We start from the raw sequence: 72,089 nt of genomic DNA, 5'->3' as shown, positions 1-72,089 counted from the left end.
CTCTCTGCACTGCACAGCACAAATTAGCACGTCGCTTTCTGAGGATATAAATCTCACTTAACGTTTCTTCCCCCTCAGGGAATTTTACAGGCCAGAGAGCAGGACAAAGATAGCCACCCGGATGTGCAAAAGGAGCTTCGTATGTGGGTGGTGAGTCTGAAAAGCCTCTGGTCCCCAACACGTGCTACAGTATTGCACACTGATATAAAGCCTTCATGCCAGTACATATAGGCTGGCATAAGACCATGGAGCTTGATGTGTACCAGCTGGGAATGTGACAGTCTGTTTTGTGCAGAGCCCTCAAACCACCTACTTGTCACTTTGACTCCTGTTTCTTGGGGTTGTTTGGGGTTTTTTTGCAAAGTAAAAGGAAAAATTCTGCCTAGTTTCTCTTTTCTGCAAATGTCCTTTGGTTTAAGTGCTCCTCTCTGGGCAGCAGACATAGGTCAAGTGTGTGCCAGAGTCTGGTGGAGTCAATACTAACATTCTAAGCCACCCCATAACAATGACCTGGTCCTGACATCTTAATTTGGTGCTCACCCAAATTCTCAGGAAAATCAGTTTTCTGGCTAGGCAAGTTACATCAATAAACAGGGAAGAAATTCCCAGTGCCGTAACAGGGACAGTGGTGGCCACAGACCCATTCTTTCTCCTAACTTCGTTATTATGGGATGGAATGTTAAGGATCTGTCAGCATTTCTATTACAAACCTCAGTCTTTAGAAGTTTATAAATACAGCCATTTAAACTAACACTGCATTAAAAAGTAGGTGAGTTGTCAGCATTGGTGTTTCTGTTTTCCTTGAGATGGTTTAAAGACGTTTTAGCAGATTATTAGCCTTAGAGAGGTCAAAAATAATCAGAGGTGGTTTTTCGGCTACATTTTTGGCTACCTCTGGATAAATAATGGTTTAATTTGAAAAACATTGAGTACATAATGTGAACTGTCTTTAAGCAACAACAACAAAGAAAGGAAAAGCCTCAGTTAATGGCCATACTGTTTATGTTTTAGAAACAGCTCCTGCACATGTACAGCGAATGCTCAGCTTTGAAAGCTTTCCCTGTGATGTGGGTAGTGGGATACAACAATACATGGACAAGGCAGTTCTTTGCATGTCCTGAGCTCACTCCTCACAGCCTCACATCACCCCAGGGGGACAGCCCACCCCTAAATGGAGACCCCAAACAAGACAGGGCTCTCAAGGAGAAGGCATGAGACCACCTAAATGCCTCCTCCCTGCCCCATCTCAGCCCAACCTGCAACCAGCCATAGATGAACAGAACAAACTCTGACCCTCCTTCATAACTCAGGATCAATGAGATGGTGCCCTGCCTCCCAGTGGGTATTGACAGCATTAGCACCCCTCCACACATGAGGAAGCCCAAGCCATGGGTGGGCTAACCTCCAGCAGCATGAAGAGAAAACAAAAACGAAACAGATTTAGACCTTCATTTAGGTAAGAATTTGGACCACCTCACATTAGATGAGCCAGAAGCATATTTAAGTTCATGACCAGAACAATTATGTTTTGTGGCCTGGCCTCTGCTGTGAACCTCAACCAGCTAAGGAGAATTCCTGGTTTGTGAAACTGAGAGGAGAAAGACCGGAGAGAGAGAGAGAAACTGCATCAAAATCTGCCTGTGTGCCATTAAATGCTGTTACCAGCAAAAAGTTGAAATGGTATTTTTTTCTCTTCTTCTACAAAGAAAATTGCAGGCCTGATATTTTGTTACAGCAATTATTGCGCCTGAGATTGGCTTGCAATTATTTTAGTAAGTCTGTCTGACCTTCCAAAGTGAAATGACACAAACAGAACAGCACAGCATCCATAGACCCAGGTAACAGCCAGCTTAACAACTTCTAATTATTTTCCATCCACTCTTGATGTTCTTTATATGATTGTTGCTTCAAAGTATTTCTGCAAAGAGAAGATGGCCTCAGCACTCTATTTATCTCCATGTCTTGGTGAAAGTTTTGGATCTCTTTCCCTGGGCAGAGAGTAGCGATTGCCTGTGCTGCCTGAAACATATTCTTAACTAACAAAGCAATGGTTTGGTACTAAGCTTATTATAACTAATCAAGCATGACATTTAAGATTTTTTTGATACTTAATGTCTTTGCCAGAATATCTATTTTGAAGACTGTTCATTCATAGAAACTTAATGAAAATCATGTCTAATTTCTTTAGGGTAGTTATGTCAATGTAACTTTTGGAGTGAGATTCTCTTCTTCTGGAACAAATAACCCATTTCAGAGCTAGATAAAAATAAATGGATTAATTTACAGACAATGTAAAGACCCTACTTCACCTACCCTTCCCTTTGCAGAAGCCATCACTGTACAACGATGTGAAGAAGAGCAAGCACTCCACTTCCTGAAGAGTTGTCCTGAGATTCTACCAGTTCAACCCACCCACCCTACAAGCTGACCAAACGCACCCTGGAAAGGGTCAGATGATATTTCCTCCTGTGTTAGCTCTATACACATGCCAGGTTCTGCCCCAGATTCCCACTTCTGTTCTCTTTTTCTCTCCCATATCTTCTCTTCCATAATTTATTTCGTCTCTCTCTCTCCAGCCTGTTATAGGGTTTAGAAACACAAAATCTAATCTAGCCTGCCAAGATTACATTACTACTTCTATTTATATATGTAACTGTATTTCTGTGAGCCTGCAACCAAAAAGGCAACAAAAAGCAAAGCCTTAAATAGCCTGCCTGGCACTGATAAAAGCAGGGTGCTGCCCCTCTCCAGCACTGAGGCCTCACCGTGACTCAGCTCCAGAAGCTGTTTTCTAGCTTTGCTCTTCTCTCCTGTCTTCTTTCCATATGTACTTTTTCTTTGTGACCGGGTTTTGCTTTCTCCTTCCAGAAAGCAGAGTCAGACTCCAGCAACAACAGTAGCAGAAATAACCCAAATGTATCTTCATCAAAAGTTCTTTTCCCAGAAAAGGCAGTTGCATCAACTCTAACACTGCTCAGCCATGGTATGAAATAGGTTTCTTCCTGACAGTAGATCAGTATTAAGGAAAGTGATTCAAATGCGAGAGCCTTAGTATTTTGAATTTCAGATGTTTTCCTGTCTTTTATTCCTCTTTCTGGAGTCAGAGATCTTTGTGTTCAAAGCCCCAAACATTATTTATAGCGCTTTATGGAGACAGACCCATCAGCACTCAGGCTCTCCAGACCTCTTCATCCGATTTTAGTTAGCACTATACCACAAGCCCATGACATTTAGCAAACGAGGAACCAAGACAAGGAGGCACAAGACTGCTGCATCAAACTCAGTCTGTATCTTCACAAACCCCACACTAGTGTTCCAGCTACATGTGAGGCCTTCCTCCCTCAGAGGAATAAATAAATTTTTATATAAATAAATACTTATTAGCAAAAGGCTAGTTGTGCTATCTCCGTACGGTTATCCACACCATCTTCTTTCCACTCGCTGCTGCAGCTGATTTGGGTTTTTACACTCTATTCCATTGCAAGACCGTAATTTCATCTTGTCGTTTCATTTCGTGCTGATACACAGTGTCATTTGGTCACCGTCAGCCCAGGAGGACTGCGTTAACCCTGCAGCATTATGAGGCATTGATTGCACGAGACAAGAAAAATCATAGATTATAAACTCTGCAACAGGGGATGAGTAAGGGCTCTCACACCTTCACCTCACTAATTTCTGCTCAGACCTTAGAGAGAAGCACTTAACTTCTCCCTGTGCCCCTACACTCAGTCACACCAGGCACTAGATCAACCCCAGACCACAATCCACGACCAACCTTCTGTAAGCGGATACATTTTTTATTTAATACCACGGTAAATTAAAAAATGGCAGACCACATCAAGCTTTTATTCACATTCAATAAAAGGGTTTCCTCAGCCATAAAAAAAAAAAATGGGCAAGAAGAGGGGGAAGAGGCCACCGCACAACAAATTCCTTCCTTACAGTCTAGAGAATTTGTGGGGGCGGGTTAGGGGGGAAATTTCCCAGTTAATGAAATGTTGTGTATGAAATATACATCAGGACTGGCTTCAAACGTGAACCAGACATGGTTTGGTGTGCTGGGAGCATTGCACTGGCACAGTGCAGGATCACATCCAGTTCTGCAAAGGCTCGCATACAAGCTTATCTCTAAGGTTTAAGCTCCTCCTGCCTCCAGCTAAAGAACACAGGACATGTGTAAGTATTCACATGTTGAAGGACTTATGTTTTACAAAGAGCGCTTTGTTCTGCAAAGGTTGCCTACACTGGAAGAAATACTCAAACAATAGAAAACATAAGAACTGTTTATCCTCTTGGTTAAAAAAAAATATGTGAGTGTCCAAACACACTCTTCTCATACCATACTTAGATTTTGCCCCACATTTTTTCTGATGCAGATGTTAATAACACACTTCTGTACCCCAAATTCACACACATCAGTGAGAGATAATCCATTGACCTGAAGGCAATAGTGTGCCCGTCCTGGAAACCAGCTCTGCTGGTCTTCCAAATTGAAACCAAAACTAATTTAAAAATAACTGCAGCAACAATGTTGTCTCTGTAACGACTCTAGTGTTAAACACCTCTATCACTGGCAAATAAATTATTTGTATATTCCACGTATTTTTTATATTGCTCAGTTTCTTCCAGCCCCAGGACAGTACTAGGCACCCTGCTGACAGCGAGATACACAGAGCCCTCATCTTAAAGTCCTTGAAACACGGGTCTGAAACCCCAGAGAGATGGCAACAGACCTATGGGTAAACTTCTAGGAAAAATGAAACAGCTCACATCAAGATGGAAAGCAGCGTGTTTCTACACCCTAGCTGCCTAATCATTCATCTGTATCACACTGTATTTATCTGTCACTCATAACAGTTTGTTTTATAATGCTTTTTTGTTTAGCTACGGTAGCCTTCCAGGCATACTCAAGAAAGAGAGTTGGGGTTTGTAGCGAGCACATCTGCTGTGTGCACACATAGTCAAGCACACTGCTTCACCTCCTGGCTGAAGCCCATGCAGGACAGTGCAGTGACCACTGCATGTGGTCATCCTTTTATCATCCCTATTTCTCTTTTCCATGGCACAGCAGATCTCTGTCAAGGTCTCACTGCATTAGCATGGTTGTGGTAGTTTTAATACAGGTTACCAGAACAGAAAGAATACATTTACCGCTGCGCTGCACAAACACCACGTCATGAGCTGAGCACGCTGAGGACTCCCACAACTTCCACACCACATACCTCCCATGCAGCCATCCTGATAAATACTTCAGGGGGAAAAAAAAAAAAAAAAAGAGGGGGTGGGAACAGGATATTTTAATTGACTTGACACTAAATTCCACTCCCTGCATTGAATCAACTGAGCATTAAATTCATGTGTCTATTATGGATGTGCAGATGTGTCAGGGTACACACGTTAAGTGTTTCCAGTTGCTCACCAAGTTATTTTCTTGTTGAATAAAAATAATGTGAAAGCTATTAAAGGAAAGACCAACAGAATTTGACAACAAGTTGCAACAGCTATCTAAGGTTTTTGAACAATCCCAACGATTTTCAGCACTTCTTCCTAATATTCACTAGAGATGAAGGACTTCCTGGAGTAGAACTATAGGCTTTTGGGGAGATTGGTTTGCTGGTTTTTTGCTTTGTTGTTTTTTGTTTTATTTTGTTGAGGGGTTTTTTGTTTTGGTTTGGTTTCTTGGGGGTTTTTTTGAGTGCTACTATGCTAGCTTGGGAAGGGGTTTTACAGAATAAGATCAAGGGAAAATTAAAAAAAGACAATATTTGCTACATTGTTTTTCAAAACAAATTTTTGATAATTTTGGAACAAAATATTTTTTCAAATAAGATTTTTTTTTTTTACATTTTAAAATAACATCAAATTAAAATTATGTTCTGGGGTTTTTTTAAGAAACAGCAGAACAGTGAAAGGAAAGAACTCAAAATGCTTTAAACAAAATATTTTGGTTGACTGAATGATGATTTTTTTTTTTTTCAGATTTTTGGTACATGTCAAATTAAGAAATTTTAATGACAAAATGCATAGGATCTTGGAAAACTGTCAGCAATGTTCACAGGACAGAAGAACCATGACCACTTATGTTCAAAAAATAGAGGGCTACAATTCCTTCTGGCCTCACCCTAGCAAAGCATAGAAACAAGACAGAATTTACCTTTCTGAAAGAAAAACATCATTTTTTCTTATAGGTAGAGCATCCTCCAGGCTGGATTGAATCACCAGGACACAGCAGAGGATGTGACCTCACAATTTTTAAACAATTCCCATCAAAATGCCAGCGGGATCAAGAGAGGCTTCATGTCAGCAGAGACCTTCTCTGTTGTGGGGATTTGTACAGACTAGGCTTTGTACTGGAATGAAGCAGCTAGTCCCTTTCAGGCCACCAAAGTCTCTGCAGTCACCGCATTCATTTGCACGATGACCAAGATTTCTAAGCTCTTCCCCTCTTCCTTCCTTTTGTCTTTTTTCTTTTTCTTTTTTTTTCCTTTTCTTTCCTTAAAATTATTATTAAAACTGCTGAGGAGGAAAACGTTGCTCTGCTGCCCATCCATCACTGGGGAGGGCAATGGAGAGTGGCAGCAAGAGCAGCGGGGACTTTCAAACACAGCACCCATTCCGATCTACTGTTATCTAACTCACCCGTGGAAAATAGAGTCTGATATTTCCCTTGAATCCAAAATTATCTACCACAGCAATTTTCATTACTCCAAGAAAAAGAAAGCAAGGGCGGGGGGGGGGGCAGGGGGGGGGGAAGAAAGGGGGGAAAAAAAAAGACATTACTTCTCTGAATTACACGCCACTTTCATAATTCTCCCTGAAGTACCACACAGGGACTGTGTTGAAGGGAGGAAAATGAAAACAGCTGTGGAGGTTTTGGGTTACACTGCAGCTCCATGCTGCCTTTGGCCCTTGCCCACCAGTGCAGTTTGTTCTAATCCTGGTCGTGAATGTCCGTATTTGTTACCACTCGCTAAGGCGAGTCTTCTGCCTCTTGGAATAATAAAAACTGTTGTGTGCTTATCTGCTAAGCTTCTTTGACAGTTGCAAAAAGTCATCAAGTCAGCAACAGGCCTGGCGCCCAGGGCTGTCATTCAAAGGGGCTGACCATGGCTGCTGGCTGGGACAGCAGCGCTGGTGGACAGGGCTTCTAGCTGGGCGGGGACAGTGAGGCCTGGGGAATTCAGTTTCCTTCCTATAGGTCTGATATTGCCCTCATGCCCCACAGCTCCCCTTTCTTCTTTTTTTTTTTTTTTTTTTTTTTTTTTTGGGTGGTTGGTTGGGTTTCTTTCCTTTTAGTATCTGCTACATGCGCCTCAAAACAAAAGCAGTATCTCCATCAATAAACCAGCTCCTAAATATAGGTCGCATCATTTTGGGAAGGAATTTTGGCTCCTGAGGCAGATTTTGATGAACACAAGGTGGCCTGCTTCCAGCAGGGTTGTGATTTAGAGCCACACAGCCCTCGTCTTCCCCACTTTTAACCCCACTGCATCAGCCAGGTCTCCCCTTCCATTCTCTGCTCCCTTTTCAGGTCCACTTCGCTGCCATACTATTTCCTGCTGCTGGGCTCCTGTTTTCTCCCTAATCCCTGACTTCCTCCACACTCTCCAAATAGTTCTCCTCCACCCCAACTTTATTAACTTAAGCTGTTTATTCTTCTACCACTAGAAAGTAACTCTGTACATTCCCTTTTCCTCCTCCCTGTGTACCTCCTACCCCCACCCCCAACCTCACTGCATGCGGAGAAACCGTTTGCCCCTCTGGAGATGTGCATATATATTTTTTTTTTCTCCCCCTCATTGCATTTGGGAAAGAAAAGTTGGGATGGGGTGGGAGAGGAAAGTTGGGATGGGAGAGGAAAGTTGGGATGGGAGAGGAAAGTTGGGATGGGAGAGGAAAGTTGGGATGGGAGAGGAAAGTTGGGATGGGAGAGGAAAGTTGGGATGGGGTGGGAGAGTTCCTGGCAGCTCCCCACTAGAGGATTGTATCTGTTTTTAATTTAGGTAGTTAAAATCGCAGCCCCGCTGGAATCTGGCCGAGGAGCGTGTGTGCGTCTCTGCGTGTGTGGTGGTGGAGGCGCGCACTGCGTCGGTCTGTCTGGAGACAGGGTGTCGCGTTTATTGTGTGCGTGCACGCGTGTTGGGTTTGCTCGTGTGGAAACGGTGCAGCGCTCGCGGCCTGTGCCGGAGTTACACCCGCGCGGGGCTGGCTGAGCCTGATGGTTCCATCCGCGTGGTAAGGTTTGAGAGAGAAAGAGGGAGGGAGGTTGACTGCAATAGCAACCAGCTCCACCACAGTAACCTGAAAACCAGTTCACAGCCCAGCACCTCACGGGGAGACCCGAGGGCTGGAGCACCTCTCTTTTGAAGACAGCCTGGAAGAATTGGGGCTCTTCAGCCTGGAGAAGAGAAGGCTCCAGGGAGACCTTATAAATGGCATCTCAACATCTGAAAGGGAAGGCTGGGGGAGGACTGTTTAGAAGGGCATGTAGCAATAGAACAAGGAGCAACCACTTTAAACTGGAGCAGGGTAGACCTAGGTTAGACATGAGAAGGAAGTTCTTCACAATAAGAGTGGTGGTTTACTGGAATGGATTGACCAGGGACATCCAAAATCAGACTTGATTTGGGCCTGGGCAGCCTGATCCAGTTGGAGATCCAGACTGCAGGGGGGTTGGACAAAATGACCTTTGAGGGTCCCTTCCAACCTAATGCAATCTCTGAATCTACAAGATGCAGACCAAAGAGCAGGAGCTCAGCCATGAACATGGATTTAGAACTATGAGCACCTGTGCTTAAGCTGTCCCGCTTGGAGCAATAGCATCATGGTGCAGACCAGGGTTACACCTCTGAAAGGCTTACTAGATAGGCAGTCCAGTCATGGCCAAGGAGAGACAGTGAAAAAACTGGTTTCTACTGGCACATCTCTCCATGGCAGAAACATCGGAGAACAACCCTGAGCCTGAGGATCCCTACACTTCCACATGCAGCACACACAAATATCTATATATGAACAGTCATGTATGGGACTATGCATGTACCCATACCCATACCTATCTGCACAGCTTTTCGTGGACATGTGCATGGGACTGTGGAAAGCAACATGTTAAGATTCCAAGGTAGCATGGTGGGGAGGCTCAAGTAATGCTTCTGCCTCTAATGCAATTCACTTCCTCTCCAAAACTCAGCAGAAGTGACTTCACAGAGGAGCGTATACAAATTCCCCTGAAGAATAATTGGAAAATGAAACAAATTGCACTAAGTGGTGGCCAGTGATTACACCAAGGACAGAGGCTATCAGACCAGCTGGGGAAGACTTCATCTCCACTCTAACCTTCTCCAGCTGGGAAAAGCCCTGTTTAAAGGGTAATGCAGTCAGAGCATATTTTTTAGGAGTTGACAAACTGTTTCTCCACCAAATGGGAGCCAAAATCCCCATGTGCCCAGAGCTTCTCATGGCAGAGGGCATATGCCAGTGGCAGGGCTCACCCGTAAGCTGGCTCCCAGCATTTTACCATCCATCCAGTTAAAAAATTCTCCCAAGGGGTACAAAGTTGGCTTTCCTCAGCCTAAGCTTGCTGCTCCAGATGTTACCCACAGCAGGTGGGGAACAGGGGTTATTCACTTGGTTGTCAGTCCTTTGGGATATTTGAGTAATATTTTCATGTCTCCCCTAGTCTCTACAATACAGAGAGCACTTAATCTGTCCACTTCTCTTCATCTGCCTCTGGAAGCCTCTGCTCATTCTTGGTTTTCCCTGTACTTCCAAATTGTTGAGAGAACAAATTCCCTGTAGCATTAACCAGTATTTTTGGCCTCTGCTCAATAATTGACCCAAGAGGAGATGTTCTTTTGAGACCAAAAAAAAAAAAAAAAAAAAAAAAAAAATACAAAACCAGAAAAACAAAACACCCCAAAAAACCCTCACATTCCCTCCCCCATTTTCCTCTTCCTCCAGAGGAAAACAAAATAAAAATAATCATACAAGTGATGAAAAATGGGCCATGTGTAAAGAACTGCAGACCCCAGGGGCAGCTCAGGATTGAACTCCCTATTTATACATGGGTTTACATTATTATTTACTACAGTAATCAATGTAAAAACACTGCCTACCCTAGCAACCCCTGTGTCATATGGTGTGTATACATCACCTCTGGGAAGCAGGTCAGCTCTATAAAGAAAATCAGCCATATTTAACATGAAACTCTGTAGTTTTTACAGTGTTTTAAAAAATGTTTTACAACATGTAGAAATGCTTCCATAAAAGCAGACTTATTAATCCCAGTTTTAAGTTGTCTTTTAAAGAGTAGCTTTCTTACACAAATATTTTCCTTGTCTCCTTCACTGCTTCCTGCCCCCTCTTTTAAATAATGTTATAATAGAAAAGGAACCAGGTCCTCAGACAGAGAAGGTAACTCAGCAACATTCATCTCCACAGACTCTCAATTTTCTCCCAGAAGACAGTGGGGAAAGAGAATGGCTGCCCATCCCAGAGGTTGTAACTCCTGGGTGCTATCAGCAACGGTGAACATTATCTACAGGATTTAGCATCTTCTCTTACGCTTATCCCAAGACTGAGAGTCTTTGCACCAATGCAAGGTTCTCACCCAAGTACTTCTGGACATACATCCCCACTTGGCTCTCACCTGGAGCCCCAGAAAGGCTGCCCACCTTCTTCCATCCCTGGACCCACACTCTAGTGAGCTTCCCACTGCAGTTTTAGAGGTACCATGTGTCTAACTGAGAAGCATCAGGGCTGCACAAAAGGTACATCATCGTCATGCCACAGATTCAACCTGGGGCTGCTGATGTCAGTGTTTCCAACCCAGCCACCCATGAAACTATAATTCAAGCCTTTCACTCAGGAAGAGGAGCAGCAGAGAAGCCCTATGACCATCATCCAGGGAGAGCACCATTTCCTTAGCAGAGAATGTGGGCACTGCAGGTGTGGCTGCAGCAGTATCAGACCCCAGGGCCATCCAGCAGCTCTTGGTATGTATCCTGGGAAAGGGCTGTGATAAAGAGATGAATGCTACAGTAAGCAGCACGGTGGAGCCCCCAGTCCTGCCACAGCTTTCCCACCTGAGTAAGCCCCATGAGGGAAGTTCATTTTTGCAAGATAATTGCTTAAATCTGCCTTGCAACAGCTCTGAGGAACACTACAAGTCAGAAGATCACTACAGACCAGAAAATCACTACAGATCAGAAAATCACTACACAAAGGACAAATTGCTGCTTTAGTAATGACCAGTGACAAGAACCCTGATGTGCTGACATTTAAAGTTTCCATCAGACCAGTAAACAAAAATTACCTCTCAGATCAGATGAGCTGCCCTGTCCACCCACAATTCTAATCCTCACAGCAATTCCCTCTGAGTAACAGCCCACTTTACAAATAGCAAGAGTGAGACGTGGAACACTTGGTAACTTGTCTGAGGTCACAGGTTTCTTCTAAATCCTGGCAGCCAGTGTTCAAAAGAATCACATCTTCATGATGACAAGTGGCTGCTGCAACATTGCAGTGATGAGGGACAGCAGTGCCAATCCCTGCCATCTGGCTAAACATATTCACTCCCACCACGGCCCTCACCTCTGTTATAAGCCTGACCGCTCTGATGGGAGGACACTGTTTATCTTTCCCCCCCCTGTGACCCCACTCTGCAGCTTCCCTCACTGTCCTTCATTGGACCCAGATTTCTGCCCTGCCTGCTGTTTTTCCAGCAGTAGCATTTTGGCTCCTGGCAGACTGGAGAGACATTTCTGTCGGCAGCTCAGGAATTCCCTTTGTGTCTTTTCTTGAGTTTAGGCTCACCTTGATGCTAGTCTCTGACCTCTCTTTAATGCAGAGGAATGTGTGAAAATTTTATTCCCCTTTTCATTAAGAACTCATTTAAATTCACCAAAAGGTGACCCAGCTCCCTCCACTGTGGCTGTTTTGTTCTTTGCAAAGCTGTTTTATTTCTGACTTTGGGTTCAACAGAGAAGTCATATCTTGCTTCCACTGATCCAATAATTTAATTCTTTGGCATCAACAATCGGTTAAAACAACACAGAGACACATTTGAAGTACAGTTCTCATGCTCATAAATGATCTGATCAGCTACAAGGAAAGGCTGCATGTCCCTGTGCATAGTCTCCCCCTCTTAGGTTTCTTAATTAGCAACAGGGGTAAGAGTGGGAGTTTGATTTCTTGCTTCTAAAAACAATTGTTTTTCACAACACATGAATCGAAAGCCAAACCCATCATTTCTACTCTGGCTTGGTTTGTTGTTATTTTTTTTTTTTTTATTGACAAGTGAAAAATCAACAGTCTTGGACTTGAAGTGGTTTGGGGGCTGATCTGGAAAAGGTGCCAATGCAAATAGTGTCATCCTTTGTGCAAAACTTCATCCATTTCATTCAAAAAGCACTTTGGAAAAATCAAAGGCAATCATTAACTCACTTTATTCCTGATCTGATTCTTATTATTGTCCCTTGAACTTCTGCATGCCTAGAGCTGACCATGTTGCAGCAGTGTGGGTAGCTGTGGCATGGCCATCTGCAGACACACCTCAAAGATCCACAAGTGCATCAGGAGAGGCAATTAAGACCCTTGCCCAGAGGACCCCATCATCTTCAGCAATGGGGGGTGGTGGGGTGGGGCAGAGAAGGCAATAACATGTCATGCATCCCAGCTGAACAGAAGGAGAGGCAGGGGCAAGGAGAAAAAATGGTACAGAAGTTGTAGAACCTGCCTCTCCCTTATTTAGGTCAAGGCTTTACATATCCCAAACTCAGCCAAGACGTTCACCAATCTACTCAACATCACCCCTCTCAGTGCACTGACCAGAAAATCAGCATTCATTTCTCCCAGCACAGAGGGATTGCTGGTAGAGACACCCATACTGATCATCTTCTAAACAGCTTAAGTGGAAGAGACCTGCTCCATCACCTCTGTCCCCAGAGTGCCAGGAGAAGCTGGCTAACCAGCATAAGCCACAAGCAGCTGCAGTTTTCCTTATTTGTGTCACTTGTGTATTTGGTTTGCAGAGAAGGGGAGGAAAAGGCCCTAATACAATTTATTTTTAAAATGAACCTATTTAAGGCTATGGATGCCGACTTTTCAGTAGCCTTCTGGGGGCTGTTACAAAGGGGCCCTGGCTGAAATCTATCTGAAGGGAGTTAACCACAGTCCTTTGCTCACACATATGCTATAATGTAGGCTCTTTATTGCTTTTCTTTACTCCCCACACACACACATTTAAGATACACAGAGTAGAGCTTTTCCAAATATCTTACAAGTGTGTTTGTGTGCACATTCAATTTACGACAGAAAGGGGAACTTATTTCTGTCCTCAATTAAGGAAACTCATGAGCAAGTGGGACTTAACTCCACACAAGAGCCAGGAGGGAGCTGCTGGAGGAGAGTGTAACACAGTCTTGTGAGACTTCGAGATGATAAACACCTCAGTGTTATCAGGAGGATGATTCTGCATCCCAGGATTTCAGGAGAAAGGAAGCCAATGCACCAGTGAAGGATGCCATACTCAAGACTCATGCATCTCCCACCAGAGAGAAGCTGGTCTGACCCTCCATGCTTGAGGGTTGGACTAAATGGCCTTTAAAGATTCATTCAAACTCAAACCATTCTATGATTCTACATCTAAAATTCAGTCTTTCAAAGAGTCCAGGGCTTGGATTCGTTCTTTGGGCAGCCAGCTGAGGCACACAAGCTTAGAGTGGGCACCTAAGACTCCCTCTGTAGTCAAAGGACAGAAATTAGCTGCCTCAGGGTCAGGCTTAAGGCTTTGGACCATGCACAACAAATCTGATAGATGGAGGTGTTTCTGCCTTTCTGCTGCCTGCCCATCCACCTGGGCTCAGGCTGGTTGTATGCAAGTCCAGCTGAATGTCTCCCCCAGGTACTGCTACATCTGCAGGGCTTTGAGCTGTGAGTAGGATGAGCCAGATCTTAGTCAAAGCAACAGGGAAGGAATATCTGGACCACCTACTATGGCACCGAGGACGAATGTAGATCTTGGCAATGACATCTGTGTTCAAGAGTCATAAGCATCTCAGGCCCACCATCTATTACCTGGCTCCTTAACCACAAGGAAGAGGCACCTAATTGTCACACCTACCCCTCCTCTTTGATCATCAAGAGCAGGCAGGATCCAGGATCACTGGATGGGAGATCAGCCGATCATCTCCTTCCTGTCACACCAGGTGCTCTGAGATGATCTGAGATCCCCTACAGTAACCTCTCAACTTAGTGTCAAGATTTGCACTGATTTTCAACAACAGCCTTTGTAGATGCCCGGAGATGTCATGCATTGGGTGGTGTCATGAAGGGACAGAAAACTCAGCTGGTGTAGATCAGCCCTGATCAGCTGAAGCAGCCAGATGAAGACTTAGTTCAACATTGACATCCCAGCGTTTAAGATTCCACAAACTGCAAAGCCAACCCCATTCCTAACCTTGTGGGGTTTGTGGAGCTCTGCTTTGCTGTGCTAATGTGCTTTTAATGTCGTTTCTTCCCTGGTATGTGTGTTATATGAGCACACATGCACACGCACACCCTGGATACACAGAAAGTCTATAAAACAGGGCACTCGTATAATTTTAAAATAGACAAATCAGTTTAAAGCATTAAAGCAAATCTGGTAAAAGAAAATCTCTCCTGGGTCGACATTTTGTTTGCCAAGTTTTAGCTTGGAATGAATTTTTATGACTGAGTTATAAACCCTCGAAAACAGTGGTTTATAATGGAAATCTTGACAAATCCTTAACACAGGCCCCATTGTAACATATTCTGTACACATCCCATTGATCTGTAGTAATAACAAGTTTTACATAAAATATTTTAACCATGGGAGCAACGTGGTTATCTTCAAGCTTCCAAAAAATATTTTTCAAATAAATAACTGGCTTTTTCAATTGGGCAAAATCAAGGAATCAAACATCTAAAATGACATCAAAATATTCATCTGAATTAAGGGGGAGGGGCAGAAATCAGAATAAACCAGAACCCATTATGTGCTTTTGGCTGAAAAGCAGCCACTGACTAAGCAGCAATTCTGCTTGATACAACTCTCAACACAAGATAGGGCATTAGCCACAAGAAACAGAAATTACTTTCTTAGAGGATTAGCTGTAGGCCTGAAACAATAAGCAACTTAAAAAGCAAGCTACTCCCTGAGCAGGCAAGCTGATAAAACCAGGATTCAAAGGATTTGCATGCTAGGTCCCAAAAGCCCCCTTCTCTCCCACGAGATAACCACTGTCTTTGCCACAGCAGCTCTCCACCACTGCCCTGTCCTAGGCTTAGCCCAGGCTACACGGCATGTCTAACCCAAGTACCTTGCACTTTCAGCTGTGCTGAAGCCGTGGACATGATGTTATAGGGATAAGGAGCAGCTGGAGCAGCACGAGCAGCACATTTTATCCTGTCCTCAGTACTGCAGTGGTGATGAGTGCTTCATGGATGGGACCAGGTGATGGGCTGGAACAGGTTCCTGTCGCTAATGCCTTCCACGCTCAAACCTGCTCTTGACCACCACACTTGATCCTAGGCTCATCAGCCATAAAGTGCCTCCCCAGACTCGAAAGCATGGGAGTCTTTAGATGGGCAGCCTCCCTGGGGTTGAAGAAAGGCAGACAGTAATTTTCAAGGGGATTGTATCTGCAAAACTACTTTAGTCCTCCCACTAGCAAATGCTGATACTGCAGATAAATGAATCCAAGCAGCAATAAAATTTCTGTCCTCTTTTTTTTTCCTTTTTTTCCTGATGGTTGTAGAAGCTCTGACTCTGAAATATTTTTAAACCATGAATTTTCTTAAAATCTGAAAGCCTGCAATCTTCATTATTTTGTCTCAGATTTTTCTCATCATGCAAGGTGCTTCAAATTCACAAAAGAGAAATTCAGGCACATAATTATGAGGAACTAGAGGCATTCCAGGCTTTTTCAATGTATTTAGATATTGAACTAGATGTATGATCAAGGTGCTAAGAGGTTTTTGTGAACTGGACTCCAAAGGAAGGAACCATATAATGTGGATTTATCTGCTTTAAAGTAGCTTATCTTGTTTACATACGTTTTCCCAGCTCTCTTTTGAATCAATTGGAGAAGGCACCTTCATGAGATGGTTCATCATCCTAAAATAATCAAAATTAATTACTGCCTGGACATACTTATCTCTCTTTTCCTGAGTACAGAGGGAACCTAAATGAGCAGCCCAAATAAGTTCCCTCAAGAGAGTTGAATGGTTTGCTATGGCAAAGCAAGAATTTGGACTTGCACCTCCATCACCTTTAGCAAGCCCTGCAACTACCTCATTTACATCCAGGCAAAGGACAAAAATGGGCATTTTGAGCATGCATAAGTGGGCACACAGAATAAAGCTGCTTCTACACAAACAGATGCACACACACAGAGTGAAGCACAGTCTGCACAAGCCTGATTTACTCTCACAGATAAAAACAACTTCCTCTTCACGCAATCATCCCAAACCACAGGTCTGAATTCTTGCACTTGCATCCAAGTGAGCGAGCCGTTTCCATCTCAGATACATTCCTCTTACTTCCATTGAAACCAATTACTATACTGCTGCTTTAGCCTGAACATAAATTTTTCCGACTTAACATGTTGCTTTAGGACTCAGTTCCACTCGACAGTAGACTTCCATATGTGCTGTAATGTTTGTGTTTCTAAAGCAGTGCCTCGGCAACCACATCAGGCTTGCCGAAAGACGAAAGCGAAAAGCCTGCTTTTTAATTTTCTTTTTCTGGCGACCTCAGTTGGAAACTCAAAGTAAAAGAAAGTTGCCCATCTTCCTCAGGAGAAACGTAGCCCATAGGGCCAACGTGTTGTTTGACACACACCAAAAATGGTTTGGTGGCAGCATTTATTTTAGAAGGGGAAAAAAACAAAACAAAACAAACAATCAAAAATCCCATTTCACTGGGATTGAATTGTGGGGGTGGAGGAAAAAAATTTTCATTTTGTTGACATGTAAGAGGCATAGTAAAATATCTTGTACTAGTGGAAAATGCCAGCAGGTGTTTTCTAGAGATGGTTTTGTTTTGTTTTGTTTTTAACCTTTTTAAATGCCACAGTATTTCCACACACACAGTCATGGCAGGATCCTTTTGAATGTTGACGAATTAGCTGCATAAACTTGCATGAGTTCCTTTCCCCAGCTACTCATGAGCAAGCAACAGTTTATTCAGATGCTTTGACCAGAGAGGATAACAGCTTTGCTTTTCTTTTTCATTTTATTTTGTTTCAAAAGGGTGAGATCTGATTCTCACTGAAGCCTATGGAGAGATGCAGAGGGTTTAGGATCAACATGAAAATCTGGTCTGACACATGCGTTGGAATTTCACTCAGCTGCTCCTAGAGTTTATGCTCAACTAAAGACAAGACCCGTTATCTTGCTGGGCCTTGAGAATCAAGTATTTATACCTTAGCTCTAGAAAGCATTTAAACACATGCTTAAGTCTCTCCCCAGTCAATAAAAGCACTTAAACACATCCTTTATTCCTGCTAAAGTCTGCTGGATGTTGATGCAGTAAGCAGCTTGCTGAGCAGAACAGACTGCTAAAGGAGAGCCTCACTGAACTGCGCTACTGTGCTTTAAAAGCTTGGAACTGGGAATGCATTTCTTCCTTTTTCTAGCAATCAGACAATGGACTTTCCATCCCATGTGATGTTCAAGAATGTCAAGATTTGGTCTTGCCTGGAGCTAGAGTGCAAACTGAAATATATATATGTATATATATTTTTAATGAAGCATAAATGTTCTTAAATAGTTCACGTTACTCTTTTAACAGTGTGCCTCAGCCAGGCCAAAGTTAGCCTTTGCAATGCTTCTGTTCAGCTTCTGTTGGGAGATATTTATAGGCAATGCAGCCCATGCCAGGGCCAAAGTGACTGCTTCCCCTCACCCCTCCCCTGCTGCAGACACAGAGAACTGCCCATGGCAAAGGGTACCCAAACTCCTGCAACATCTGCTTCCACAACACTAAACTGCTTCAGAGAAAAATATTCCCCATGCGCCCCTCTATGTCAAACTGTGGTCATCTCCCTATCAAGTAGGCCACCCTAAAGCAAAGCCTGAGTTCTTCACCCTGCTGCTGCCCCCATATAGGCTACCCCAGCCCTGGAGCTGCCTCCCACCACACAGAGTCAGCTCTTCTGTACCTTGGTGAGGCTGTATGACAAGCTGGCTGCCTCTGCCTTTCCTCTTTCCCATTTAGAAGTTTACTCTAACCTCAATGAAGTGGTTGGGTCACTTAAGAGGCAGTTACAGCTCATTAGAGGCTGCACTGGGTTAGTGGGAGCAAGGAAGATTCCGAGAGCTGCTACTGCCAGGTTTTATGGCATTTTCCTTCCCGTCAAGGGTACCTGGATTCAAGGGGAAAGACTCTAAAAAGAAGCAGCCAGTTTGGTTTTTTTTTGTTTGTTTGTTTTTTCCCTGGTCCACAAAAATTGTGACATCTCCCCTTTGAAGCCCAGCAGTGATAGTCCAAACCCCTAATATGCTGCTCCCCTGTCACAATGCCAGTGAGTGAGCAGGCTCTGTGCAGCACCTCCCACTCCCCAGCGCCCATGTCTAGGGCAAGCAGGGCTTGTTCTGCCCTCGCTACAGGGCAAAGTCCCACAGAAATGGAAGTTACTGTAATTACAGCTTGCCTGAACATATGGTTTCAAGGATCTTTCGGCATGTAAAATGCATGAATATGCATCGTAAGTAGATGTCACTTCTTAAGTTACATAATCCTGCACAAACATATATTTAAGAAGGACCCGACATCCTCTGTTTTTTAAGGGGCTTTAGCCATGATTAATTCTCTGAGCTTATTAATCACAACATGTGTTAGTGTTTGATAAATTGCCCAAAAGTTGCATTAGCTAATAAGTATAAGAACAAAACGAAATAGTTTCATCTGTTTTTATAATAAGACAAAGAGCATCATGGGAGCATACACGGTGGTCATGAATAAAAGAGAAACATTCATTTATGATAATTGGTTTCAGCTCCCCGTTTGGCTGGTTCTTGTGACCTAAATGTATCCAGTTGTTTCCTTTCTTTCCCGTTGGTTTTTGGGTCACTCCTAATGGTTTAATTCAACAAAAAATGTCTACCATTTCCTGTAACCTCTGTCTTTTTTCATTCCTCCTTCCAAAATGTTTTTTTCTGTGCAGCATCTAGAGAAATCTCCCCCTCTCTCTCTCTGTTTCCTTCCAAGTGAACAAAGTCAATATTGTTGACAGAGAAAAGGTTTAACTCCAGGCAAAAGGGGGGGTTTGGGGGAAAGTAATAGTCATTTGTTTGTCTCCACTTTTGAGTTCACAAGGGGTTTTTGTTTGATCCTGGCGGTCAAGACTTTGACACGGAACATGCCCCCTCTGACCATGAACAATTTATGGAGGGAGAAAGAGACAAAAATCCTCATTCATGTTTAAGAAAGCAAAGGAAATGGCTGTAGATTAATATTTGTGCATTTGTAGCAAAATTTCTGATAGGTCTGTAACACATTCAACCACCCTGGTTGAGAAACACAAGAGGCGAAACTCAGCCCTGGAGAGTTGAGTTTTGTTACTCTTGGACACCTTTCAAAACATCAGCCCTCATTCTGCTTTCTTTAGGGCAGCTTTTTCTTCCAGCAGAGAGTGAAAAACACCGTATGGCATTTGCAAGGAGGTGTGTGCTGCTGGGGTTACCTTGAAGTGCAAGCAGGGAGCACTTGTCAGAACCCTTTCATTTGCATTCGTGTCTGGTGCCCCCTGAACATTGCAAAGTGGTTTTGCATCCCCTGTTTGTTGTGCACAAAATGACAAGCAATGAATTTTCTAGCACAAGGTTCTGTGTTCAAGCTGGTAGAAGATGCAGTACAGCACAGTACAGAAGGCTGTTAGCACTCAGTAGAGATATCCTGACATGTGCCATCAGGAGTCCCTGTTCCCAGTTATATTCACCACATTAAAACCATTGGGGCTGAAATTCTCCTTTTGCCAGGTGTCTGCCTCCAGCAGAATTTTCTAGGAAATTACAAGGAGGGTGGGAGAGGGGAAGGCCTGGCAGTTTTCCAAGATCAGAGAAAAGTGCTTAGTCGATATAAAAACAAATTCTAACAATTACTTTTTTGGAGACTCTCTCATGCCTCCATCCTCTGGAGAGAGGACTGGAATTTTGGTGTCACCCTGAGAACAGGGATGTGACTTTTGCATCAAAATTTGGCAAAGTGAAAAGCCTTTGAAACCATCCCACTGAAGATTTATTAGCCTTTTGGAGCAAAACCTCTACAGATTCTGTCTGCCTTGATTTCACTCCATTTTGGGGCTTTTGAGGCTTGCTTCTGGAGATTGCTCACTCTTGAGATCACTCCCTTCCTGACTGCTGGACATGGATGCAGCTCTGGGCACAAGAAGAGAGAGCCAGAAAACCACCCCTGCCATCTCAGCCCCATGGCTCCTCACTGCCCAAATCACATGAAGAGAAAGCAACAGAATTGCAAATCAGGAGAAAACAAGGAAGGACTAGGAAGAAGTGAGGCATAAACACCTAGGAGAGAGTTTGTGCCTAGCGGGACATTGTCTATGACATCAGGAGAATACACAGAAAAATGAGGCAGGGCAGCCTGGCAATGATATACAATAAAAGCATAGATAAAACACATGCACACATTTCAAGGCCTCTCAGTTTCAGTCTTAAATTTCTTATTCACAACAGTTTGCATCTATTCTCATTTCTGGAGCACCCAAAACACACTCCACCAGACAAGGACATCAAATTGCAGAGCATCTCACTCCTACATCAAGCACCCACTGAACCAGCTGACAGGCTAAAAAGACACAGCAGGAAGGAGTAATGAGAGAGCAGAGGCAGGGCAACTAGCAAATGCCATAACTTTGAGTATGCTGATGGTACATACAAGGTGTAAGGAACTGCAGTAGTAAATCAAAGTCTGCTCTCAATTCTTCCATGGCTGTCATCCAGAGACTCCCTGACTGGAAAATCAGTTCCCCACAAAATCATGATTGTGACATAAATACTCATGTTATCTTAACTATATGATATCTAGGGAATTTTTAGTCTTCAAGAACCACCATTCCTTACAAACTTGAGCAGCAGATATTCTGTTTTTCAGTTATTGAAATCTTTCCTTCCCCATTGAATAGCATGCCTCAGAGGCTGAGGCTTTCAGAAGATAAATCCATCCTGGAGGGACTCTAGATAAAATCATAGGCAGCAACAATGCTTCATAAACTGACAATATTCATTGCTAAGCATGTGGTAGAGTCTGGGAGAATAAATGGGTTCAAGACAAAATAGGGCACATTTGGATAGGACAGCCCTATCTACAGGTAATAAACTCAGAGAGTCCAAGAACAGATCATGAGCAATTGCTGGAGAACTACTGCTGGCAGCTGGGTGCCTGGACCTCTCCACTGAAGCAGTTTTCCTCCTCTTTAGTGGGGCTGCCTACAGCTGAGCTCCCAAGTCACAACCTGAATCTGGGGTGACAGACAATAGCACTTGGGAACTGCAACTCATCATATGCCATCACCAAGACTCATGCAAGGGCTCTCCTGCTTTCAGGGGAAGAAGAGCCACTGCTTCCCTGAAATGGTCCCACCATGGCTACGTTGGTTCAGGGGGATGTATCTGACACAGTAATGGGCTAGATTCCCCATATCCTCTGCAGCATCACCTGACACAGATACAGCCTCAGAGATTTCAAATGCAAAGCCAGTGCAGAAAAGCTCCTAACCGCAGACAAAATAGCATATCACAGGGCCAGAAAACTCCTTTCACTTCAGAAAATTAAAGCCTTCTGTCTAGACAAGAGATCAGGAATTATCTTAAATTCCAAGCAGTGATAATTGACCAAGAGGAAGAAAAAAGCAAAGAAAGCTTTATTAACAGAGACGATGATTCTTTTGGGGTATGCTATACCAATAAAAGGAAACTATACAATTTCACTGTCATGATGATGTTAAAGGCTCATTGCAGCAAGCTTTCTTCCTAGTTCTGCACTTATCTGTCATGGAAAGTCCATGGTTTATCATATACAATTCTACTGTCAAAACTTTCAAAGGAGACAGACTTACTACTGCATGAGACACCTGCTTTGTGTCTATTTGCATTATTCATGACTGAAAGCATAATTTAAGGGTACTGCAGATCTTCTTAAAATATGGCAGGGGTTATAATGTTATTTCAGCCTCTCAACAGCTTCAGAAATTTGTTTTTCTCTGCTCTTATCAAACCAGAGAAGACAGTGAAGCCAGCCTCTACAGGATAACCACACACACACAAAAATTACACTATGGTCTTTCCAGCAGAATGGACCAGGTATCTCTGGGGGGAAAACTAGCACATTACTGAATACTCAGATATTCTGTGGGCAAGTTTTAACCTCCAAAAACCCCTCTATATTTGTGATGGTTTGAAATTGTCTTTTTAATTTTTCCTTGCAAAGTTCAGAACAGAGAAAGTGAAAGAATGTAAATAAGTCACTATTGGGTGTAAGAAAGCAAAATAACGATTGTTCTAAACACTTCCATTGGATAGATAGAAATGTTTAAGAACTATTACCCAAAACAAAGTAGGCATTCTGCACAGTCTGCGTTCGGCAGTGGGGGCAGTTGCTGGGCTGTCTGGCTGCTGTTTCTTCTTCTCTTCTGGCTGAAGATAACACACTGACCTTGGCAGCTAAGTTAACAACTTTCTGCTTAACTAACTCTGCTTTCTGTCCAAGAGGGGTCTGGGGGGAAGCTCCTGGGAGAGGGAGGCCCCTTTGGGAAGGGTCCCCTTTGGGGGGAAGCAAAGGGAGATTGGTTGTGCTTTTCTGTTGATTGTATATATTTGTAAATGTTGTGAATTTTGTATATTCATACATATTCATTGCATTTCATCATAGATTGTAGGCTCTGCTTGTAAATACAGCTTTCATTCACTTCCAGACTGGGCTAGCCTGGTTATTGTTGGTGGGGGGGAATTTCAGCTCACACTGACACAACATTGCTATTAGAAATTTCCAGTAATCTCCAAAGCAATACACCATAATCACCTCAAATACTTAGTTTCACTTCTAAAGATTTTTGAGCACAAGACCAAGCCCCTTACATTCTCCCCATCACTTGTAGCAATATTAAAACACCAGTGTGAGTCTCTAATCTTCTCTCCTTTGTGTTGCACCTCTCCTCACCATCCTCCACAATCATAGCTCAAAGATGCTGGCACAGAGTTTGTCACAAATTCAGGTGACAAACAACAAGCAGGCAGCTCAACGAGTTTCTCATCCAAATTTTCCAGGAAGTGATATTTGAAAACCTGAAAATTATTCTTTTTTAAAAACTCACAGTACCAGGAGCAGGGCACAGAGAGTAAAAACATTCACATATTTCTGTAGCAAGTTTCACAAGACACAGTTACAGTGCTCAACGAAGTCAACATTCAGTAACAAAACCTGTTGGTAGGACAAATGCACCTTTAGTTTCTTCTGGAGGCAGGTGGTTAATTAATATTGGCATGCCTGTGTGGAAGAATGTGGAAACATCACAAAGTGCTCTTTGGTTCCAGATCTGCCAGACAAAAGCATCTGAAGCTACTCCAGAAATACAAAGACATACCTTTAGCAACGCATGCTGGTTCAGTCTACCCTAATCATCTCAGTAACACTTTGAGATGATCTGCAATTCTACACAAAAGCAGGCACGACAGCCAGTTTTGCTTTACACAGCATCTCTGCTCCTTGTTTTAAATGAGCACTTCTCATTCTTGAGGGGGACTTTTACACATGTCCCAGATGCTCAGAGGCCCTACAGAGCTGTCAGCGTGTGGGTCTAGTTGTGAGAAGTGACTGACCTTAAATCTCATGAAATTATTTCAGTTGCATTCATTAAGCAGCTCCCCAGATATCCCAAATTAGCCATACAGCTTTATGAGCAAGTGGATTTCCATCTTCCAAGACGCTTTCCACTCACACTGAATTGACCATGAAATAAAAACTCTCTCTCCTTCCCAAGGTAAAAAGAACTCAACTCCTGTGAATAAGATGTGGGCTGGATCTCTATCTGCACAGTAACTCACATCTTCAGCTTACTTTACAAATACTAACAGAGAGCTTGACAACAGCTGTGCCATTTTTGATGTCATTCCACCAAGCCACATACTTTTGCAGTGTTTCCATTTTATTATACCCTGCATATGTTTTCTCCTGTTTTCCTAGCTGTTATGCCAAATAGAAGATATCTGAGCTAATAAAACCAAACAAAAGTCCCCAAACTAAAACCCCCAAATGACTCTTACATTAAAATATGAGCACTTTCTACCGTGTTCCTTTTATTTTCCCCGTTTAATGACCCCTCTTCTTCCCTGGGCTACCCAGTTCACTGAAGAGTGTGTGAACACGTGCAGCATGTCAGCATATTTCCAGTGTGTTGGGATTTATGCATGGTTTTGCATGAGACAAGGAATTGCTCGCCTTGCAAGCTATGTGGATGACATGCTTCTCATTATGACAGAGTGAGAGATGATCTGTCATGTCCCCAGCCAAAGCCCACTCCAGCCACACATTTCTTTTCTCCTACAAGGGGCTGAGGCTTCTTTCACAGATCCCAAATCAAATTTTTGGGGGTGATTCACCTGATGTCTCTGAGCCCAGCATCGGGCTGTGATTATCACAACCCTGCAAAGAGGCAGTGCGAAGAAGCTCTGCCAAGAGGAAGAGTGACAGGATACAGGAAAATATTTAACAGAAAATCAAATAACTCCCAGAAATGGAGTATGCAACCACAGTCAGGTCTGCTCCAGCACAACAAGAAAGAGGTGTCACTGCAAAGCACCCTTACAAAGGTGCCACTTTGGTGAGATGAGGTCCTGCAGTGCTGTCCTGGCACAGCAGCCTTTCAGAACACTGGTGGGGAGGAGGGAGAGAGAAAAATCACTTGTAGAAAGAAACACCAAAAATCATACAAAACTCAGAGAAAACCTCACCCTCTGTTGAAGGTTCCTGGTGGCTTTGCACCACCTCACAGAGCTAGAACATGAGCAGTGCATGGCTTGCCAGTGATGGCAAAAGCCACAAGACAGGGACTGAGCAGTTTTTCAGGGCCAGTTTCCAGATCAGGCTCCCATGACCCTGGTAAAGTGCTTGGAGGCAATGCCAGCAAGCACCAGCACTTCTCTGTGCTTCATTCTTTCTCCCTTGGCAGCAGAGGTGCTGACATGGCTCCAACTGCAGGTAGCCCTGTGTGGGATCAGGGTAGCCCCACTTAACACCCAGCACCCGCATTTCAGTCACAGGGTGGCTATGCAGGAGGGACCATCTGGCAGTATCCTGAGCCAGCTGCAGGTGCAACCCTGGCTCAACCCAGAAACAAGGTCAGAGTAGAGATCAAAGTGCTTTCCCAGTGTCTTCACAAGTTTTGTTTAAAGGTCTTCAGTTTTTCACACTTCAGAGCAGCCAGGCAGGCAGCAATGCCAAAAGATGGCTGTATAAATTTTTGCCTACTGTATGGAGAAACTGGGACTAGCCCAGCATGGGCTACCAAACTGCCCCAGAGTCCTAGAGGTGAAAGGTGAGAGACAGAGTTGAAGTCCTACAAATGGTGTTTTTACCATCCTAACAACCTCAAGTCAGACTTAAAACCATAGTCTAAAGCCTAATGATAAAGCAAAAGCCTCTGCCAAAAATATAGGCAGGACATTCCTGCCAGAATACATGTTAAAGAAAGACACACAATTATTTTTTAGTGTTGCTGGCACAGTGCTCTCAGGAAACCTTTCCCTTTAAACACTAAAATTAAACAAACACATGAAAGGCAGAGAGAAATGTAATTACTTTATAGCTTGACTTTGGTCTATTGCCTTGGGTATCCAGTTCTTTTTCTTACTGATGTGGAAACTCAAATTCCCCCCTAACGGTGTCATTAATTCCTTGGCCTGGGGAGCCTAACTTTCCTGCTGCATTTTGCATTAGGAAATCCCAGCTGCCTGCACCTTGCTCTGAAAAGGGCTCTGCAGGTGACAGCAGAACTCCCACCCTGCTCTCAACACAGCAAGGGGGCAGGGAGGGTTCCCCTCTCCCCCAAGGAAGGGAGGGATTAAAACAATTGCATTGACAAAAAAACCAATCAAAGACCCAGGCAAAGATCTAGCTCCTCTAACCTCTAGCCCTCCCAAAACTTCCCTTGCCTGCCAAAAACAATGACAAGGGATGTCTATTTCTGCCTGCCTTTTTTCCTAAGAAAAACACCTTCCCCTCTGCCCCCCCTGCTGCTCTTGCCCCCGCACACAGTCGGGGCTGGCTAAGGTCGGCGTTAAATGAACACCCAGTCCTAAAACACACTCAGGATGTCATCCAAAGGCTGCCGGAGGCTATTGAGAGACTCCCGCTGATGTGGGTGCCCCCCACAGACCACCCTCCCCAGCATCAAAAGTAGCTTTAGGGTCATGTGGAGAAAACAGATAGTTTTGGAGTAACACAGAGCACCCCATGTGAGGAGAAGCATCTTGCCTGGGCTTACCTTCCTGCTGCCCTGCATCCTGGTATGCTGATGAAATCCTCAGTGCCAGCTGCCAGCCCAACCAGGCAGCCACCCTAGCTCCTTCCCCATTCCCAAGAAAGTTTTTCCTGGGCACCATGTAGATCATCCCAGCTCTTTTCAGAGATAAATCCCTGGAGGTCAGTCCTAGAAGGAGGCCGGTAGCAGCCTGCCCTTTGCAAGCTGCCATATAATTCAGGAGGAACCAAGACAGACTGTGTGAATATATATACCCCTGTGACACACACACACACACAGAATGTGCCTGGCATCCGAAGCAGCTGATGCTGGATTTATCCCTTCCCTTTTTGCCAGTGACTGACATAAGTGCTGGGAACTCTTGGTGGAAAACTGCTTATGAGCTTTGGGCCTGATCCAAACCCCACTGAAGACAAAGGAAAGACTTGCGATTGCCTCGGAGCTGGCTTTGGATTAGTCCCATTATCTCTGCTTGGAGAGCAGTGTACAAACAAAGCAGGCAAAGGCTGGGACATGGCAAGTCTGTGCCTGGAGGCCCATCTCGTCTGAGGAACAGAGAAGCAGTGAGGCGCTTCTGAGCTTTCCTGAAAGATCCGTCCAAAGCCCTCCTGGGAGAGGACAAGCCTCAGGAAATCATCTGATCACATCCTTCAGCTCTCACTCCTCGGTGGGGGTGCTCTCTTCAGGAGGTGACACCCAGGTTTCTTTCCTTGAGTTTGGCGTTGGCCATGTGAGACCTTCAGACAGAGTCGGACCTATATCCAGACTGAAACTGTGCAAATCATCTACCTCACGAGCTGAGTTTGATTTTTATCCTTAAAACTTTATTGTTTGGGTGCTCCAATACCAGGAGTCCTCACAAATTCTTTGTATTCCAAGAGAGACAAAAAGAGTTGCACTCACAGGCTCCCTCCCACCTAAAATCCACAAAACCATTTGTTTTGTCAACAATTAAACAGCAATTTGCATTCTTCCTGGCAGGCTGCAGACCTGGAAAATGGTTTGACACTGTTTCATTCCACTTCTCCCAGCAGCATTACCTTTCTCTTCATTAACCAAAAAAAAAAAAAAAAAAAAAAAAAAAAAAAAAAAAAAAAAAAAAAAAGGTTATGTCATGTTTTTCTGTTTTGAGGCATTTGTTGTAACTATACAAGGCTTTTTTTCTCCACAGGGAGAGTAAATGAGAACCACAAATTGCACCAAACTTACCTGAGCAAAGCGCAAAACAATTCTCTATCCCAGGATTACAGAGCTGACCCTTTCTTTATAGGCTAGACAACATTTAAAACATCATTAAACATATCTCTGTTGGAGATAAGGGGATTTTTTTAACCAGTACCATATTACTGGTGACAAGCCTTAGGGTGGATACAGCTGCACTCTGCCACGGCTAGTGTAGTAGGAAAACAGTTAAAAGCTTCCTCACACTCCAAGTTTGAAAACACATCCTACATTTTGACAGACTACCATGTGTCAGTTAACAACAATAAACAGCAACGTGGCCCTCCTTCCAATGACACCATCATGAACCCTAATGACTTACCCTCAGCTCTTTTCACTGAGGCTGAAGCTGTGATCTGGCTTGCATCTGAGGTGAGCTAAGATCCTGAACACAACCTGGGCTCAGTAGTGGGTGGGAAAGTTTGCTGATGCACTGACCTGCCTCAGAGCTCATCCCAAGCAGTGACAGCCTAAGAAAGGCTGGCACAGTTTAAACTATGCACAGATATCCCAAAGAGAGAAACCTTAACAAGTTTCAAAGTCTGCTGACATTTCTGTGATGCTGAAGTTAGATAATTACAGCTGGTGTTGAGGGTTGGGTACTTCTGAGCTTGAAACACAAAATATTAAATTACTTTTCATTTCTGGCTTGAACTACAGCCTTGCAAAAGCATACAGTCTCTGGGATTTCCCACCCCTTGTCCAAAGGAGTAGAGCAGGGAAAGTGAGGATTTAAAGGGAAATAAGTTAAACCTCATAGCATGCAGTATGAATTCTCTCATGAGAAGGGTCTTGCCACATCCTCAGTATGGTGTCACAGCTTGAAAACACGCCTTGTTTTCTGAGCTCATTTATTCACTAGAAAAACTCAGCAATTAAAGTATGTCTTAAAGAAATCCCTAGAAAGGCATCTGCAAACAGTTTCACCCAAACTTCAATTGCTGCTGAATGTAATTCATGGCAGAGTGAAACCCTGGAATCTCTGTGAGCATGGGGTACAAGTAGCTGAAGGAGGTGTTTGGTACGAAGGAAATGGTGATGCTTCTTCCATTTCCCATGAATATCATATGCACAGTTCCAGCCATATGTTGTGTTGAATCTGCCACATTCTTCTGTGGTGGGCACAGATGTGGACAGATCTGACAGATCAGGGTCTTAGGGTCACACAGGAGTAAATTGGGGGCAGATGATTTGAGAGTTACAGCTTATTTTTAGAAAAAAAGAAAAGGAAAAAAATTTGCTAAGAAACATTTCTACCATGTGTCTGAACAAGAAAAGCATTTAGCTCACTTACTAAAAACAAAGAAGAGTTTCTCTCTCAAATAAGGGGTTTGTTTTAAGAGGCTAACAAAGATTTTTCTCTGCACTCTACAGATCACAGGTGCTGCAGAAAAGTGTGTACTTTGCTATGTATTTCCATGCTTCATTAGCAGGTATTATTTTCAAAGTCTCCAACAATGCTCCATCTTTGCAGGCACAGAAGCAACTCCTTTGACAAATAAGCAAAGTTTTTTCCCAACTGCCTAACTTACGCCACTTGCTGGTTGTTCCTCTGATTAGTGCTATTTTGCTTACATCTGCACTGTGGGTGATAAAAGACCTCAAGGAAATAGAAAACCCTTTCCCAAGAATATAATCCCTGCTAGAAGATGGAACAGAAAACAAGGAAAATGAAAATCAATGCTAATTCAAATCCTTCAGACCACCAAAACACAACAAAACCATAGCAGAACTACAGCGGATCCTGCACATCTATTATTTATGCTCAGAAGAGCATATTACACACACACACATGCTCTGTGCCTCCTACTGCACAGAGCTAAAGAGCAGAGAGTGAGAACCAAGTGTCACATTACTTCATTACTCCCACAAACTGCACTGCCGAACCTTTCTTTATACTCTGTGAGGCTCTGCAAAACCAGGGCAGAATTCAAACCCAAAAGGCATTTGTCAGAGAAGGACAAGGAGCATGCTTCACACCACTGCCTGCATCACAGCTCAGTGACCTCCCTTTCCAAGACTGCTTTGAGAGGGATAATAAAACAAAATCCTGGACCCGGATGACAGGAGTGCCCAAGACAACCTGGTCACCTGAGTATTATGGTCAGATCCAGTCATTTGCAGTAGATTTTTCCAGGCCATCAGCTCGAATTACCGATAGCCAGCATGGGACACTTTAATTTGCATCAAGTAGAAGCTTATCCCAGAACACTCTGTGGGTACAGTCATCCCAAGCCAGGCACCAGATGGGTTGGAAATTGCTCAGAGAACAATGTCACCCCTTTGCTCCCCCAAGCCAAGGGCTCTCCTGGGCCTGGGCAGGAACAGGGTGAAGCCTCTCTGAAAGTGTAGCTGGAGCTTTTCCCTTTCCTCTTACGAGTCACTGAGGAGTTGCATGTGTGATCAGCTGTATTTCCCCCCTTCCCCCCAGTATTTTCCCTGTTTGGTTAAGTATAAAAGGCCTAGGTTGATATAGGCTAAACTTTACACATATCCCTGGCCCTTGAGGTTTCTTTCAGGCTATTTTTGGATTTTTAGATGGGATTTAAGCCATGTGATATTGGGCCAAAACAAGCGTAGCTCAGTGATTAGCTTGTAGGAACAAGGATCAGAAAGCCCAGCTTGTTAGGTGAATGTGGATATTTCACCCAGCCATCCAAGCTCTGGACAAGGATCATGTCATTCAAATCCTTTCGCCAAGTGTTTGAGATCCACAGTGTTGAGAAGGGTAGCAGGTAGATGGAGAGAATGGTATTTTCCTGCTTTCACGCTTTGGGATCTCTTCAAGCTCATCAGACCTGTATTTTGCTTAGCTCTCCTCTTGCCAGGACTGCTGGGAGAGGCAGACAGAAGATGGGATACTACAGGTGTTGCAGTCACTTCAAACTAACTTTACTCTTCTGTTTTCAGTTGGGCCAGCTCCTTGACCTGGATAAGCACAGAAGTTTCCATATACAAGGCAGGGCACTTGAGCAGATACCCAGGGTGAGGAAAAGTTAGGACCACCACTTCCAGAGGAAATAAGAGTTTATGCTGGAGTAACCCAACCACTTAACTTGAATTTGTCTGTATTAACTTGGTGATACAGAACAATTCCCATTAGGCAAACAGACAATCAGGGCCTCGACATTTTCCTCCTGGAGAGACATTTCCCCCATGCATGGTGGGCAGAGATTGGGCACTTGTGGGTCAGAGCAGTACCATCAGCTCATGGCAGCATGAGGCACAGTGATGGGCAACCTGGTAGCTGCAAAGCCATGCTAGGCTGCTGTAGCTTGGGGAACAGACCTAGCAAACTCGGACTGCTAGCCTTAAAAGGCATCCCCTGCTGGCAGAAGAAGAGAGCTAACATTTTCCACATCACCTCTCCCATATGCTTGTGCCTGGTCAATTCTGAACACAAGCAAATAGCATCACAGACATACAGGATTTTGTCTGGCTTATCCCTCTGAGTGCAGCCAAACAGCATGGGACAGATATTCACCTGCCTGCTTTCAGATTCCTCCTAAACTGGAGAGACAAGGCAATACAATCCACAGCTTCAACCACCTTCGCAACAGCAAGCTTTTCTTTTTTTCTGAGTCTTCTCAGTAATGATCCAAGCTCCTCATCCTCTCTGATTGTGTAGCCAAGCCAGAGAAAGCAAGCTTTGCTTGCCCAGCAACATAACCTGCTACCTATATGCTCTTCTATTTTTCTTTTTACACAGTAAGAGAGGAATAAAGAAACAGAAGAGAAACAAAAGAAGAGCAATGTAAACCATGACGGGAGACAAACACAGATCACATTTGTGTGTGACACATAAGCACCTCTCTACCACAAATGGCATCCTCCAAAGGCAGTAGTAGCACTTAGAACTCCTATCTCTGCTATACATTCCTTTGCAGGTCTTGAAAATTAGTGTACATCAGTATGGCTCAGTTCAGATCAGTTTAGGTCAATTTAGGTCAATTCTCTTTCACAAGATTGTTCAAAGCTTAAATTAACATTTGCAAAGGTCTAGGAGAGATGGGGTACAGGGCATTTTCAGAGGGACAAAGCAACATCAATATCATAAAGCGTAATTGGGATGGTTTTTGTGGGCAGCTTCCAGCGGCAAACTTTAAAGCAACATCCATTATCCAGATAATAGTGTGCTACAAAGTCAGACTTTGTAAAACTCCATGCTTATTTTCTTCTTATTTTTTCCTTGAGAGCACTTGGAAGTCCTGTGACAGCTGCCTGAGGGGAACAACAGAGTTCAGCAGGCTGATGGGACATAGCAGCATAAGCAGACAAGGAGGAGCAAGTGTCTGATGGACGTCAGGGTAACTTCTAACCTGTGCACCAGGAACAACTCAAGATGCCTCGACATGGCAGAGAACTCATCCAGCCACATCTCATTTAGCCTGCAGGGCTGGTTTTGGGCCAGACACTCTGTGTTAGGATGGAGAGTATATAGAAATATCCTGCTTACTTGCCCTGCACCTTTCCTCCTATGTTCGTAACCACTTGCATCCTCAGGCAGAGACAAGACCCTAGATTAGATAGGCCCTCAGGGTGGACACTTCATTGTGAGATCAAAGTCCTGAAATGCTACACGGAGACATGCTGAGACCTCAGCTGTCCTCACATCTGGAGATCTTCCCACAACCTCCATAGAAGCTGCCCAACTCCAAATGAAGGACGAGGTGTCCCTGCCCATGGCAGGGGGTTGGAACTAGATGATCCTTGTGGTCCCTTCCAACCCTGACTGATTCTATGATGGTAGCTAATGTGCTGAACACATACAGTTCCCATAACTTCTCTGGCAGTTATGGACCTACACAGAGGCAGTCACTGATTTCTTCACCAATAGCTTCACAAACAATTTAAAATGACCCAAACCAACTATTGGGTCATTCCTTCATAGCCAAAGGGTCTGATTTTTTGAGCAAAGGGCAGCAAGAAAACATCCCTGGGTGTGAAAATGACACATATCCCATAGGAACACTCTCTGCTAGAAAACTCTCTTACAGACAGGTGAGATTAAAGCTTTGACCTTTTTCCAGTTGAAGGCTTCCTATTGCAATTACAAACTAGAATTGGGAGCCTTAGTATATAGGAGAGGAGAAATTTCTTCAGAAGCATCTTAGATGACATTTTTTTCTACAGATGATTATTCCATTGCTACTCAACATCAGGTCTTAGTGCTTTCCTCAAGTTCCCACCCCCTAAGCTCCTCAACAGACTTCCTAACATGCTTAATTCAGTACTGAGCTGGGTGTCTCACACTTTGCCAGCAGAAAGGAGAAGCAGCTTATACGTATGACAAAGCTTCCACCAGGGCTCAGCCATGGAAAGGGTATAAAATGGTATTAGCAACAACTTGGTAGAAAGGAGCCATGTTGGTGTCATTTAACACAATGAAAAGCATAATTGGTTACAGCTGACAAACAGAGAATTGCATTAAACAGAACATTGGATGCTGGGCTATGGTTTACATCAAATTGTCAATCTCAATATGGCAGTCCCCTAAAAAAAGCCACTTTTTCTGTAAGCCCTCAGGAAACATAGCAAATCACAGCAACATGTTTATAGTCCTCAAATGCCACACAAGAAACCTGATATATGTCTTTTAAGGTGGGATATACTGGAGGGTGTTTCACTGCGTCCGTACTCATTTTCCAAATACACTGCCCAGCTTCGCCAAGCCTTCCTGAATCTATCAGAGACTGACTTTTAGGTGAAGCTGTGGAGTGGACAATCCTCAAGGCCACGATCAACCAATAAAAGTGAGATCACTAGTCTTATCTCCATGTTGTTTTCTCTCTTTGGGCCTGGCAATTAAGGCTGGAAACGACAGCGACAACACACAGATCTTTACAGCCTGCCCCTGAACTTCGCCATGTGCTGCTGCCATATAATCTGATGGCTGCTTTTGGACTTTGGCACTAAGTTGACACCAGCAACCACAGTAGAAAGACAACATTATTCACATCCAAATTTGTTTTTGTGCTTACTGTGGCTGGAATTTATGTTATTCCAACATGGAGTTCCTACACCAAATCCTTTAGGGAAGGGGCATGCGTGGTCTGGTGCTAACTGCATCTTCTGCCTGCTTGCAGCCCACTAAGACAGAAGGGCAGGGGAGTGGTCTCCTGGGTTGGGTTAAGTGGAGAAGGGACCTTCAGCATAGTCAAAGTAATTTTGTTTGGGAAGATACACCTGGTCTTTCGGCACTTACAGCACACCCTGTCATTTCAGAAAGTTTCATGAGCAGCAGAGCTCATGGTGTCCTGTGAGGCTTGTGATCTAGATTCTCTGGTGTCTAATACTCAGGCTGAGCTCAAGCCAAGGACCTTCCAAGGCTAGCAGTCTTTTTCCTTCACCCAGGTTCATGAATCTGCTAAGCAGTTAGTCTTTTTTAGGATCTACAGCTCTGTGTCAGTTTTTCCACCAAATCTAATAGGTGAGTGGAAAAGAGGATGAAGAGAGGGACTACATACTAAAACTAAAAATTCACACACCTGAATTTTCAACTTGAGGAGAACATAATTAGAGCAGGAAAAAACATTTTAAAAACTCAAACAATCTCTTTAAAATTATGAACCCAATTACCTACTCCATAGATGACCCGCTATGATTACGAGCATATCTTCAAGGTTTCACGATAAGGAACTACAACACAAGGTAGATCTTTACAGCAGGATGGCAGCACCCTGATTTCATTCAAAGTCCTGGTTTACTACCATGAGCACTCAATCAGCCTTGCAGAAAATAGCTTTGAGCTAACTTTAATAAAGAACAAACAAGAGGAAGAGTCAACAAAACTGTTCTCTAAGTTTTAAATACCAGGAGGGGAGGAAGCTTTATTGCTTTATGCTACTACATTACACAGATACAACGACAGCTGTCAACAACAATATTATCTGTATTACAGCAGAGAGCCCAACTGAGACTAAGGTCTCATCGTGCTGGACAATCGTTTAAAAAAGAAAAAGAAAACAAAACACAAGAAGAAATACACTGTAAGAAACCACCCCCTAAAGAAACTCATGCTATTAGGCAAGAGAGAAAGAAGGGGGAAAAATTCCCATACAGATGGGAAACTGAGGAATACAAAGGATAAGTGTCTTGCCAGAGGCTGCAATAAGAAGTCGGTGGCAGAGGCATAACTGAGCCCAGATTTTCCAAATCCAACTCCAATCCCATCCAAATCCAGTAGCAGGCTTGCCTTTAAATCATGCCTAACAACACTACAGTTAGGTCTCATTTGTAATCTAACTGGAGAAATCAGAAGTGGGTACACATCCCCCCCCCCTTTTTTTTTTTTTACTTTTTTTATTTAAGAGCACTGTTATTTCCTCCACACCACATTTTGTTCATGACAGGAAATGTTTCATGAAATGCATCCTTCTTGTCTTATTTTCTCCACTTAAAGCGTTTTTAGGTGCTGTGCCAGACACAAACTTGTTCCAGCAACTGGGCATCCTCCTTCTTCATCTCCAACAAACTTGCTCCCTCCACCACAGCATTTGCAGGAGATGCAGGAACATTTAACACACAACTAACAGCGTCCCAGTGCACTGTTGTGAGCGGGAAGCTCCTGAACAAATGCCACAATCCCTGCATCAGGATGTGTTGGATGAACGCTTAAATTTATGTGGTTAACAAGAGTCAACACAGTAATTTGGTGTTAGTCAGAATTACCACGGTTGGATTCCCCTTTTCTCAGCTTCTCCTGTTCTAAGCCATCTTAGTGGCCTTGATTCATAAAAGTCACAGATCTGCCCATTTCAGATTGCCCCTTCATGTAAATACTGTCAGCACAAATAAAGTAATTACTGTCAAGCCATCTGAAAATTATGAACACGCTTCGTTGTGAAGTAAGCAAAGTCCATAACAAGATAGCAATTTTCACCTTTTTTTTTTCCCCCCTGTTTGAGGAAAAATTCACTTTCTTCAGTGCATAAGTTAAGCATGGAACATATTATTTAATCCTAATGCAAATCACACCAGCAGGAAATGTCGTAAAGAAAAAAAAGTAATCTTCTGAAGGAAAAATAAATTATCGACCATGTTAAGAAGGAAAGAAACATTCTCAAATAATTTCTTTCTTTGTTGGTATTGGCTGGCAGCATAATCCTTCCAAGTAAATTGTAATTTCCAAATTAGATTATACATTATGTCATATTAGTTTTATATTAGAAAAACAAACTGACTGAAAGGAAAAATGCCAAAGTCGACTTGCCTGGTAATGTAATTTTTGTATTTCTACTGTGAAATGCTTAATCTTTCTTTCTTTCTTTTTTTTTTTTTAAATAAGTTTTACAGCAAACAAAACCTAAATTAAGGCAAGATATTTACTTTACTTGGCCAAGCCCTGTTTTAAACAAAAATAGGAAAAGGAAGACTGAGCATTTTCAGGACACCACATAACCATAGCAACAGATATCTCTGTATACAAATACCAGCATGGAAATTTTTAAGAGTTATGCATCAATCAAGAATATAAGCACCTATTGCACACTGAAACAACTTCCACAGAGAGAAAATTAAATCTGCACAGGTCAAGTGATCTTAAATCAGGAAATGACAGAATTGAGAATGCCTGTGTAACTTTTGCACAGCTCCTTCGCTGTCTATGCTAGGCAAGTCTTTAAATTCACCAGCCTCTACTTGTGGGGAGTGGGTTTCACACAATCTCTGCTTTGGTCACTGACCAGTATTGATGGCACTCACTGGATACAGTATTACTCACTATGTCTTTATAATCTTCTAGAGGTGATTCTTGGCCCAAGCCTCCTTTACAACACACTTCCTAGACCCTACAAGCCTGCTTTTCACATACTCAGCTCATACTTCAGAAAACCATGAAATACCACTAAGCAGAGATAATTCTTTAGCTTCAGTGTATGTCAAACAAGGTGCAGAAGCATGAGGTGACCTAGGAACAAAGCCATATGTTTGTCAGGAAAGAAAGGAAGGTAGGTACAGGACCAGAGGAAAGATGAGATTGAATAGTCTTCAACAGACGTGATTTGCTGAAAGCAGCAAGCTGCAGAATGTTTTAAAGTCAACCATGCAAGTGTCAACATGGAATACAGCAATTTTCTTCTTCACCTGCTAAGCTGTCACCAGAGCAAAGGTACATTACTGTCACTACAATATTTCAGTAAGTTTAGATAGTTAAATTGTAAAAACAATCAGTTAATCCTGGGTGCTGCCAGAACCAAAAGCCAACAGGTCCAATTCTCTGAGCAGCTGGATACTGAAGGTCAGGAAGATGGACCATCTAAACTGACTCACCCTCACCTTCTTGCCTGTGCTTCTCTCCCCTTCCTATACAAGGCTCGGATGCTTCCTTTTCCACTTCCTGCTCAGTCTGATGAGGGGGAGGATATCAACACCCAGAGGAAACTCTCTTGCCTGAGTCTCTAAACTGAAAAGCAGACTAACTGCAGAAAAGGTCCAGTTCAAACATTGGGTTGGAAAGATCACGATCCCTCTTTTGAGAGCTATTTTTCATAAATGGAGGCATGCAGGGCAAAAATCATTCCCCAAATATCAAATTTCTACTAAGCTCATGCAAAATTTGATTTTTTCCCCCCCCCCCTCTTTTCATTGACTTTCCTGGACAAATTCACAGAGTCTCTTGTAGATACAGCAAAATCCTTTCCACCTCACAATCATGGAACAATTTGGATGTATACACATGAAAGCTGTTACTACTGAATTTTGGAGTAAAATGAAAGGAAAACAAAATGCACTTTTTCTTTTTTTTTTCCTTCCCTTTTGGTAATGGGGATTTTTTTGTTCTCATATGACCTTTCCAAGGTCAGACCAGTTGATGAGTACAAACTGCTTTGACATTAAAGAAACCAAAAGGTACAGCATATAAAGTGCATCTTTATACATACAAAGGGGAAAATAGCTTGTAATGAGGAAGTAGATGTAGGAAAAGAAGGGATATCTGTGCATCCCAGTCCAGCAGACTGCCAGCACCTATGGACCCCAACAGCAATTACTGTGCAATAGTATATGCTCAGCATCCTAAAATTGCTGCTAGACTTTTCCCAAATGACAAGACCACCAAACACTGTAACTTCCATGTGCCCAAAGGAATGTCTGGACATGGAATCATCTTAGATGTTAAATACATATACACATACTAAAAAGAAATTTGGCCTCTAAAGACCATTTTGAAGTCAAGTTTTAAATGAACCGAAAAAGAGGTTTAAATGCAAGTTCCTGCTTCATCTCAGCTCCAATCTCACTACTCCCATAATATACTACAATAAAACACAACAGGGTGGTTTTAATTCTAATATATTTTTATATCATCACAGCCACAGCAACATTACCATTATAAAACAGATACACAGATATGTCTACCTCACTTCCTGCAAAGGTTATGCTTACAAGCTTTTTAACAGGAGTCAAGAGATTATTAATAGATGTAGTAATGTGGTGGTGAACATGAGCACTGTGAGGAACAGACCATTGCAAAGCTCTTAAAAAAAGTTAGCTCTAAGCAGTGATTCTACACAATTTTTTGGCTTCCATAGCAATTTATAATTTTTTCTTAAAACATCAATTAATCACCTGTTAATCTTGTAAGTGGATTTTTCAAAAGAAGCAACATACACATACAATTTAGGGATTTTGTGCAAGACTGTCACTGATGGCAGCATAAGGCAAGCAAGGAGCCAAGCCCCATGTGGCATAGTCTCATTTAATCACGTGTTCATGGGTGTCATGGTGCACCTATTTGGATGGTTTGTTCCCAGTTTGGTCATACTGTGCCAAACCTCTAATAATTTACCCAGCCCTGTCAGTTTTGCTTAATCTATTACTACATTGTTTATGTTTAGATGGCTAGAAACAGTTTACTAAGGTGTAACCCTGTGTCTATACCATGTTTCATGAAGAGGCCAGAGACAGTAATTTCATCTAAACCTCATCACAATTACTTACAAAAAGAGTTTAAGTCATTTGGTGTGGGTATGATCTTCCCTAGCATCACTCATCTCAAACTTGCACAGACAGCCTAAACTTCTCACCTAAATTAACAGCAAGGAGCTTCGTGGAACAAGTCAAAGAGAAGTTGGCTTTGTGTTTACTCTTTTCCATCACACCTTAAGAGGAGGGCAGTTCATGAGCATGCAAGCCTGAAAAATGTTGGGGTCTTTTTTGACTCTTTGTTCTGCTAACTCAATTCAACTTTCTCTACCGTGACATCACCGGTTCTAAGAGTCCCACTGGAGATGGAAAAGGGTGCAATGAGGCAGCAAAGACACAAAACACAAAAGATACAATCCTTCAGTCTTCCATAAATGTGATGGTTTGAAACTGTCTTTTTAATTTTTTCCTTGCAAAGTTCAGAACAGAGAAAGTGAAAGAATGTAAATAAGTCACTATTGGGTGTAAGAAAGCAAAATAACGATTGTTCTAAACACTTCCATTGGATAGATAGAAATGTTTAAGAACTATTACCCAAAACAAAGTAGGCACTCTGCACATTCTGCGTTCGGCAGTGGGGGCAGTTGCTGGGCTGTCTGGCTGCTGTTTCTTCTTCTCTTCTGGCTGAAGATAACACACTGACCTTGGCAGCTAAGTTAACAACTTTCTGCTTAACTAACTCTGCTTCTCTGTCCAGGGGGGCCTGGGGGGGAAGCTCCTGGGAGAGAGAGGCCCCTTTGGGAGGGTCCCGTTGGGGGGAAGCAAAGGGAGATTGGTTGTGCTTTTCTGTTGATTGTATATATTTGTAAATGTTGTGAATTTTGTGTATTTGTACATATTCATTGCATTTCATCATAGATTGTAGACTCTGCTTGTAAATACAGCCTTCATTTGCTTCCAGACTGGGCTAGCCTGGTTACTTGTTGGTGGGGGGGGAATTTCAGCTCACACCGACACAATAAAACAATATCTAATATATGTGAGAAAAATTTATTTCTCTGCCATCCTGATAGTAAATTATCTGATATGGATATTTTTAATTATTATCTCTCCTATTGATCTCAGTCAAAGAAAGAACTAAATGCATCACAACCTGATATGGTGGGTCTCACCAATCCTCCCTCTCTCGTGAAGGAAATCAGTATTTGGCTTTGGTGTGAAGTATTTTTTTTCTTGTTTTACCTCCCAGGCCTGACCACAGATATTTCCTTCTCCAATGACATTCATAGAGAGGCATATGACATAAGATCTTTTTTACACTCATTCATCAAACACCTTTTTTCATCGTCTCTTTTTCCTTTTTTTAGACAAAGCTAACAGGGATTTTGATGGAGGACCAAAATGCCAGTTCAGGTTCTAAACTCCATACTTAAAGCAGAGCCCTTTACAAAACCTTTTGTGACACAAAATGCAACCAGTCGCTAAGGAGGGAAGAAAGAATAAAAGCAACAACTCTGAAAACCAAAGGCTCTCACAATGTCCCTGAAACACTAGTTTCAAGAGAGTTAGAGTCCCAGGCAAGAGAGGCAAGGGACACATGCACATACACTTACAAAGAGTCCTGGAGACCAGGTCCAGAATGATATAATTGGTTTGCAGGCACACTTCAATCACTCCTTCATTTTGTAGACTGCCATTATTTAGCTTAATAGGAACTCAAAGAAAGGAAGGCGGAAGTTAAATGAAGTAACCTCCCACCCAGCCCTGATGTATTGTACTGGCTTCCTTTATGCTGGCTCATTTGTACCTATAGAAACTGTTCTCAACGACACAGGGACCATAGATTATTCTCAATAAAGAACCTGACTTGATCAGAGTCACCCATTACCATGAATGCTACTCAACAGCTTCTTCTATCTAAAAAAAAGGGAAAAAAAATTATAATAATCCTTTTTTAGCATAATATTTGTTGCCACTGAACTCCACTAGAAATATATGTACTGAAAACATCGCTTTTATACACAGCCTTTGTGCTGTGATTTCAGAGGAAGCCTGAAAGGCTCAGTCCAAGGTTGCTATCTGGGGACGCATTATTTAAATGGAGATCTTTAATACACCATGTCAGAAGGCCATCTTCATCTCTGTGGTTCCAGGGAAGTGCAGGCACTGCACGGTGAAGAATTTGGCTCCTTACCTACATAAAATAAACAGTTTCAATGCCTGTAAGTCTCAAAAATAGTACTAAGGGTTCTTTTTTAATAATCCTCTGTCTACTATTTCAATAGCTAGACTACACATTGCATCTCCCCACACATATAATACAGCTGCTTTATGTGTTGGCCTTCATTATTTTTTTTTTTTTTTGTTTCTGTAATAAGAAATGTATGGAAACAAATGACCCTTTCAAAGCACCGATCTGTAAAAAGAAATAGCAAACAATCCCAAAACCACAGAGACTCTTCTATTGGCACAAGAATGGTGGCCCTTAGTCATTTCAGGCCCCAAATGAGATAACACTCTGAAACAACATTCATTAATGTTTGAAATCTCAATACAGAGCAATTTAATTCGACTGGCTTTGTTCTTTAGAAGAAACCTAAAGGGGAAGGCGGGAAGGGCAAAAAAGACAGCTTAAGTCATATAAACTTTCACCAAAGAACAAATCAAAACATCTGAGGTTCATTCAATAGGGCTGACTGGCCTCAGCAATAAGAAGACAAAGAAGCATTGTATTGTTCCACGGAGTGAGGTTTTTCCAGGAACATCCCGTCAGATGCTTTCCAAGTGAACACCATGCAGCTGAGAGTAGGTGGATTTGAAACATCATAAGATCAATAAAAATCCAGCTTTCCATTTAACAGGAAGTTGACTGTTAAAACAGTAATGTACTTGTCTGTAGCATGTAAAACAGAAAGGCCACACAGAGGTTTGGCGTCAAGTTACTGCTCAATGACTTAATAACTTGGTACATACATACTGAACACCTTCCCCTTCCCCACCCTGAAAGCTTCGAGAGCCAGTCTAAGCCTTTTAGGTAAATGAGCAAGGATAATCTCTGATTTAAAAAACAAACAAACAAACCAACCTGAAATTACCTTTTCTAAAAGAACTCATTTGTTCTAAAAGAACAAATAAACTAATTTCAAATAATCCCGTACTTTGTCACTCTATCTTTAATTCCCAAGGCTCAGATATAGGTGGACTAAAGTGGATTATAGTAGTGAGGAATATTACTGATGGTGCCTGGCTCATGAGAAATTGTAGGGGTGAGGAGGGCATCAGTATGAAACCAAGCAGACTCTGCTGGTCTTATGTCTACTGCTTTATTTTTTGCGTCATCTGTTCACCAAAGGTATAAGTGGAAAGAGATCTGAATCAAAAACCCTGATTCAAGTGGTCTTTGCATGCATCTGCATTTGGACCGGCAACATGACAAGAATAATCCATGATCCTCAACAGCTGCTGCACGATGCATAGTTCGATAGAGAAGGACTTGTCAAGTTAGAAGAGATGCCTGAGGTGGGATGTGGTAGAGATAGCTGGGACCCTGGCCACAATCAATAGACATGAATTGTTTACTCTCCAGCACAAGGTCTGGGAAACAGAGAAGAAAGTAGCAAGCTTTTCCCCCAGCACCTGGTGAAGCTAAAGACCTTGCTTGGGATGATTATGAAGTATATGTGGGTTCAAAGAGTGATCAGCCAGATTCACCAGAAAAAAAAAACCACAACCTCTTTACAAATACAAAATGCCACCTGTGTGTGATGTGGTTCTAAGCCTGAAAATGATGAAGGTTAAAAGAGTGATGATGGTGGGAAAACATCACCAGATGTTTGCCCTGTTGTCGCTTTTAATTGGTGTACCCAGTTGCTACTCAATGGCAGAGTACCGTGTTGGGGACACCTTTGGTACTACTCAGTATAACCAATCTTACATTATGTGAACCACCATAACTGCCTGCATGTGTTCCTAGCCCACAGCAAACATGAGGTAAATTGGATTAATTTTAACCCACCCAGAAGAAGGTTTAAACTAGGCTGAGTAATCTCATATTTGCCAGTGGTCAAAACGTACATGCAGAAAGTTAGCCCAAGCTAGTCACCAGGAGCCATGGTACTGCCTAGCCCTGTGGCATTGACCACTGACTCTGCATGTTACAGAGTTCACTCTACCCCACAGGTTAAGTCCACCTCTAGACTTGCCTGTTTCAGCCTCTCACAGATCCGACCAAACCAATTATGTTTCAGTCACAGTCTGACCTCTGGAGGGTACCTTACAGCCAACAGACTGCTGAGATGCCCCAGTCAATGCTGACAAGGTTCTGACTGGTTCATGTCTTTGCTACACCACTGGTTTGGAAAGTACAGATGTTCCCAGGGAGATAAAAGCAGAAATTACAGAATCACAGAACGTTAGGGGTTGGGAGTTTTGCCTCAGCTGGGCAAACCAATCATTTTTCCAGGATAACATCCAGTTTAATGTTTAGAGGTCACAGCTTAGGCACCAATATAAGTGAGCCTAATCTCTGGTTTCAAGATGAACATTCAACATTGCTGGAGTCATTTATAAGGGGTGTATTGCTAACACAGATTTCAAGGCTTACTCCATGAGCAAATGTTCTTGCTTTTGAGGGATTAATGAGACCCTCTCCAGAACTTCAGGACAGCTCTCCTTATTCTGGAAACTCTGTGGCAAGGAATCCATGCTGACGTTGATAGTCTCCCACAGGAATGTTTCTGTGGGAGCATCTGCAAGTAATTAATAATGGAAAATAGCAAGGCAAAAAATTTCCAGCTGGTGATGAGGCTCCAATGGGTGCTCCTAGGGTGTCAGAAGTGTTAAGAGTTTATTCAGCCTTATCACTGTTCGCTTGCCTTTCCAGAACAAGATTGTAAAGAACAGCCTAGAGGCATAAGGGGAAAGATCAGCAGCCCTGGGGAATGAAGTGACTGATCCTTCTGTACCAATGGGTAGGTCTGCAAGCACAGATCTTCTTAATGGTAAGGGGAACCAGATGTTCATTAGTCAAAGATGTGGCTAATATTCAACCAACAGCATATTGGTCTATATTTCAACCTGTGGGTTTGAGTGCCTGCAAAAAGGCAACAGGACCCTCTAGAAGAGCTGTGTGAGAGTTGGTAATTTCAGCACAGATGGATTTGTGCAAACTTCATTTTAGACTGCTTGACTCCTGGGTTCTCCAGCTCAGGTTGGATCCTCACCTGAAGGTAACAGAGCAGTTCATCTGGCTAACATGGAATCGGGCTTACTTACACCAGAGTTACTGGTGAGGAGATGGCATAAAGCCAACATTTAAAGCAATCTAAAACTTGAGTTTCTCATGGAGATGGATCTCCAAGGCCTCTGTGGAGGGAATTCCCATTGACTTCAACACACAAGGAGAGCTTAGAAGAGCAGGCCCCTGAACCTGGGTCAAAGCAGTGAACGGTACCCGGTTCTGCTCCTGACAATATAAATCAGCCACATTCATTCCAAACCAGGCCCTGCAGCATGACCCTTAACCAACCTTTCAGTGAACCTGAGATATGGTTTTCAAATTTGTAATGAAACCTGAAACTAAGTGATTTTCACCTGGTTCTGGCTTTCACAGAAAACATTTCACAGTAAGCTTTATTCCCTAGGTGTGATCTCCTAATTTCTTTCTTAAATTCAACCACTTTTTTTTTAGCCGGGAGAGCTAAAGAGTAAACTGGTAACCATTACCTGAAGTGCATTAAGTTTTGTGTAAGAATATGAGCTCATCGAAATGGTTGCCTTCCATGGAGTTCCCCAAGGAATATTAAAGGTACATCATTTCCAAATCGATGTGCCTCAAAAAAATAAAAAGGATAAAAAACCTGACTTAAAAGTATAAAACTTGACTTTCATGTAAAGGTTGCCCCAACCAATAGTACCTCTGAGTTTTATCTCTGGGTAGGGAACTGTAAGGGAAGGTAACAGTAGCGCAGCCATCAACCATCTTAAAAGCTAGTCCCACCAGGATGGTACCAGTCTACAGAAGGGCTTCCATACCATAGAAGAACCCAAGACTGAGATAGTCTGTGTGCCATTAATTTGGGCATCTCTATTTCAGATTGCCTGCAACACCAGATTCCCTAAAAGTCTGTCCTAAAGGAGAATAGAAAGGTCTTCCTAGTTAGAGCCCATTAACTAGGTAGGCAACTAAAGAGAAGACAAAAATATATGGCTTAACTTGCCATCTCCAACACATCTTTAAACACCTAAATGAATCAGAACACATAGCATTGAACCAAGTTAAAAATTCAACAATACAACTGCTGAAGAAACATCCTGCTTCAGGAGGGAACAAGAGCAAGAGTTCCCTGAGGCCCCATGCTCAGTGCTCCCACTAGACTTGTAGCTCAGACAGGGCAGGGGTTCCAGAGCATCATGAATTATTTAAAGTCCATGGTCCTCAGAGGTTATTTATACAAAACCCAGAGGTTATTTCCTCCACAAACCCCACCAGTGCCTTGTCATCTCTGCAATTGGGCAGGAAGAGGGGACATAGGTTAGTGGGGAACAGGATGAACAAAACTATTGCATTGCTGCTTTTACCCTCCTAACAGAGCAAGCCTTGATGGTAGAGTGCAAGTGGGCAGCTGTGCATCTCTTGACATCTCTGCTAACTCCAAAATCATAACTCTGAGCAGAATCCATATTTTGACTAGAAATGTATCACCTGGTGCTAAAGCCACTGATGAACTGAGTTACCAGAACAAGGGAGCTCTTTCTGGGGAGCATGGGTCCATCAACAACCACCAGAAAGCAGAGATGCTCAAACATTCCCACTTGCTTTGCAAAGATTTGCTCAATAAACCCAATCCAATCAACCACCCTTTGAAGCAAAGATCAGGGCATGTTTTCTTTCACACTGGATTTCTAGACAGGTAGCGTTGCCTTACGTTTGATAATACCCTTGTTACAAAGGACACAAACCCAAGATTTACTCTGCAAAAAGCATAAATCTAACTGAAAATAGCCTAGGAAGGATATAGCGTCATACCTAACACTACATTAAATGCAAACTGAGAACCTGATATATTTTAGGAAAATTCAGCACACCCTAGACTAATAAACATTTTACAGTATTATTGCACATGTTCATTTCACTTTGTACAAATAATCATTCCCTTCACATCTAATAAGTCTGCTTGACACATTTGTGGCCTTATAAAAACACCTTCAAGGGTCTTGTTTTGAGGCATCGATCATTTATTTATACAAAGCTCAAAGACAATGACTAACGATTCTGATGGCATGAAAGTCTTCAGCTCTGATCTTTGTCTTGTTGTTTGTTATGTCAAAACTTTAAAATAATTTAAAGGATATTTTATTTTCATGAATGAAAAAGCCATTTTTTTTTCCTCTTGGCTGAAATATCAATTCAATCAAGGTGAAGGAAAAGACCAAAGCTGTTTGCCTTCTAGTGTGTTTTCAGGGCTGGAAACAGACTGCAATTCAAAGCTATTTGTAGTTGTGCTGCCTACACAACAGCCAGAGCCTAGAAATGGATAGACTGAAAATCAGGCTTTCAACTATCACCTGTGGGGACATTTGGAGTAGACTTTATTTTCTCTCTAGATACAGCACTTAGGCAACCTCACCATAAATCACAGCTAACCAACACTGATGAAACTAGAAGAATCAAAAACCTAAATACAAATGAGCTCAAGAATCTAGGTGCCCCAAACTTGGTGCACGTTTCTAACACTACTACTGCCATACCACATTTTTTTTCTTGCATCTCAAAGCAAATCCCAGCTTCTCATTGCTGGTGGCAATGTCATTGAGGAGTGTAAGTGAAAAGAGCATTGTGCAGGCCCATGAAATCATGTGAATTGAGGGCAGCAAGTACTGCACTGGTGACTGCTCTGTGGCCTTATGACGCAGTGGTTGTCCACAGACAGAAGGGAACACTCACCAAACATGGCATTGCTTTTCTAGGCTTTCCTTCTTAGCAAGCCACTAAAATGACAACATTTTCATTAAACTCATGATAGTTGATCCATGCTCCAGAGTTAACCAAAAGCAGAACCTCCGCTCCAGTTATGACCTCAGAAACATGTAAATTCAAATGAGGTGCCAAGGAAATACGATAGAAATAGGAGAATTATAAGCACTTACGTAACAATACAAGCATTCCAAAACTTGGTTTACAATTAAAACCAATATATAATTAACTGTATTTTACTAGGCCCAGATAACGTTCAAAGCACACTGAAGCAGATTAGCAGATTTGTGGAAACACACGTTCACTGGTTGTACAAAACTAGGTTTCTGCCTAAGCCAACTCTCCCTCATACTTCCTTGATGTTTCTTTTAACATCACATGTTGCCAGACAGCACAACACAAAAAATTAAATGCCAGAAAATAAAGCAGCTGCTAGTCTTAGGAGAGATCTGAAAAAAAACCCAAAAACATAAAACAATCCATGGCCTCTGTTTAAGATACAGCTGTTAACCCAGCTTTCACTTTCTCCCAGACCCAGGAGATATACCCAATTGCTCCAGGTACATCTCCAAGGAGTAAGAGACAGCACCACCTCAAAAATAAATGAGGGTATTGATGAGGAAGAAACTTCCTCTTATGAAGATGTCCCTGAGGATGCCTTCAAGGCCACACGTGCATTCAGCCTTGATTCTACTCCTGTCTTCTTGGAGAGAGCTGTCATGAGAGAGCTTGGTCCATGCTGGCATCAGCTGGGACTGTTTCAGGGGTGCAACAGACCCTCTGCTAGGAGGTGCTGGACTGAGAATCTGATCCCTCAAAATTCTTCACCTCATTGTGCACTTGCAAAGATTTACAAGCCCATTCTAGCAAATAACAGTGGGTCTGCATTTCTTAAGGCCCTGCTCTCACCATGTTTGCTCAAGCCCTCTTCTTGCGCTTGTACCTGCTTTCATTTCTATTGGAAATTTACCAGAAAATGTACAAAACCTGTAAATCATACTAAAACCCATTAAACAGGAGATTAATTTAGTCTTAAAGGTTAGCTCCATTTTCTTACTGCTATTTCTGTCTGCAATCTGTCTTCATCAGACACTAATTAATAAGCAGACACAGCTCTGGAAAACTGCCTTTAATCTTAGGAAAGTGTAAATACTCGTGGTTACTAATGCAAAATCTCACTACACAATTCATCAGGAGATTAGAACATACAATTTTCCTTTATAACAGCTCACTGATTTAGAGGACTAAAAGCACAGGTGAAGCTGAAAAGAAATACTGCTTTAGAAGTTTAAAGTATCCTGCTTTATTTTACTCTCTGCAGTGCCAAAGCAGTTGTATTTTCCTAAGATGTTTTCATTTTTTTTCCTCAGGCAATGGGATTAGATCCTGCTGTATTTTACACCAAGAGCCTTTGCTTGAAGTCAGGGTTTGTTACTCCTGATTTACAATGGTGCAAGTCATTTGGGGATTAACCCTGTCCAGAACTGTGTGCAAAAAGGGGGGGCTTGTGACAACTAGGAGGTAAAATATTGCTCTCCAAATCATATTTTTAATGATCACTTCCTTTCATAATGATGCAAGATTATATATTGACTGTGAAGAGATATTTATGTACCATGACTAAGATATGTTTTTGTCAAATATTTATTTCTCGTGCCGAGAACAAATTTGTATTTGATTAAAGGTTTTCTGCGTGTTTACAGGATAAGATTATTCATGTTGAATTACTTCTCAACAAAACAAAACCCCCCAAAACAGTTTGCAAGCACTGCCAAAATAGTTGGTTTAAATACATCTTTTTACTGTACATCCCAGTAGGAATTTCTTAATCGATACCACACTGGCTAGCGCCGATACGCTGGCAGCTGAGCTAGATGACTGATGGTGATCCCTAATTGTAATTGTATCACAGTATCACAGAATGTACCTGGTTAGAAGAGACCTCAAAGATCATCCAATCCAACCTTTGACACAGTACTGAAGGGTCAACACTAAACCATGGCACTACTAAACCATGTCCTTAAGTGCCAGGTCCACAGGCTGCTTGAACATCCCTGGGGATGGTGACTTCCCCACTGCCCTGGGCAGACTATTTCAATGTTTGATAAGTCTTTCAGTGAAGAAGTATTTCCTAATATCCAGCCTAAACCCAGCCCTGGTGCAGCTTGTAACCATTTCCTCTAGTTCTGTTACTTGTTATCAAGAAGAAGCTGGCCCGCTCCTCGTTCCAACCTCCCTTCAGGTAGTTGTAAAAAGTGGTAAGGTCTCCCCTCAGCCTCCTGTTCTCCTTTGCCTGATCTAGATACTGTCATCTGTAGGGTACACTGAGATGCACAGATCCACAGTGTGTAAATGGAAAGATGTTTTAGGATACATCTCGTAGGTTAAAAAAAAGGTTGGGGGAAAAAACGTATTTCATTCTCGATTTCTGAAGACCTCCAGTGATGGTCACTCCATCTCTTCCCTAGGCAAACTGTTCTGATGGGTACTAGGTTGTACTCTGCTTTCAACCCCTTTCTTCATTTTCTTGGGCAAACAAATTACACCAATTTATAAAACCACATTAACAGGCTGTGTAGGCTGGAACAGTTTCCCTCCCCTCTCAAAATGACAAAGATGCATGGAGCTAAGAAGTGGCTTGTTCACATCACATCTGCCCGCCTGGGCCATGCAGAAAGCATCAGTGCTTTCTTTTACCCAGAGCAGACTGCCAGATTGTAGACTCCTCTCTGCAAACAGTCTTCAGGGAGTCTAGGCTAAATCCAAACCACTCACACATGCTTCCTTCAGATAGCCAGTACCTGGCCAAGCACTTGAGCTCAGATTCATCTGCTTTCCATCATTTTCCCCAAGAAAGTGGGGAAAGTGGGATTTATTCTCAGCTGGCTCAAGCCATCCAAAACAGAGGTGTCTAATCCAAACTAGTCATTCAGGATCCCACAACAGCCAGTGGAGAGAAATATGTCCCTCACAGCAGCTTTGGTACTTATCTTGGGATAAGGAGGATCACCCTGTGGAGCTACAGTCTCTCTCCATTGAGTATAGGAGAAATCTAGATTAACAAAGACCAGGTGCCCCAAATTAAGAAGTCCCTAAACAGACCCAAGACCATTCCCACTGCAAATACTTCTGTGCCTCAGTTCCTCAGACAAGATCTCCATGAAGACCAGAAAAACTTAGATAAACAGGACATCCAAGGCAGTGATGTATCCATTACCCAAAGGGCATCACATAACAGCAGGTCCATGCCAAAAACTCAAGATGTAGGCAATTCTCATAATTTTTTCCTCCTCTTGCTTTCCCATTGCCTATCATCTTAGTTTCTCTATTATGACTCCTGCTCCATGCTAAAGCAAAGCTGTGATACTGAGCATATAGGGAAGGACTATCTGCAGCAGCATTAAAATTAAAGAGAAAAAAAAAAACACAACAGGGAGGGGAAAAAAAGGAAAAAACTCATCTGAAAAACATTTTAGTTATTAAGACACTTGGATTTTCAGTATAAATAAATTTATTCATGAGAGCACTTAAGACAAGTTCTAAGGTTAACAAACACTGCACTATGCAACTCACAGCTGTGACAAATATTTAAGAAACCTGATATGGCATGTCCAAAAATTATTCATTTGCAGGCCTCGTTGCTTTTGAAGATCAACTGTTTTATTTGTAATTTTTGACATTTTCCTTCTTTTCCTGTTTGGCCTGTGAATTTGAAAGGGTTGTAAACACGTACTCCAGCTCTCTGCCTGAGGCACTAGGCTGTTGTCAGCATGCCAAAAGGAAAAGGACGCTGATAGGTCCTTTGGTACATACCGATATAAAGGGCTTGTAAAGATAGTATTTGTTTGGTTTTTTTGATCTGACTTTGAATCTGGCTGTAGTACCTACCCTTCAGGGAAAAGCAACTTTTAAATAAATGCTTCAAGATTGTGCAAACATTTCAGTAGTTTCAGAGTCCTGGTGTTCTGGGTCAGGGAAGGAAGAAAATACATGTCAGTCAAGAGAGATGGAAACGATAAAAAGTGGTTTAGACCTTCAGTCATAATTTTTTTCCTGGGCTGGGTGACGGGTTCTTTTCGATAGCTGCATCATGTGTTCCTTCACTCATGTGCCTTTGGCAGGCCTATAAAATGCTCTGTGGATTTTATACTCATGCACACTCACATGCTTTGGAAACAGACTCAAAATGCACAGTTCTTTCAAACTCATGGTCCTTTGCAAGGTCAAGGAAAAAATACAAACTTGTTAGTTTTCTGTTAGTTCTCCTAAAGCTTAGAAACTCTGCTTTCCTGTCATCTCATTTTGGCTGTGGTTTGGGGTTTGGTTTTTTTGTCCTCATTTTTTTTTCTTCCTATGATTTACTATCCAGCACTTGAGGATCCCAGCTCTCTGCAGCACACAGAGCTGTACTAACACATAAGGCACACCTGCACACAAATCGGTGCTTGAGGCTGTAGAAGCAGATCCTGCTGCATGAGCACAAGGTAGAGCCTGCTCTCCTCAGAGAGCTAATAAGCTCAAGGGCCAAAGAGCAGGAGGAGAAGCAGAGACAGAAGGAAATGAAATGGCTCATTCAAGGCCACAAAGCAAACCACTGATAAATCTGGGAACACAAGCTACTTCTCCAGGACCTTTACCACAGTAGAATAAATCAGCCAGTTCTCACTTGCCTTCTGTACTTCCCTCTTACTTTCCAACAGTAAATCTTGAACCTTTCCACAAACTGCAAGGTGTTTTAACAGATAGGTGTGTTTTTCCAAGCAAAAAAACCTGCTTCTCGCCCCATGGGTGCTTAGTGGAAGGGTTAGTGGTCCCAGAAGGCGAGCTGGGAATACAGAGCCCATTCCTTGGACAAGAATGAGGGTTACTGCATACACCTGGGAAATGCAGGTCCCAAATTACTCTAAACCAGGCATCAATTCCTAGTTCGCATAAACTCAGTTTTTGATTAAAGTGGATCTAGATTTTTGTTGCTGACTTCTACCATACAGAAATTTGAAGAACTTCTTCCTGTTGGTTGGGTCTTTTATTAGAGTGTGTGTTGGGTTTGATCTATACTAGAAAACAGCCCTGAAAGTTACACATCTGTGTCAAAAGCCCAGCAAAGATAGGGCATAGTGTGTTTTGATCAAGGTAGCAGAACAAGATGAAGATCTGGTGTCATGGGGGCTCGTGGTCAGCTCATACTAAAACATGCCTGGTCTTCTCCCAGATTTCACCTAGTGCTAAGCCAGTCACAATAACAACATACACTTTTCCCAAATCCAAAATTAGCTCTGTGACTTCCCAGAAATGCTTCACAACAGAAGTACATCACAGGAGCGTTTGCCCCATGTCCATTGCATGTGAAAATTTGCAATTGAGGAAAATCAAAGTTTGCAACAATATGGGGGAGAGTGGGGTTTGAGGAGGAATGGAAGAAAATCAGAAGGAAACAAGGGAGAAAGAGAGGCACAGCTATTAATCATTCCTCAAAAGCCAGAGGGGTGGCAGGGTGTGGGTTTCTCAGCCCTCAGACAGGGAAATCTCCCCTCTCTCTCCCTTGGCAGAGGGGAAAACGCCCTTGCAGCAGAGCTGCAGACAACACAGAGCACTGGGGCACATTTTACCCTCTTATTGGCAGCTTCTGAGTGTGAGAACACTGGAGACTTGGGCAAAGACAGAGAGCAAGCAGAGGAAGGAGATCAGTTTGTGCACCCAGTGTGTCTTCCCCTGGCTGAGAAGCACCAGCACAGCCCCCAGGGACTCCTAAGCCCTACAGCAAACTTGTGGGTGCTGCCACCTTCCAGCTAACACCAGCCATCAAATTCAAAGCAGCCCAGGTTGTTACACGATTGCTGGACCACCAGGCCAGCTCCGTGGTATGTTTGAGGAGAATCTTTCCATGCAATAAAACCCTTAGGCCGTTATGCCTCGGAAGCTTGACAGTGTGCTGCTGTCACATTTTCATGGCAATGGCAGCCTGTGGGAGGTGGGATCCCAAGTGCAGATAGTTATAAGGCTGTTATACATTTGTGGCACAAGCCAGAGTTGGGTTTTGTTATCCGGCATCTAATGGTCTATTATGTCCTCTCCTCATCCTGTAACTGCCCCACAGAAAGCCTCACTCCATTCTCAGCCCCCCTTCACCACTGCTGCTGCACATCCATCCCACCAGTGGCAGGGGTTTGGGGGAATTTGTCTCTAAATGGGAACCAGATTGGAAAACGGATTAGCAGGAATACGATAAAGAATTAAACCATATCAGCAGGCAACCACACTTTTAAAAGGCACAGATGCACACGATTAGCTTGCTGCATGTGTTCAAGTCAGATCTCAACATCAGAGATGGGCTGGGAGAAAACCTCAAATCCCCCAGGAACCCACCAAGGCCCTGGGGTGTGCCTTTGCACAGCAAATACTGTGTGTATCCCTGGAGCGATGCCTGGGAAGAGCAAGGATTCAGGCAGCATTTCAGCTCCCCATCCCCCTGAATCCATCCCCTTTGGTCCTCTCTGGGGAGAGGACACCCCTCCCTGCTTACTCCAGCAGTGAGCAGGCATTTCCATGTCCCCAGTTCTGGCTGTGGGACACAAGCTAAAAAGGAGACAGAGCAAAGTTAATCCCAATGTCACAATGCTTGATTAGTCCTAGACTGTTTAGGGAGAAGGGTGGAAGGGAGAAATTGCCTTTTTCTCTCCTCCACACCCAGGTCACAGAGTGAGTCAGGGGTCAGGGAACCAAGGGTGCTGGTCCAGCTCCACTGCCTCCCCAAGTAAGGCCAAGGGGGGTGTGAAAACTTAAAGAGCTTCCCACTTCCATCTGGAGGAGGCGATGGTCATTTCATTGCGTCTAGAAATGCTCCAGTGTCTCCTGGCTCCATGCTTACTTAAGACCCATTCAAAAACTAAATACTGTCAAGAGACAGAATAGCATCTGCACACTATCAAGTTTTCCTGGATCTCAGGCAGTACTTGGGATCACCAGTTTCAGGGGCTGGTTTTCTACTGGAGCAACAGCAACGGGGTGGGGGAGTGAAGAAAGAGGGAAGAAAGGGATTGAGTTCAGTGGAAGAAGAGCTCTGATTTTTGGGAAGCCTTTTGTCACTGGCAGAGAATCACCATCAAGTTCTTGTTGTTTCGACATTTGATACAGGTTCATGAGTTCAGTAGGAAAACATGAAACCAGAAAGGGCTAAATCCTGACCCCAAACAGGCAGGGAAAGCACTGGCCCAGCCCAGGGAGTGCTGTAATTTAGCAGCCAGACCACCCTATCGTTCCTAGAACAATAAAATAATCTTACTTCTATAGGACTAAATCCTGAGCCCAGCATGGCTCTTTCCAATTGGTGACAGCAGAGTCAAGCTGTGTGGTTTGCAGCACCATCAGTGAGGGAGCTCTGAGTATTTTGCAAATATTAATTCAGAGGCAAAAGTCAGCCATGAGAAAGGGGATCTTTCTTTCACTGTTTCACAGCTGGGGAAGCAGGAGTCAAACAGCAACATGATTTCACATGTGTTACACCAGGCTTTCTGCTGCGGCTGGACCTCACCTTACTAATGCTGGATTACAGTCCACACAGCCCAAGTGATTGTGGCAATTGCAAGGACAGATTCACCAATCAACTGTGTGTGCAGCTTTCTGCCCCTGACTAGGGTCTAGAGCGACCTGCCTGAAGGGACAATGCAAAAAGAAATTGCCCGAGAATCTGGGGGGGACAAAACCATTTACCTGCACAAAGGTTCCTCCCTACTCTGGAAGAGGACTTCAGCAAAGGAGGGTTTAATCTGATGTATTGTGCCCTAAGGCAGAAGTGAACAAATGCAAAATTGCATAAATTGCAGCACTTCATCGGGCAGATTTATCACAGCTTTGCCATGTTTAGTCATGAGTGACTTGAGACCTCCCCCTTTAAAGCCAAAGGTTTCTTTTGTGAGGTCTGTGTGGACATATGAGCATGCATGAAGCCTTCTCCAAGTGAATTTTAATCCAGTGGCCGATCTCAAACACATCTTTACCCAGAGAAGGAGATCATAAAGGTTCATGAGGACTAACATAATGTTTTCTCCTCAACTTCTTTTAATCAGTTAGCATAAACAGACAGTACTGGACATGTTTTAAATATATGCTGAACTGAGTCAGATGATTTACATCCTGAAGGTGCTCGTCTCTCCCCGCCATAAAAGGTGGTGCTGCCTAGTTCCACATATGTTTTTCTTTTAATCAACTCAGTTTAAGGTCCTGTAAGTTTTCTAAAAGTTTTCTTGGAGAAGAGACAGCCCCCTGCAGGGTTGAGGCTCAAGCACCAGAGATGCCTCTCAAGTGTTGACCTTGGAACACCAGCCTCTAAAACTTTAGGTCTCAATGGTTTTGCTGCTGCTGAAGCAACTTTCTGGCATTGACAACTGGTATGCCACAGCAATAGCAAAACTGCCCATATGGTGACTGAAGGAGATAATCAAAGCCAATTCTGAAGGAAGAGGGAATATCAGTTGTAAAATAGATTTTACTGGAGGGAAAAAACACAGCAGCTTCATCATAACTCTGGATATTCCCAGAAGGCTGTACAAACACCAGCTTTCCTCCTGCAATGATCCCCTGACAGTGGTGGGGTTGGGTCCTGCATTTGTGATTTTGTTACCACTCCACTTCACCTTAGTCATCCCTCATTCCTGACATGACCACCAGGGTCCCAAATGCAAACAGCCTTGCCCAAACTCACCTATGTGAGGCAGAAGACAGGGGCCAACCGTCCCTTTTCCTCCTCCCTGCCCCACAGTCACTCCTAGCTCCCAACACACTCTCACCCCTAGTGAAAATATTCTACCTCCTGTAGTCCACGTGGCCACTCCAACCCCAGCTGGTCAAATCCAAGAAAAAGATTTGTTTAAGCTTTTTCCAGTGTGCGTTTTACTGCAGACATTGCTTTTAATAAAGGCTGCACCACAAACCTTTTCATAATGGCACTAAGCAATCTAGCAATATCCTCATGCACTTAGAGAGCGAGTTAATGAAGGAATAGGTTAATTGGAATTGACTCCAGGACAGAGCAGGAGAGATTGAGCCAAAATGTGGCATAAAACAGAAATGAAAAGAAAACCCAGCTTCTTAACCCAGCCTCTAGCTCTCTGTCCATACACAGAGTGGGGGGAAGAAAAAAATAAATTATTTCTTCTTCGTCTTCTAATACATTCGACAGTAAAACCACCAATAATATGAAAATAAATTACACCTGGGGCAACCTTATATTGCACTAACAGTCTGGCTCTGATTAGCCTTGCCTTTATCATGCATGCATCATATTAGTCCGTTTCAAAGAATTCACGGAGAAATTCATACTTCAACCTTAAAACAGAGAGCAAAAACACAGCTGAATTTAATTACCCGCTGACCGCATGCACTGGGTTAGGTAATAAAATATAGAAGCAGTAAGATATGTAATGCTTTATTAAGCTATCTCAGATACAAGAGCATGCCTGGCAATTATGCCTGAAGGCTACTGAAGGCTACTCAGAATCTCTCGCAGACCACCCAAAGAGAGAACTAAACAGAACCTGGTTCTCACTGCACAGCAAAGACATCCATAAATAATACAGCTATACGAAGGCAAAGTGCCTCCTTGCTCCTATCTACCTTTCAATCCATATGTTTATCAAACACACATTGCCCTGGCATCAACCAATTCTTCTCAGCCTTGCCCGAGACATGGATTTGTAACGCTTTCCCGACACGTTCATAAGTCCAGCTTAGACCCCAGCTTCATGAACATTTAAATAGAACAGTCAAAAATGAAGTAAAACCCAGAAATGGCTGGATGAGAATGGAAAAGCTGAGCCTGGTCATCCCTCCTCATTCCTAAAATGCAAAGCTTGGCTTCAATTGAAGCAGAGGGGTGAGAGAGAAACAAGTTTGCAGAGCTGCTTTGCAGATAGAGAAAATGTTTAGGAGCACAGGGAGCATGCTGGTGAGAGGACTAGGAGGGAGGAGAGAGAGCAAATCCTACCTTAATTCCAAAATTAACAATTTAAGGGACTCCAGTAATAGGTATGAGCTGCAAACACTGGTCCAACCAGATCAGTTCAGGCAGTAATGTTTTAATTACTCTGAACTAACATTAGTCCTTTTTGCATGCCTCATCCAGTCTTATGCTGCCTGTAACACAAACTTACACTCATAAAAGAGAGCTATGCAATGAATATGAAAAGTTGTGATAAACAGGGAGAAAAAAGCTCCCATCAAAAGATACATTGCCAGGGAGTTATATTGTACACTGGATAACCCAAGTTTATAAGAAGATTCACATTTTCAGGCCCTTATCCAGGCAAGGGGCCCAGGTTGTGGGTTTCCACAGGGAAAGACAGTTCTCTTTCCCTCTGTTCCTGTACCAACCCCACAATGTGACGTTGCAGGGTGTCATCAAGAGCTGGTCACTCTAAATCTCAGCAAGAATTTGGAGTTTGGAGGCCAAAAGGCAGGATCAGCACAGAGGCTGTGGATCCAAGGGAAAGGAGAAAAAGGGATGAGATTTGCAGAGGTGGAGGCAGATTCTCTGCTGGGAGGAAAGCCTAAATTAAAACTTGACATCCAAACTTTCCTGGTGACCACCCCTCTTTTCTCTTCTGTTTCTCTTCTCAGTTGTTGTTGGCTTAGACTACAAATAATTTAGGGTAGGAGCAGTTTTGCGTGTGGCTGTGCCATCCCCGGAGACACCACACTTGGTTGGAGTCTGCAGGCTGTATATAAATATAATCACTGCCATAAGAATCAAATTAGAGAGGGATCCAATATTCACATCTACTCATAACCTCTCTTACTTGTAACCAGCTGAACCCAACTTGCAGATCCCAAAACATTTCCACCTCTGGCAATCTTCTCCCCCATGCTTGCCATGTACGTCCACTCCTCTTTTTCCTGTGTCAGGAAATCTATTTCTCTGCATATTTAAGTTTGAGTTTTAACTTCTTTTCTTTTTAATAGGAGAATCACTCCAAAGCAAAGGCCAAAATTTGAATCAAATCCTCCCCCCCCCCCAAAAATAAAACCAACCTCAAGTTTGGGTCACTTTTTCCTTTCCCACATTCCATGGCTCTTGTTCATTTGTTGCTCTTCTGCACTTCAAGCTATCTGGCCAGGATCAGAGGCAGACTTTCTTAAACATATTGTGGTGTGAAAAGCTGCTCTGGAAGGATTTCTGGCCACCATTCTCAGTGCAAGATGAGTTGGAAATCTTCAACTAAAACTGATTCTCAAAGACTTCCACAGCAATGCTGGAGAGAAAAAAAAAGCAGCTCTGGAAAACAGCCATACTCACATCTCCAGGAGCTTATGAACATTCATGGTAAAAGAGGAACTTAGCAGTAGTTCCATCAAAATGACACCTCTCTGGCTGGGTCAGTATTTATATGGATTACATTTTGCTCTGCAGTGCCCTTCAGCTGTGCTAGATAAGTCTCTTAGTTAATGCAACTTATTTCCCAAACAGACAGGGACTACTCCAATACCTTTCTGCTCTGACCCAGGAGTTTGGATCTCGAGGCTTCTCTCTCCACACCACAGCCTGAGAGTTTCCTGGGGTGCTATATTTAACAGAGGTTTCCTGAAATCTGTCCCTGGTGTCTCAGAGTGGGGGGTTTGGAGATAAAAAACAGAACTTTGTAAGGCAGATGAGGAATTCTCGCAGACAACGCCTGCATAGAGCGCCCTCATAACAGGCAGCAGGGGAGCCCTGCTCACTCACATTCTCTTTATAAACAGTTGTTTATTTTATTATCTTTATTTGAAACAGACTATGCAGCAGAAGGCTTCTGGAAAAATCTTTTCCATCTGACTACTATTTTTGGCAACAGACGGTACAGGATAGAAATGTGCTTGCTTGCGTTTATTTATTTGTCTTCATCCCAAAGGCTGCAAACGGGAAGATGTATTAGAAGTAACTTCAGAGAGAGTCTGTGACTGTCAATGTAAAGACAATTCAGGTGCAAATCAAAAGCCTTTCTCCTAGGGCCATCTGTGGGTCACATACAGCAAAAAAAGAATTCATCTTTTTTTGAGAATTGAATTTTTGCCTCCATACTAGGTCCTTTCTGAGCTTTTCATAGGAAAAAAGCCAAGGAAACCCAATTCTAAACCAAACAGTCTCCATGACCAGAGCTGAAGGAGTGTCTTCTGCTGCAAGAAGACAACTGTGATCCTCTGATGAGAGCCAAAAATGGTGACACAAAGATCTGAAGAACTGTTCTCACTGTGATGCCTCCTACACCACAATAGACTGTTCTGTTGATTAAAGGCATTAATGCTTTTTTCCAAGGAAACAACCCAAAACTTCTATAGAAAACAGCACAAGACAACAGTTTGTCTGTAAGATTCAGTTAAAAGCCCTGATTCACCTCTGATATCAGAAGACAGTAAGTAATGCACAGGATGCATACATTTCAAGATAGGCTGGAGAACTTTATGGATTATGTAATAAAATGAGTTGTAAGAACACTAAACCACAACTACTTATTTCTCTGCATACACACACACACAAAAAAAAAATTAAAATTAAGGGTGGGGGTCACTTCCTTTGTATTGATTAGTTATTTTTCTTAATATCTCAATCACAGATAGTGAGGTTTTTTTTCCAGTTTACTAGTAATTTTCCCAGAAATACAATCTTTCCCTTTTGCTTCCCCATTCTGAACAGAAATGAAAATAAACAAAAAAAGGAGAGTTTGTTTGTTTGGTTTTTTTAAACTGACTTGGGGGAAATATTGTTTCGAGTAGAATCTATTCAGTGGACTTTGTCTTGAGAGAGGGAAAAGAAACACTTTTCTGTCAAAAACGTTTATACAGAGAAAACCCCAAAAACCTCAGGCTTTCCCTTCCCATCTCTAACTACTGAACCTGTCTTTGTGATGTAGAGGTTCTTTACAGGACGTGAACACGTGCACTCGTAAGCCGTCAGCAAGGCTTCCACAAAACCTGCAGTGCACGTAACGTCTCTATAAAATTTTCACTTCAACATTATTCATTGATCTGCTTGTAAACTTCCCAAACAGCACGTCGCCTAATTAATCATTTTTATACTAGATGCAATTGTGTGTTTAAGCTGCAGAACGGTTTGCTGTGTCTAATCACATCCATGCACTCAGCAGAGACGAAGCTCTCTGACAATTGAATATGAAGCTTTAATTATTCTATTCAGAAACAAAGTTTTCATTAGAGAATCCCAGAGCAGCTGGTTACTGTAATGATGTCCCTAGTGGAATTACAAACAGGATGAAAAGGGTTGGACAATGTTATTTAACTTACAGCATCGTGATATTCATTTTGAAAGCCACGAAGGGTTGGACAAGATTCTATAAGCTTTCTATTGCTGGTGCCAGAACTCAGCTGGAGTGTGTTTTCACGACACTCTCCACTTCCTATTGTTTTGCAAAATGCTTTTTCCACCTTCTTAAAAGGACTCTGAAAACAATACACCTCAGAGTGAAGATTTTCTGCTAGGAGGAGCTACTGAGCTGAGCATAAACTAGATGTCTGTTCTGGATCCTTGTTGTCTATGACTGCATGGAAATACAGCACATGCAGCTTTACTCTCCCCCATCCAAACTCTTTTAGGAAGCAAAGGTAATAGGAGAAGGTGCCACCCATTAACACTGCCTAATATAGCACATATTCCCTAGATGCAGCCTTACCTGAGTCATGCAAATGTGGATATTAACTGTTCAAAGATGTGGGCGCGGGGGCACAGGGAAGTCCTCGGTGTGAGTTGGACTAGATCCAACACCACATCATATAGTGGCCTAATGACTTTATGTCTAGTTGGGAGAGAGAGAGAAAGAGAAGTGGAAAAAGTCACAGTGTGATGGAAAAGGCCATTACTCTTTGGTCTGATCTTTTGCTCTGCCACAAAAAAAAAGAAGCTGGAAGGAAAAGAAACTGGACAAACTTCCCAATCACATTTAAATTCAGGACTTCCAATGAGGCACTGCAGCTCTCAGTGTGTTGAATTTAGAGAAGGGTTAATTTGGTCAGAGATAAACCCCCTTGCATTCTAGCAGGTCTTCAGAGACTAGAGGGGCTAGGAGTAACTGGACTTCTCTCTTAATAGATATGCCAACTGCTGGTACTGCAGGCTCAACACCAGAGACCCGAACAGCCTGTCTGCTGACTGCACAAACAACACAGTTTATTTACATGCAACACAGACAGATTCTTTAAAATTGCTGGTGATAAACATCCTAAACTACAGACTGGCTCTATAGCTCCAAACTATGACTGCAATCATGCTCTTAGTCTCTCACACAAGCACTCAGCATAGCTGAAGTGAGAAATCTTACTCAAAAGGCCCAAAAGGGGCGTTAATGTGGAGGGCAAACCCATTGATCTGTCCTGGCCCCTTGGCATCTAGCTCTTGATCCCCTTCAAATGAGGTATGAAATTTGGGCAATATTTATATCAATTATCTACCATTGTGCAGAGGGTGTGGGTGAGACTGCAGTCAACTCATCATTCCTGGCAGTCAGTCCTGGACATTAAGAAATTTTTTTTCACTGAAAGAGTGATTAGGCACTGGAATGGGCTGCCTTGTGAGGTGGTTGAGTAACCAACTCTGAATGGGTTTAAAGGTCATTTGGATGTGGTGCTTGGGGATATGGTTTAGGGGTGATCCTTATAGAGTAGGGTTATCAGTTGGACTTGGTGATCCTGAGAGTCTTTTCCAACCTGAATGTTTCTCTGATTCTGTGATCAGTTGTTCCTTTATTGATTACATAAGACATTTGGTGTGATTCCTCTGGTCAGCTGTGTTGCAGGTGATAAGTGGAAGAATGGAGTGGTGGACCTCCACCTTGTGCCTTGCCATGGCAACCCACACCACCAGGACTCCACCCAGCCTCTGTACCTTCTCTGGTCACCATGTGTTTATCAGCAACATTGGACATTTTTTCCATTATTTCATACCTCCAACACAGTGGAACCTCTCCAATGCTGTCATAAGCTGCCTTTACTATAAAAAAAAATTACCTGAGCTTGTCTCAATCTCTCCCTTTATAACAAAGGTGATCGAAAGTGAAGATCTTCACTCTCTTAATATATGACCATCCTTTCAAAGGACTGGGAAAACAGAGGAGGTCTAGGAGATCAGTGTAACAAACTGTCATGATACTTTTTTCAACAGAAAAAGCTTTTTCTTCTACACAGCCCCCTCAAGCCATACACACTGGTGTCCAGAATTAGGCCCTGAAGTATTGAGTTCTGTCCTCCCTTGCTACCCTCCCCCCAAGGACTTCGCTAACCAGTTCAGGCTGTGGAGGTAAAAGTCCAAAGCCTGTCAGTAATGTCCCAAATCTAAGCCCACCATGAGAAGGAAAAAAAAAAAAAAAAAACACACCAACTTCATGAAGACATATATCCTGCTGAGCCACCAGAGAAGCTTCAGGAACATCAAAAACAGAACCAACTCTAGTGAGTTCTGATGTGGTTTCAATTTTGGATTCTGTCATTGGGAAAGTAATCAGGTCAATCAGAAATGTGGTGGAAACCCAGCTGAGAACATGAATTACTGCACATTCTGGACCACCCAAGACCAGAAAAGGGGGTAAAAAAAAAAGGCTCTATATCTTAGTAATACTATAGCTTTTATCATTAGGATTAGAATTGTAGTTGCAGTGAAACTATGGAAACAATACAGGCGTGCAAATGCTTCCCATTGAAATCTACATTTATTTTTGTGTGTGTGTGTCCTATTGCTGTGTAAAACTACTGAGAAAGTTCAGTTGGGGCTGAGGGCTGGGGGTCACATCCTCAGCGGATGCAAATGTGGAACAGCTCCAGTGCTGGGAGGATTCAACCCTTTGTTGAATCAAATTCCAACTAGAGACTGAATATTTTTTTTTCCTCCCTCAGTTTACAGAAAAATCTATTTGGGGCATTTGTGTAAGTAAATGGATGTGATTTCTTTTTCAAGGATGTTTAGAAATGAGAAACTGAAGCACTGGAGAGGTCTCTCACAAGATTTGTTAGTGTCCCTTTCTTCCCCCCCTTAAGCAGCTGTGAAAATAGTCTAGTTGGAACAAACATGTGGATTAAAATGGAGATATTTCACAAGTGCAACCCCCTGTAACCAGGCTCTGCTCACCATTCCTTTTCTACACATTTCATTGAATTCCTTAGATCATGATAGAGAAAAAGAGAGTGAGTGAAGTGGAAAACTCCTTCTAGGCAATAAGAAAGAAGAAAGGCTTGGGTAAGGCCTGAAAACACTCTGTACTACAAGTAGATTTGTTGTAAGCTCATAAAACAACTGACCCATTCTTCAGGTGAAGTGAAACCGAAACTGTTCCTCTCTGTGGTAAAGGAACCAGCTGTGAAATTGAGGCTAGAAGCAATCAGAGAATAAGGAACACAAGAAGTCTGAAATGCAAGAGGTAAGTCAAAATCTAGGCCCTAGGGAGACAGATTTCAGGCATTAAGATCAGCCATGGAAGTTTGAGAAGATGCCAAGGTGTACAATCTGAAGCTACACGAGCTAAAAACAAAGTCCACATTTTACCCTCTCCAATTAAATCCAAAGATAAGTCAAAAGTTTTTTCACATCAAAGGTGGCCAAGCACTGGAGCAGGTTGCCCAGAAAGTTTGCAGAGTGTCTATTCCTGGAGATGTTTAATATCCAGCTGGGCAAAATTCTGAGCAACTTGTTCTAGTTTACCTTGCTTTGATCATGAGGTTGTACTCTCCAGAGAGGTTCTTCAACCTTGGCTTTGGGAGAAGATTTTGCTTTGGTCCTGTTTCTGCCTGCTGAAGGGCTCCCTCCTCTTCAGGACATGGTCAAGAAAATTCTGAGGGCAGAGACTGGTCAGTGAGCAGCATCCAGATTACACGGGTGTCCGGCGAAATTCAAATCCCTTGCTCCACAAAATTAATACCACCGGACTCTAAACACTGCAGCCTACAGCTAGATGCAGCCTGCAGTTTTGAGGACTAGAATACATGGAAAAATATTTTTTTTCCCTCTTTTTAATGTCTCTCCATTTTTAGAGAGGAGCGTGGGGAACTGAGTAGCAGGGTCATGCCCTCTTCCTCCTGTGGTCTGCCTCAATTTAAATGCTGGCCACAGTGGAGTCCAAAGCACTTTCTGCTATGGTAATAAAAAGATCATGGTCACTTCAAAAGCAATTAAGCCCTCATAATTGATTCTGAATTTACCACAACCATCCTTGCCCTTGAAGTACACATCCAAGTAGAGAGAAATTGATGGACATTTTCACATGCCCTCATGCCATTCTAAAAGCTTCTCTATTTCTAGCTAGTCAGTTCCCAAAAAATCTTCCAAACCCAGAATTTTATAAAATCAAATTCCTATGAAGGGACTGCTTTTACTGCCTCATTACTGTCACAGAAAAGGAGAAGGCAGCCACAGTGGTTCTAGTCATTCATAGCAAGAATGTCATCATCGGGAGAGGATTATGGCCATGTGGCCTGGATCAACCAGTGGGCTTGGATCCCATGGCAAGGCAAATCCCATCAAGGATGCCATTCTCCATTCACATGGGTGCAGACATCATAAATAGTATCTTCACAGTCATTTCCAGGCAAATGGAAGCATATTTTGCCCATGCTTGGTGCTGAGCAGATGCTCTGCAATATGGTGCTGAGTCAAGGATAGTGCACAAGACTTCCCCATTCAGCTGACCCTTTGACATCTGTCTATAATGTAGCAAGTGGGTGAAACCTTGGTTTGAGTTCAGCTATACTCACTCTTCATCCCTGCAACATAAGAATTAGAAACCTGGAAAAAACCATCCCACCACCTACATCCCAGTCCTTTGTCAGGGAAAGGATCCTTGCTCTCTAACCCATGACATTGTGGGTAGCAAGTAAACACCTTGAAAGCTTCAATGCCAGAAGGCAAGAGGCCCTTTGCTGAACAGGTAACATGACCAAGCAAAACCCAATGAACTGTTCCACTAAATCCATGATCATCTGTCTAAACATCCAGTGGAAGTGAACAATAGATAAATTTCTGGCTACTACAACAACAATCTTAACATATTGGGATACTTGTATCAGATCCCATCTTTCCCCCTTCTCTCTCAACTGAGCAACTTGCTTCCTTCAACCCTTCTACACAAGGCCTAATGGTCTTGGCCTCCAAACAATGCTGTCCTTCTGGACTCTCTTGAAGGTCTTTCACTGCTAGGGTGTTTATTTACTCCTTTGGGGTAAATTCGTTCTGTCTTCAGTCCAGAGCTGTTTTCAGCTCAAACTGTGACACCAGGTGACAAGGAAAGAATTATAAAGCAATGAGTTGATGATAGAGCCCTCAAGATCCCCCAACCTGTAGCATGGAAGTTTCATAATGAAATTACAGTAAGTCTCTAAGTCCTATCTCAAGCCAACCTTAAGTCATATTAGAGAAGACTCTACAAGAAAGCTGGGGAGGGACTTTTTAGGCTATCAGGGAGTGACAGGACTAAGGGGAATGGAATCAAGCTGGAAGTGGGAAGATTCAGGCTGGACGTGAGGAAGAAGTTCTTCCCCATGAGAGTGGTGAGAGCCTGGAATGGGTTGTGCAGGGAGGTGGTTGAGGCCCCATCCCTGGAGGTGTTTGCAGCCAGGCTGGATGAGGATGTGGCCAGCTTGCTGTAGTGTGAGGTGTCCCTGGCCATGGCAGGGGGGTTGGAACTGGATGATCCTTGTGGTCCCTTCCAACCCTGACTGATTCTATGATTTTAAGACTCACCTCAGTTAGACTTCCTCAGCTCAGTTGTGAGGCAACAAAGCTACCATCCATGGAAGTCTTAGCCTCACATTACTCTGCATACATATATATGTGTAAGCCAACTGAAGGACCCCTTCATGTGACAATTCCACATCCCACTAGGTGGTTATTTTTTTTAATTTGTTTTTTTTTTCTCTCTCTCTATCAGCACACATTAGCTAACTTGCACTTAAGCTTGTGCTTGACTCTCAATCCCAGAAGTTTTTCTGCAGAGCTACTCTCTAGGCTTTTATATTCACACAGCTGATGTCTCCTACTCAAACTTGCCCTTCCCTTCACCAAAATCCCTTCTCTCAGAGCAGGTTTTGCCAAGCAAAACCTGGCCTCAGCAGCTCTTAAAGGGACACCCCCCAAATGAATGTTCTCCTCCCACCATCCCAGGGGTTATATGTTAAGGACTAAGTGACTTACCCTAGAGATAAAAGTCCTCCAGAAGACAGAGAGTCCAAGGGGCTTGACAGTGCATCCCAGGGGGCGGACACAGGAAATTGTTATTCCATCCCATAATCCTACAGTCCCTGTGTAAGCAGACCTCACAGCCTGTTCTGTCTCCTTCTGCCTCCTCTCTGCTCCAGGTGCACGCAGTTGCTCTCTCTTTGGTTCGGGGTGGGGAGCAGCCTTGCAGGAAAGCCATTTCCTTGCTGTGCAACTGGGCCTAGTGTGGCAGCTCCGGGGAGGGGGTCAGCCTTCGACTGATTGTGCCCTAGCTGAGCTCTGCTGAGCCCAGATGGAGAGCTAGGCCTGAGCTGGTTTTGGTTGCGTGTATATACACAATATAGAGCCATGAGGATGAGTAGGGGACTTGAGCATCTCCCCTATGAAGAGAGACTGAGAGCCCTGGGGCTGTTTAGTCTGGAGAAGAGAAGACTGAGAGGGATCTGATCAATGGCTATAAATATCTGAGGGGTGGGTGTCAGGAGGAGGGGGCCAGGCTCTTTTGGGTGGTTCACAGTGATAAGACAAGGAACAATGGGTTCAAACTAGAACATAGAAGATTTCAGCTCAACATGAGGAGAAACTTCTTTAGAGTGAGGGTGACAGAGCTCTGGAACAGGCTATCCAGGGGGGTTGTGGAGTTTCCTCTTCTGGAGACTTTCAAACCCCACCTGGATGCATTCCTGTGCAGACTCCCCTAAGTGATGCTGCTCTGGCAGGGGGGTTGGAGCCAATGATCTCTTGATGTCCCCTCCAACCTCTGATGTATTGTGATAATTAGTCTGGAGAAGACTGAGAGGGGATCTGATCAATGGCTATAAATACCTGAGGGGTGGGTGTCAGGAGGATGGGGCCAGGCTCTTTTCAGTAGTTCATAGTGATAAGACAAGGAACAATGGGTTCAAACTTGACATAGAAGGTTTCACCTCAACAGTGAGGGTGACAGAGCACTGGAATAGGCTGCCCAGGGGAGTTGTGGAGTCTCCTTCTCTGGAAAGTTTCAAAACCCACCTGGATACATTCATGTGCAGACTACCCTAAGTGATCCTGCTCTGGCAGGGAGGTTGGACCTGATGATCTCCTGAGGTCCCTTCCAACCTCTGATATACTGTGATATATCTATCCAGATGTCTCCTTTTGCCTTTGTACCATTTGTATCACATTTACTGTTGTAAATAGCATTCCTATTAAACCTCCAATTCTGTGCTAGGGTGTTTATTTACACCTTTGGGGTAAATTCATTCTGTCCTCAGCCCAGAGCTGTTTTCAACTCAAACCACACCACCAGGTGACAAGGAAAGAATTATAAAGCAATGAGTTGAAGATAGAGCCCTCAAGATCCCCCAACCTGTAGCGTGGAAGTTTCATAATGAAATTACAGTAAGTCCCTAAGTCTTATCTCAAGCCAACCTTAAGTCATATAAGAGAAGACTCATCTCAGTTAGACTTCCCCAGCTCAGTTGTGAGGCAACAAAGCTACCATCAATACAAGTCTTAGCCTCACATTACTATGCATACATACATATATGTACCTAAATAAAATAATGACAGAGGGAGCAAAAGTTTGCTGGCAGCCTGAGCCTTCCCTCTGCCAGATGTACCCAGTTCATTTACAGTAAAATTCCATGGAAGCCGCTGGCATCCCACTGGGATATGCTAGGCACTTGCTAGAATAACAAGAAAGATTTGTATGTATTCAGCTGCAATCTAACACTTCTCACTTGTTGTTTTGGGTTTGTCGGGGTTTTTTATTAGCCACTATAGTATCAAAGCAAAACACAACAGTATGGCAACTCAGCATCACAGGTGAGCTTGCTGCTGCTCAGCATCCTCAACCTATTGTGCTGAGTTCACTTTCACTCAGCTCATATGGTTGGAAATTTCTTGATCCAACAAGACTGCAAACCCGACCTTGAGAATTTCTTCCCTGTCACCCTCTCCCAGAGTTGGGATCTCACAGCCATTACAGTCCTACAAACAGTGTGAAGGCTTGCTTGGCTTCTCAAAGACAGAGTACATCCTCTCCCTGAGGCTTGAGACAGGTGAATGTTTTGAGAAGCAGTGGTACCAATGTTCCTCCTTTGAATAGTCAATGCCTAAGAAACCTGGGTAGTAGCTTAATGTTTGCAACAATCTGCTATCTCCTTTCGGTTTTATTTTGGCACAAAGGGCAGCTACAGCAAAGAAGATATGCACCATCCACAATGAAAACAGACTGCTGTATTATACACAAAAGGGCCTGGAGATAAGCCTGACTTTATAACATCAGTTCTAGATACTCCCAAACTTTTTGTGAAACCTCCCTGTTGTCTCATATGTGAGCTGCATACCTTCTAGTCAGCGCTTTTGACCTCTGCTCCCCTGTGAAGAGTGGGGGACACAAGCAGAACATCAGCTAAGTGTAAAGCAGAGCTTGCTGCCCTCGTGAAATGTCTCTGCCTAGGACTTTGTCTTCTCCTCCCACTCATTCATGCCCTCCATGCTGCAGCCTCATCATCCCAGACCCCTAATCACTTGATGTACACACTGTCCATAAATTAGGAGACGTCACAGTGTTATTTGGAGCACTGAACAGGATTACTGTGCAATTACACCAATGAGCCACCTTTATCTCTGGGCTTGAAATCATGCCTTTACTTAAAGCACTTTAAATCAATAAAATTATACCATAGCCATCCACAGGACATACAGTTTTGCTTACTGGAATGACCCCCATTATGTTCAACGGGAGATATGTTTCTGCCTGATTCAAGCACAACAAACAGACTTCAAGTAATGGCAAATGTCAAGTGGTTGCAGGAGAAAATAACTATAAATCATTCATAACATCCTGCTGTGTTCTAGCCATTGATTGGCTTGTTCCTCTTCATTAGTGCTAATTTGCATACAACTCAGAACAGTGAAGCAGTGATGGAGACTCCTCCAGAGAAAAGAAGGAACACAGAGTGGAAAGACAGATAAGTAGGCTACGATGGGAGACACACTGCAGTGATCTGAAAGGTGTGTAAATACCAAGTAGCCTAGAGAAAGCACATAGGAAATGATCAGACCTTCTCCTTTTACTTAATAATTATCAGAGGGAGCCAGGAGGAAGCAGAATAAAGGGAAAACAGACAAAAATCATTCTCCTTGTGATGCACAGTGAAGATGCACAACTCCCTGTTGCCAGGGGCTGCATGTACAGAAAGTTTCTACTGCCCTAAAGTCCATCTCCCGGGCCAAGGGCAGCCAGAACTGAAGGTAGGGAGGGAAAGCTGGGCTTCTCTTTCTCAACAACAGTAGAGAAAATGGATACACATGGGTCTCATCCACAACCTGACTGTGCCTGAAGGCACCACTGGTGCTGCATTGTTCTTTGCCTGAGGGCAGCAAGAAAATTTGCTTCCAGGTTTGAGAAAAAAATTGATGATCAGCTTCAAGGAGGATGTGGCTGACTTCAGAGCTGTCACAGCGATGGCAGGCAGAGGATCTGCTCCTCAAGAAGTGGCCTGCAGCCCCAAAGCCAAAAGTGTGACATAGGACCAGAACAGAACTGGGTCAGGCATTTCCCAAGGAAAGCATGGGGAGTCAAACCCTATCTCAACTAAATTAAACTCCCTCTGTAGCCTTATTACATTGTCCCAGAAGGTACAAAACTCTCAAGCAGCTCTGAGTCAATGGGGCTTGCCTGCCACAGTGATAGAGTTCCAATTTAACGGAGTGTTAATTAACTTCATATTTTTCAAGTCAGGCAAACACTGAGCATCAGTGTCAACCCAGGGCCTACACACAGCATTGAGATAGCTTAAGCCTGGAGAAGCAGGCTGGAAACATCTAACAACAAGAGGATTTCCCATGATAAATCTGGTACTTCCTGCTTCTGGCTGTGCTGGGTTTACCACACAAATCGTCTTTCTCACAGTCCTTTGGCGCTGCTCATTCCATTCTCAGCTGGGCTCCAGACACACAGAGGTGCAGGGAAGGGAAAATAATGAGACAAAGTTGGGATAGGCAAACCTCATGGCGCTGGAGGTTTTTCAAGGCTCTCAGACACTTTGGTGGGTTTGCAAAGAGGGATAAGATTGTGAACCACTTTTTTTTTTTAACCCCCCTGTAATTTAAAATGCATGCTGTCCCCCATGTACCACCAAGGGTGGCTCAGTTATTAAAGGCACAAACAACTTGACTTTTTTTTCTGGGAGACTCAGCTATACCCGGGTGAGTGAAGAAACCTGGACCACCTACCATAAACTGGGTAGTCAGAGAATATTGCACATAGATCATATCCTGTATTTTCTTTCTATGCTAGTGCTCCTACTCTGGTGCCTGTCTGCCATTACAGCATGCCCATAGTTGTTCTGTGCAATCATTCCTTGTCTTCAAAAACAGAGATAATCACAGCATTGTAACAGTCACACTCAAATCTGGAAATTATCTGTGTTTTCACTGAAGCCTGGCATCTCATTTCAACTTCCTTGTACAAAAACGACCGGAGAACAGTACCCAAATTAGACCCATGATGCAAGCTCAAGCCTCGTGAATGCCACCCCTAGTTTTGGCACTATTTCCTAGATCAACTTCATCTACTGCTTATGCTGTTCCCTGCTCCAAAAGATTTCTCTTTATCCTTTTGTAGAGCTACTTCCATAGAAGTTTCATCCCTGCACCTTTAATGATTCTTTTTCTTCCTCTGTAATTTCCAGTATTTTTCAATAGCAGTGACTGTCCTTGGGATATTAATTCTCTTCATAAGCATTACCTCTCAGTTGTCCACATGGTTCAATCTCCCAAGCTTTGTAAGCATGGTCTGCTAGCTCCAGTCTAAAACCTGACTTGTTGGTACCTCTGTACAACACCAAGATATCAGTGCTTGTGGTATTCATGCATACAGAAGGCTGCCACTCTCAGCTCAGTGATGGGAGTCCTTTAAACTGCTATTTTGTTTCCTGCCTTTGGCACTCTAGTAAGACCTTGGATTTCATCTGCTATTTTCTATCACTTGAAGTTCACTTTCAGATATATTATGTTTCCAGGTTTGCCTCATCTCTAATTGCATGAGTTAAGATTGCTTTCAACTTTAATTTCCTTCCTTTTGATGGTTTTATCCTGCTCTTAACATGGCTTGAACATGAGTTGCTTTTTTGTTATTTAGGCTTCTTCTGAACATCTCTGCTGACCAGTTACTGATTTATTTAACCCACATTCACAATACACAGCTAAGAAAGTGAGACTAAATGGTTGAGTATTCATTAGAAACAGATCAAGAGGAGACTACATTAACATCCCTCTGTCTGCTGCTTATACCCTCACATCTGGCCACTAAGTGCCTCTATAAATCAAACATGGCATAAAAGGATTAGGCAAGTTGTATGTTTGCAGCACACAAACACTGTCTCTGCCCCACCAACAGTTCATCTCAAAGGAGTCTGAATGCAGTCAAGCTAGCATCAGCTTTATAGACTTTTGATGGTCCAATTATCTCCTTGATTTTTCCACGCCACTCTTCCCCACCTGCATCCCTTCAAATGAACCCTCTCTGCTGCTTTCCAAACCTGCAGCCTCAGACATCAGGTGTTCTCATCTCCACATTGTCTGTGCCAGTGCTCTGAAGAGCATGAGAAAGCCTAACACAGGGCTGGACAGCTCATCACAATCACCCTCTGAAACATGTAGTGTGCACATCTCCAATCACGTGGCCCGAACGGAGATCCAGCACCTGTTTGCTCTGACACCATCAGGCTTTGTAGCAGGCTGAAATAAAGGATTATCTCCTGGCCTTAAGTTACACATTTTGCTATCCCATGTTACAGCTTTACCCACATAGACAGACAGCTGTCAAGTCAAACTGGGTGCTTACTTCCCCTTCACTATAAAATTTCCTACTTGATGCATTTTGTTAGAAAAAAGCAAATCTCTTCACTAATACTCTTTTGATGGGTATTAACACCTTTTCTAAGTGTATTCTAGATTCTCCTCTAGCAGAACCCACACCACATCTGAACAACTGTATTTCCAGAAGCTTTTCGCCTATCTGAACTTTGAATTTTTGTTTAAGAGGCAAGACACTGAAGTACAACAAAAACTGATGGTTTTATTTTCAGCTTTAACTTATGAGTTCAGGACAAGTCAGAGCACAGAAGTCTCTGGCTCAGCTTTCCTACACACAAGTTTCCTGAGAATCACTAAGCCAAAAGCAAAAGTCTTTCCAATCTAATGAGCCTTCTTTGTTTTATTCTATACAAAGCCCTCTTTCTCATTGATCATTCTCCTGGTATTTTCTCTTGTTCATCTCCCACAAATTTAAGCATTTTCAGTTCTTTTCCAAGCAGCTTCATGCTCCAACTAACCTTTTTGG

Source organism: Indicator indicator, chromosome 10 (assembly GCF_027791375.1).
Source record: "Indicator indicator isolate 239-I01 chromosome 10, UM_Iind_1.1, whole genome shotgun sequence".
In the NCBI taxonomy this organism is placed as follows: Eukaryota; Metazoa; Chordata; class Aves; order Piciformes; family Indicatoridae; genus Indicator; species Indicator indicator.
Note: the sequence above shows the minus strand (reverse complement) of the source record.